The sequence below is a fragment of the Camarhynchus parvulus genome, chromosome 20 (assembly GCF_901933205.1).
Source record: "Camarhynchus parvulus chromosome 20, STF_HiC, whole genome shotgun sequence".
Classification (NCBI taxonomy): Eukaryota; Metazoa; Chordata; class Aves; order Passeriformes; family Thraupidae; genus Camarhynchus; species Camarhynchus parvulus.
In genome coordinates, this window is record NC_044590.1 from 3,111,071 (window position 1) to 3,182,170 (window position 71,100).

The window sequence follows — 71,100 nt, forward strand, 5'->3', positions numbered from 1 at the left end:
TCCTTGTTACCTGCAATTTTGAAGTTATGCTCTTAGATGTGAACAAATTGCTTTTGAATAGTGCAGATGGGTTTGTCTAAGATGGCATGAATGCGCATCAGGGAGAGCATAAGAAAGGTAGACACAAGGAATATGCTGGAATAGAGAGAAAAAAACCATTTGCATATGTTTGCATGGGGAATCTGAGAACTAAATGCAAGCCACCTGGTTTGCACACACACAATGAGAATATTTCACTTTCATATTTTCCTAGGTAGAAGTTTTGCAGCCAATGAAGTTGTTGTTTAAAATTGTTTCAGTACAAAGCTTTCAGGTGCTGTCCAGCATTTCCCTGCAGTATTCATTCAAAAACTCTCATGGGCACGAAGTTGCCTTTTGATCTTGCGGCTGAATTGTCCCCAGTGAGAGCTGTCTGTGGAACAGGGATGGGGTATTGCAGGTGGCCTCCATGCACACCCAGTTCAACATTAAATGTACACGCATTATTTACATGCAACAAAAACCTGACAACCTACATTCATTAGACTTTGTAAATTTTCAACTTAAACAATGCTGTGCTTTATAAAACCTTCAGCCCGGCTGGAAACCGTGGGCGAGTCCTTCAAATACGAACAGGTAAGTTCAGAGCTGCCAATTAGGGCAAGGTGATACATCTTGGCAACTCCTTTAAGAGGTGGATCATAACGCTTCAGGGGCTTCTTTGTACTTCTTTTAGGAAAAGTAGAACTCGGAAAGGTCTGGGCAGCAACACTTAATGGTTGTTTACTTTAGGGCTTTTATTATGCATGACTATATGCTGTGTAAAGCTTTCTCTCTTACTCCTCCCCGTTAGTTTGCAAATAACTTACTGATATGGATAAAGCTTGTCTTTTCTACTAATTACTGCTCCAAGACTGCCTGGCTTGCAGAGAGAATCTGTTTATAAAATAAGACTTAAGAGATTAGGTAAAAGAAGGTAACCTTCCCACAGTACCAGCCAAGAAAGCTGCAAAGTATGAACTCAATTCTCTCCTGACTTGAGATCTGAAATGTTATGACATAGCCTGTAGTTCAGGCTAAGAATTACTCCCTCACACCAAGGAGCAAAAATAATAAGACCATCCAAATCTAGTTTCCTGGAAAAGAAAACGCACCCCTTTATGATGTTATGTGACCATTATTTCCCCAAAAGAGCAGGAATTTAAAGAGCAAGAGCAGTATTTGAGTGTATTGCCCTGCAGTGCTGAAGCTTTAAAAAGTCAGTCCCATTATCCTGGCTGGAAGGAGTTGGCAGGTTTCACTTGTATCATGCAAAACTAAAAGTTTTGTACTAAACACAGGTATGGGTTTGGTTTGTTTTGGCATGGAATGAAAGACAACAGAGAACAAAAAAGATGAAATAGGATGGGAGGTGGTAAAGCACATGAGCAGAAGAACAGGGATTGTGGTGGACAGGAGCAGCTGAAGGTGTGGTATAAACGCTGCAGATGTGCTCAGAGCAGTGAATGCCACTGTCCTGCTCAGGGGTGTTAATTTTAACATACACATCACTCATTTGACATTGCTCTTAGTGCCAGAAACAGAACAACACTCTTGTTGTAATTCTAGATCTTTTTAGCTACCTTACGCATTTCTGGCATTTATTAAGTCAAATAACGTGACACAAAGAATTTGTGTGAGGGAAAGGTGCACTGCATCATGTAGATTTTACTGGTGTGAGAAATGAATTTTCTTTGGAAGCTTTTTATTTCTGCAAATGGCATGTCCTCCTGAAGTCATCTATGTATAAAGCCCAGTATGTTTAAAGTCCAATTAATACTTTTTAGTGTATGTAAATTACCGGTTTCTAAGACCAGCATATTTCTGCTGTTAAGAGGGGCATCCCAAACTCATGCCTCTGACAGGTTATAGCAATACTTTATAAATTCTTAGGAACTTTTCAAATGTTTAAAACAACCGAGGAGAGAGAGGAGCAAAAAGCGTAGTGTTGCCGTAATTACACTGGCCTAAGGCTATCAATAAAGCTGCACTCTATATTAAACCATGCTGTAAATTTCAAAGAAATGTTTTAAAACATTGGAGTAAAAACCAACCAACCAAAGCTAAACACAAACAAAAATTCCCAAAACACAACCACCACAAACCACCTCAAAACAAACACAAAAACCCCAATGAGTAACCCAAAACTTTAAAAAAGGGGAGGAGGGATGTCTTAAAATCTGAGGTGACGTGAAGTTCTGGTTTTATTCATTAAAAAGCGAGTATTGCCTGCAGCAGATGCCGGTTCCCAGGGCTGCCCTGGCGCTGTGCGGCCCCGGGAGCTCCTCCTGTTCCCGTGAGCGCTTCCCTGCCCTTCCCCGAGCCCGGCCGGAGCTCCCGGCGCCGCTGGGAGCCGGGCAGGGGCGGCGAGAGGCCCGAGGGCTTCCCCTGCAGCCCTGAGGCCACACGGAGTAGAGGCCTAAAAAAACCACGCTGCTTCTGGACAACAAGGCGTTTATTACAAACCACGCTTTCCAGTGACGACTGAACGTTGTTTATTAGCCCTCTTTGTTCCCGAAACGCTCCGGGGAGGCACCTCCGGCCACGGGAGCGCCCGAGGAGAGGCGGCGCGGAGCCTCCCCCCGCGGCCCCTCACGGCGGGGCCGGGCTCACGTCAGCCGCCGCCGCAGCCTCTCCGCGGGCCCCTCCGTGCTGCATCATCCCGCCTCCCGCCCGCCCTGCCCGGCAGCGTGTGCGCCGCCAGCCGCCGCCCGACCGCCGGCCGCGCCTGTCCCCGCTCCGGGGCCGCCGGGACAGTGTGAACAACCACCGACGGGGGGGTGAAACAGTGCCCGAGCGACGGGGGAACGAGCAGCCGAGAGAGGGTGAACCGGCACCCGGGCGAGGAGTGAACCCGGCACCGGGCGCGCCCCCCGCCCGCCTTCCCTCCTCCCTCCCTTCCTCCCTCCCTCCCCTCTTCCTTCCCCTCCCTCCCCGTCCCTTCCTCTCTCCGCCTGGTGCCGCCACCGCCGAGGAGGAGGAGGAGGAACATGGCGAAAGCGGAGCAGGTCCTCAGCCTCGAACCGCAACACGAGCTCAAATTCAAAGGTACGCGGCGGCCGCCGCCATCCCTCGCCGCCGCTCCCCGCGCCGGGCGGGCGGCGCGGCCGCGCTCGGGGCCCGCTCCCGGCAGCCATTTTCCGGGGCCGGGCACCGCCGGCAGCTAAAATGTCCTTCAGCGCCGCGCCCGCCGCCCCGCCGGGGCCCCCGCCCGCCGCGGAGCCGCCCCCGGCCCGCCGGGGTCCCCCCCGCGCCGCCCTCAGCGCTGCCGCAGCCGCGGCGCGGGTGGGGGCGGCCCGCGGGGACGGCGCGGGGGTCCCGGCCGCCGCCTTCCCCGGGCGGCAGCGGGAGCACCGGGCTGTGCCCGGCTGACCTTCCCGGGGGCGGCGGCCGCGGACGGGGGGGCCCCGCGGGGCAGCGGCGGGAGCTGGGCTGCGTTTCCCGGGCCCCGCCGGGGGTGTGTGCGCGGCCCCGGCCGAAAGATCTGGTGCTGTAATGTAGGACAGCGATGTCCGTGAGGTAGGACTGGGAACCCAGGTGCCAGAAACCCTAGGAACGGATAAAGGGCTTAATCAAAAGACAGAATCGGGAAATTGCTAGCAATGGAGCCGTTTAAGTGTTCTGCGTGGGTCTTCTGTAAAAAATCTAGACGGAGGAAGGATGTTGGGAATAAGGTAACCAAGAAGGGTTTCTTCTGTAATGTGTCCCAGGCACTGTGGGGTTGCAATCATGTCTCTGGCCAAAAACGCGAGGCCTCTGGCCAGGTGCTGGGCAGCACTTCCTGGCTTTTCCTGCTTATAATTTAGCAAGCTTTTTGGCTAAATAAGTCACATAAGAATAGGCTGCCTGTGCAAAAGTCCATCCTTTAAATAAAAGTCTTGAATGGGTTTAGGCTTCCACTGGCACTGAAATTCCTGCCTTGCAGCCTGACAGCACAGCTGTAATACAATATTCTGGGATTACAAATAAGCGATCAGCAAGTTTATTTATGCGACCAGAGTCAGAGGTGTTTTACAGCTTCACTTGATTATCTGGCAAATAAGCTTCTTTTTTAAAAAATGGGGATCTGTTTATTGGCCTCTGGCAAAAATAATACTCCTTTAAAAAAAGCTTTCATGTACATTTTTAAATATAGAGGAGGTCTTTACAAGTTTTTATTAGTAAATATATTTGAACTATTAATACGAAGTGGGTTTTATCAAACAGCCTGTTAATAAACACTGGGGGGAACGAATATATCTTTGTTGTAAGCTGAAGTTGTTATGGCAGCAATATCAAACATGCTTAAGAAGGAAACTATTGTTGTTTTGATGTTCTTTGTGTTAAGTATGATTAGATTAAAATCACCTCTTGTTCTGGATAAAATTGCTTTCAGCAAACAAGCAAATCCAAGCTCAGGTGGGCAAAAAGTGGGCCCTTAATTGGCGCTGACTTGCTAATGAGACATAATTGTGGGTCAGGGTTTGTTTTTCATTCTTTTCTTCATCACAGGTAGATATAAACCTTGCCAGACTGTTTTTTCTTGAAGTAATGATAATTTGTCAGGCTGTCTTTCTTTCAGATGAGATTCTGGGCTCAATAACCAGTAGCCGTTGAAGTCAAATCAACTAACCATAGCGCTTTTGGTTGCCAGACCTTTAGCCAGCAACGCAAACTCCTTATGGCATAAAATGCTACTGGACTAACTGCAGCTATTAAATGGCTTAGTTTCAAAGTACACTTAAATATTAATGTCCAAACAGACTTAATGCTGTGGGCAGCATTCATATGCTTTGGCAATACCTCTGCCTTACAGTCCTTTCTAGCAAGCAGTGCTGAGCGCTGTCCTTCATTCAGGAAACACCAGGTTGAAGTAAATTCATGAAGTAAATTCTGCTCTAAGCATTTCTTGCCCTACTAATCTTGTGATGACATACTGCCTGGTCATAGGGCTGAAATGATATTGTTACCTTTGTAAATAGTTGCATTGATTTCCAGAGTGTTCCTTGGCCCTGTACAAGTAGATCCAGGCTGACAGAGGTCATGGAGCTGCTGACTGGTACAGGCATCCTTATGGTGTGTGCTGAAAGACATGGTACTCAATGTAGGAAACTGAGATTGGGCTGTAAACCTAATACTGGAAATGGTGAAGGGCTGAATCCAAATGCAGATAGGTAGAAAAAGCAGAAAATTGTTCGCTCTGCTGCTGTTGAAAGGCTCTGTGTAGCTCTTCAGTATAAAATTTAGAGGGAGGTAGAATGTCAGGAATAATATAGTGAATAAGGATGTCTTCTATAATGTGTCCCAGTCACTTTGGGGTTGCAGCCATGGCCTGCACTTTCACTTCCAAAGGGTTGAAAACCATTTTATAGAAGCTTTTGTAGCCCCTTGGTTTTGCAGTGAATCTCATAAATTCATTTGGTGCTCTGTTTCAAAATACCGTGCTTGTGTCTCGTTTGAAAAAAATATCAAAGGAGTTTTTCATGCTGGAATTTTTTTTCACAGCATGTGAACATGAGCAGGGGTTGTCTTTCCTCCCGCCTCGCATCTCCTACAGCAGAGCACACATGCTCCAAAATAGCATCAGCGTGTGCTGTGCTGAAATGCAGCTGTGAGTCGTGGGAGGCAGAACACCATTAGGTGGCTGAAGGTGCCCACTTCTTGCCCTGCTCTCTGATGCCATGTGAAATAGGAGCTTCACTGGCTTGCCAGTGACTTCCTTCACTTCTTGGTCATTGTAGGCTTGCAAAAAAATAATCCAGCTAAAGGTTTCCAGCTCAGCATTCACTGGTAACAAATGGTGAAAAAGAACGTTGTTGGTATACGTGACATTTACATTTATGTTTCCCTTTATTTCTTCTTTTTTTCAATCTAAGAGACGACATTAATCTGCCAAGAATTTGTTAGAACATTTGGGGCTCTGACTTTAAGAATTGCTAGGTTTAAACCTGAACAAGGATGTGGAATTGTGCTGCAGGATGCCTCCTGCCCCTCACAGGATGGCTGCCCACCGAGGCTGATCTGTCTTTTCACCATATGTGCCCACCAGGACTAGAGATCGGCTGTTTAATGCCAGCAAGTCAAATTTTGTTAAAATATAGCGTATTTTAGGACTCCCCTGGGTTTGTAGTGTTTGAGATGCTGCTGGGGCAGTGTTGCTCAGGAGGGGTGGCACAGATGGGCGGTGGTGGAGGCTGAGGGACATTTTGGTAGCGTTTCTGGAGGTTTGCTCCAGGTTAGGCTGGACTTATGACTCAGCACTCTGTCCGTGCTCCCCAAGTGGCTCCCGGCAGTACTGCCAAGCAGGGATTAGTGCCTTGCTAAACTCTGCCAGTCGTGCCAGGTGGAAATGCAGGTTCCTGTCCCCAGTATGCGATCCTGTACCTATGCAGGATGTCACTGTGTAGCTTTGCTTTCTGCTAAGGGCACAACTATGAACCAGAGCAGCTGATCCTCTCCGCTGCTAACAGAGCCCCTGACCTGGGGCTGTCACCTGTCACTGGCTCAGGGACAAGCCCTGGCTACCTCAGAGCTGCAGCCCAAAGGTGTGGCCTCGGCCTGTATTGGTGTCCTCAGTCCAGCAGTGCATCTGCAGCATTGAAATGTTCAGAACGTAGTGTTTACCCCAGTCCTGTGCAGTTTGTGTTTCCATGGTAGGGTGGCTGCCACTCCCTGCTGAGGCACTCTGAGCTCCTCCAGGTTAGCCTGAGTAAACTCCAGCCAGATCTGCTCATTGCAGTGAGGGCGTGCAAAGCCTCCTGTGTGTGACAGGAATATCCCCTTCTACCAGATAGCAAGCTAAGGCTCTTCAGTCCAACAGGCCAGTAACATTTGGGATGTGAGATTAGTGTTTGCTGAAGCTGCTGTTGCCAAGTCTCAGAAGAGAGGTTCAGGGCATGTGGACTATTCACTTACGTCTCTGTCCCTGTCCTGATCCATTGGGAATGGTTGAATCACTCATGCTCTGAAGGTATTGGGAGGAATTTGACTTCGTGCTCATTGTTTTCTGTATTGGATAAATAGGAATTTCTAGTCACAGGCCATGTTTAAGAATGTAAAATAGTGACATTATTGTGAGTAGTTGGCTGTTTAGGATAATTAATATGCATCTTTGAAGCTGAATGTTTATATGCTGTTTTCTTTAAACTCTTAGAGCCCTCCTGGTATTCACAGCAGAATGGCAGCCAGTACTAGGATTTCTTTACTCTTTGAAGGCTGCTGTGCCAATGGCTGTCTGCTTTCCTGCTGAAAAATGTACCAGCCCTTGCTTCCCTGTGTCTGGCCTGATGCCAAGTCAAGTCATTGTTACTGCATTAAATATGAGTAAACCTTTGCATCTCTACATATTTGAATTTAATTATCAAATCATAGTCTTGAAAAGGGGACATAGTATTTAAATAACAGGCAGGCTTCCTAAATCTACACAAATTTATCCTAAAATATATCTCAGTTATCAAAGAAAATCAGTCTTTTTCTGGTGCAGTTAATGATGCACTCACTTTTTCTGCAGCTTAGCTAAAATCAATAACTTATTCTATTAAACATTTGTTTAGTTGCACAGACCTGCTGCATCTCACTGAATTACTCTGATTTCACGTACTCCATTGGTTTTATAATTAATTCATCACTTTGCATAGTCTCTTCACTTTAGAAGAGAGGTGTTAGGAGGGAAAAAACTGGAGGTAAGAGAGGGTGGTGATGCATTGTGCATTTCTTACAACACATCTCTTTGAAAGGTGGAATAAGTTGAAGATTGTGCTTCTCTTGAGCTTTCTTAATCTGCTGATGTCCTGTACACTAGAGACACAACACTCAACAGCTCCAATGGGAAAGGAGAAAGGAATTGTACGTGTGGGACTAACAAAAATTTGAAACTTTGAATAGGATGATTGGAGCACCAAAGAACAATTGAGGTGTGTGAAGCAGTCAAGGAGGTTTAACTGTATTTTCTGGTAAATTTAATTAATGTATTTAGGTCTCCCAAGACTATTTCCAAAAATACCACAATCTCCTTGAAGGCTTTGGTCAATGTGATTTACGGGTTAAGGACTTTTGAATAATTTTGTACTGCACAGATTTTAAGAATTCCAGTTGAAGTTATGAGCATTAATAGGATCAAAGTATTACTATTTCAGGCAAAGACCTAATGGAGTGATAAAATTTGTTACTTGGCCGTTGCTTCTCTTAGTTTTGTGAGATTTTGTGTTTTAAATGTGGTCAACTCCTTGCCTTTACTGTACAGAATGGGCCACATACACTCACAGCTTCCTGTTCCTTGGGAATCCTGTGTTTGTCCATGGATTTTCAGCTCACTTTGAGCTGTGGAGCTATTGTAATGATACGTGAAAAAGTTTTTCAAGTTTGTTATTTAAAGCTCATCAGGATGGCAGCCTGCCAGTCTGATTTGGTTGCTGCGATGTGACCTCTATTCATCACTTCAGAAGATATATCTGATAAGAGATTATATTGAAAATACAGATGGAAGGGGTGGCTCTCTCAAGTCCTGGGAGCATGGCTGTCATGGCAAAATGAAGACACAGTTAATGTGTCAGAGTGGATGCAGGTTCACAGTGGTACTTAGCAGTAAATTGTATTTACCAGCTGCTGCCCTGCATGCCATGTGCAGTGTCCTGTCACCCGTGAAAGGAATATAGAGTAGAAATTTATACAGCAGCTCCTGATAGTGCCTCCTCATTGGAAAATAAATTATTACCTATTTTTCCTCACAGTGCAAGATTCATAAATTAAAAACTTACCAGTAATTGTGTAATGCCTTATTTCTTTTAAAATAGGTTAGCTGTCATTAAATACAAGAGTGAATTCTGTTTAATTGCTCTCTAATTCAGAATTAGGATTGTAAAAATTCAAGTACAAACCTTTAAATAGATTGTCAGATCTGTTTTGAAACTCAGCTGGAAAAAAGGCATCATCACCATAGCAAATGATCCAACTTCATGAGCTCAGGTCAGCTTACATCTATGAACAAATACCCAATTTTAAAAGCAGCTTAATTTGTTCTATGCAGCCAGCTCTGGAAGGTATTGATTGCATCAAATGAGTTTTGGATCAAATGAACAACTTCTACATATGTTATAATGCAATTTTTGTAGGAAACTGGGCGAGGGAGGGTTTGTCCTGTTTCTGAGTGCCTCTGAGCACAGCTTTCTGCCCAGCTGAGGCGGTGCAGGAATCAAATGACCCTTGCTAATTCTGCCCACATCTTGCAGTCACACTCATTTTCTACTATCTTGTTACCATATTGGTCTTATGTTTGCTGCCTGCTGGGAACAGCTAATAACTACTGAATGCATTTCATAGTTGGTACAATAACAGGCTCTTTACTTTCCCTGTCAGTGTGACTGCTTGGCTTTGAAAGCCTTATTGATGGTGTTTGCAACAGTTCTGTTTGTGGTGACAGCTGTTGTTTCAGACTTAAATTTCATCTTTGTATTTGTAAGAAACGTGATCTTTAACATTATCATCTTGCTGCTGCAATTGTTGTTTTGTTGGGGTTTTTCCGCAAGTAAATCCTCACTGATTAGGTCAGGAATTCTTCCCAGTTGGAGCACTCTCCCCTCTAGGTGAGGGATTGGCACTGGTGTGACAGTTCCTGCCACAACATTGAAGGTCTTTTGTCTTCCTGTGTGATTACCAGAGGCAGAAAGGAAGCTTATTTTATATTCATATATGAATATTTAACTACCAGTTTGTCCAAGCTAGGGGTTAGATTCATGCTAAGTCTCTTCCTCTGGCATTTGACCCAGTATTTTTTCAATATATAAACTCTTTCAGTGCTCTGTAGACCAAGATGTCTGTAGAGCCATAGAAGATATTTTCTGAGATGCCTGGGATGTTGTTGAGTTTAAAATTTGGCCTGCTAGGCAACCTTTTGTAAGGAGGGATTTGTGCCGTGGCTCTGGAGCAGCTGTCCAGTCCTTGCTGTCCCTGGCAGTGTGTGCAGAGCAAATCCCCATTGCCCTGTGTGATTCAGGGCAGGCTAGGGCTGCACACCTGCCCTGATTGTGGCTGTGTGTTCACACCAGCAGCACCAGCCAGACTGAGGATGCTCTGTTCTTTCTCTATTAGAGCTGTTCTGAAAATTGCTCAATTCAGCTGGAATTCTCCTGGCCTCAAACGCATTTGTACAGATTGGGTCCTGCTGCTGCCTGCAGTACTTACCCCACGTTTTTATAAATACTTTATGAAAATAATCTCTTTGCTAAACTACTTTAGTGTCTAGTTCTCTGAGCTGTATACAAAGTCCCTCATACCATGGTGCATGGATTAAAGATTTTATCGTTCTAAATTTAATCCTGTTTTCTTGGTTGGTTTCCACGAGGGGTGGAAAAATAGAGAAGGAGGAGGTTTGCCTGGTGATCCAGTTATTTAGGATGCAGATTATAAAATCATGTAGGTGTGGGGATCACTATGGAGCCAAATCTTATGTTTTTGCAAGCAATTGAAAAGACAAATTATTTGTGCTTGTAGAAGGCATGTCAAATGACTATATAATTCTTTTAAGAAAAAAAAATTGCACTTTCTTGTTTTTCCCAAGACTGCTACTTTTTTCATCACAGCTAGTTAGCTTCATCCTTGCTGGTGCTTCTGATGTTTCTCCCAGCTGTTCACCCTCCCCCTTGTGCAGTTTCATGTTTGTTGTCTGTTGATATTTGCAGTTAGTGCTTCTTGTGATATGTGAATTAACAATATATTTTGTATTTTCTCAAAACATTTGCATTTCCTCTGGATTGTGATTTCTCATCTTCTGGCCTTTCCATATTTTTACCAGACTAGGAGCAGAGATAAAAAGGCAGTAACATTTTTTCCCCCTTAATTTTTGTATAGCTGGTTTTACACTGTGCTTAGTGATGTCATACAGTGGTGCAATGATCACAGAATCATGGAATTGTTTAGGTTAGAAAAGACAGAAGTTTAGGCTTGAAGAACACAACTTGACATTTGTTTCTTGTTCTATGCCACACATATAAACTGTCAGATTTTTTTTTTCTGATTATGTTTTCTCTCTGCTGCTGGCTAAATTTCTGATTTTGTTTTGGTTTTTTTTTCCTTTGGTCCTGAAAGTACAGTTAATAGGCTGGTTTTCAAGTAGCTCCCATGAAATAGCTCAGGATTCCTTCCTTTTTTGTAGCCACTGCCTATTTTATGTGGCTTGGGTTTTTTTAACTTATTAGAAAAGCAGCTATTCTTTGTGCATCCCCAGAATATCTAATTGTGTTTGTTTCTTCTGGTATTTTCGACTTATGCACAGTTTTGCACTTTAAAATATTTGCTCATTTGCTATTTAAGTTGCACATCCAGTTTCTCTATTTGAGGAGTATATGTGAGCGTAAAATTAGAGCAGTTTAGTTGCTCCTTCCCTAACATTTTGATGTGCATTTGAAATGGAGATTAGTGATGAAATTAGACCAGGAAAAAATCACTTTAGAAGAAAAAGTGTAGCTTGGATTGGTGATTAAAATCAGGATGGTTCTTCCAGGGAAACATTTTACATTGATTTCAGTCTTCAGCAGTGTTTTTGTCGGGGAGGTTTGCACCTCAAGGCTTCATTGCTCTGTTGCTGCATCCCCACTTCTCCTGGGAGCTTGGGCTTTGTTTTTGTCCTTTCCATAGCCCGTGGATGGAGCTCCAGGCTATGTACAAGAAGGAGATGTCTTACCTAAGTGAATCTGGCTACATCATGGTTATTGAGAGAGATGCAGCTGCTGTCCCAGTGTTTCCTGAGCTGTTTTCATACCTGGACAGAGTTGGCTCATGTGATATTTGTGTGCAGAATGAGCAAGGTAATACAATCTGTCTGGCACTCGGTCCTGAAAGGATCTGAAAGCACAGCTGAAACAGAGATCCACCTCTGAAAGCTCACCAGGGCTGCTCTCAGTCTCTTGTTCGTGCAAGTGTGTGCAGAAATCTGGTTTAACTTTATGATGCAGAGAAGATATTTCATGTTGTGTGATTTTGTTGCTGAAGTTTGCTGTAGGTAATGTTTGGGTGTAGAAAAACTCTGAAGAGATCAATTGGGAAAAAACAAATGACACTGGTACCAAAATTATATGAAGGACATATTCTTCTGTTTCCCTTGGCAAGCTAATGTGTGGCCTCTCAGTTCTTACAGCTGTGAAGTCAGACTGTTAATGGTCCTCTGAGAGATAAAAGGTGACAAAAATTACATACTAACAAATACCCTGAAAATAGTCTTCAGTCTCATATTTGTTTGGGGTTTGGGCTTTTTTCCCAATTAAGCATGAGGTGTGCTCTGAGAAAAATAGTTCATGCTGGAATAGGCCAGGGAAGGACGCTGATTAATCCATCTAAATGGAGTAACTTACTGCCAACCTTGCTCCAACTTTGGTGTCTGAATCATGTCATTTTGTTGGGTTTCTGCACCCCTTTTTTTTTTTTTTCCTCTCAGGTCACTTTATTGATTGCATACTTCTTTAAAAAATTGCTCCACTGCATCAGCTATTGCATAGGGAGTGATGTAGATGTTGCTTCTATTTTTGTAATATTTTTTCATGCAGGCATCCACTCTTTGACACAGCAGAAGTGGAAGGGACCACTCCCCTCCTGTCACTTTGTTTCAAGGGCTCTTTTGGGTGAGGAGGTGGGTGCTGGGAGTAAAGATGTCAATTCCACAGGGCTGGGGGTTTGTAGTTAATTCCTTTTAAAATCTGAGCTGAGGTCAAAAGGTTGGCATGTGGTTTACACAAGGATTTTTAAAAATAATTACCAAATTTGGGGGATTTGGGTTGTCTCAGTGAGTTACTTGTGAAATCAGATATTTATGCAACACAGGCTCTTCTTGCTTCTGATTTTTTGGCTTCTTTGATTTCAAAAGTTGCGGATGCTCACTTAATTATGAGAGTCTCCAGAGCCAGATGATGATGATGATGATTAAACCTTGGCACACAGTACTTTTTAAAACACTAATCTTCACAAGATTCTGTGTAATTAGGTAAGTATTCTCCTTACTTGACGGAGAGGGAAACTATAAGGGTCCAAACCTGCTTCTGTTTTGGAGTTGCTGTCAACTCTCAAGGCTCTTAATAGCAGAAGATCAAGCCCTTAAGTGATTTGTCTAAAGACAAGTAAGGTGGTGGGAGAGTTTGATTGGATCTTGGGTGTTGTTGATTCTCAGGCACCTGGCTGATAGCTCAAGATGTCTTGCTTGACATTTCAGCTCTTTTCATTTTAGTGTTTATCTTCAAAGGTCATCAGCTTTATATATGACTTTAAAAGAAGCGTGCAGTAAGTCAGGGTCTTCACCTGTTATTGACCCTCTTGCACATCACTACTGGTTTTATTTTGCCTGTCTCTCTAATGCTGATAGACATCCACAGAAATAAAATGGGAGAGTCCATGGAAATAAAATGAAATCACTTGGTGTTGTCAGGGGCAGTAAAGGAACTGAGAAACCACTCGAATGTGAAGATGAGAAAAGTTGCAGGTAGAAAGACTGAACTGATCAGATGGAGACAGGGGTATGGTGGCTGTTTGATGGTTCTGACACCTCTTTCTAGAGCAGGGCAAGGGGCGTCCCAGTTTGAGGGGCTGGCAGAGCTGGGGGAGGCACTTAATGCCATGGGAGAGGGGCCGGTGTGGGGTGTGGGGTGGGGGAAGGGATGAGTATCAGCCCCCATCCTTTCCCCTCACACAGGGCCAGTGTGACTCTTTCACTGGATTAATTCCTGCTCCATGTGGACATTTACCAGTCACATGTAGGATTTGGGCTCTTGAGAATAGTCACAAAACAATTTAGGTTTCCCCTCTATTGCTTTCTACCATCTCCCTTATTAAAGATTCTTCAGTTACCTTTCAATGGCTGATTAATGTGTCAGGTGATTAATGACTTTCATCTGACACATCAGTGGGATTAAACCATGGTGAAATACATCCTTCTCCTCCTATTATTGCATTCCGCTGCTTTCCACAAAGGAAGTACAAGAGAGGTTATCTCATGAGGAGCTCTGCCTGTATTGCTGGCTGTTTCCAATTACCTTGCTGTTGGATACATGTCTGTGGTGAGCTGGAGTTGCAAAAGTTGTTTAGGGGAAGATGCTGAAAGTGCATCTAAAACACTCTGGATATAACATGGACAACTTGATAAGAATTTATTCTTAGTCTTGTGGATCAATGGTTGCCAGTTGTATCAAATATTCCTGCAGTGCTTTTCTTTGAAGAGTTCGCTACAATTTTAGGATTGCCTAGCTTTTAGCAGATGAGAATTTGCATTAAATTTAAGTACAGACAAAATGATGAATGTGCCTTAATTACTTTCAGCAGCTATGCCAACACTACAAGTGTGACTGCAGCACGTATGCCCAGATGTGCTTGCAAGCTTTAACCTGCGACTGTGAGACCTTAAATTGGCAGAATGCTGTGCAGGAAGATGCAGTTTCCCTGATGCCAGCTCTGAGTGCTGCTCATTCTGGCTGAAAGCTGATTCTCCTTTTTCTTTTCCCCACTGTCCCCTCCCTCTCTCTGGTAAGTGGATTAATTTCCAGCCCCAGCAGCTCCCTGGCTCTGCTCTTGGCCCATGCAGAGGAACACAGTGCAACTTGCACAGGCAGCTGGCGGAGATGAGAGGCCAGACCACCTCCCCTCTCAGCAGTGAGATGGGCTCTTGCAGAAAATAAGCAACCCTGTGGCCCAGCTGATGTGTGTCGTTAATGATAAAGATGTAGTGATAATTGCAGGTACAGATCTGCAGAGGACTGTCCCTGCTGGGTTTGAATGTTCCTGCCCAAGCCTGTGCCATCAAAGCTTTCCCTCTGCTGGCACTTATGCTAAATTCCTACATGTGCCAAACACCATGAGGGCTGGTTATTTGCCATGCCAAAGCGTGGAATTTTGGTTAAGGTGAGGATGGTTGTGTTAAGATGTAGTACAAATGATGTGGCTGTGTAATGTGGTTTCTTTGAGGAACGAGTGGCAAGGAACTCACAGTGAGTACTGTGCTCATCAAAAAGTTATCAGCCTGAATTTGCTGAAACAATTATGGGCAATTTCTATTGCAGTGAGGGTTATTTAAAATTTAAATAGAGTTGACATCATGTTCTTTTGACCTAATTCCCAGACTTTTTTATCGTTACTAAAATGGTGTGGGATATTACAATGCCATGTGCTGCAGCATGGCTCTCTAAGGAAAGGTTGATACAGCACTGGTGTTTGAATAGGAAATGGACTGGAAATTTCTGAGGTAACATTGTAATCTTCAAACATGAAGGCTTTGCTTTCTGGGTGAAAAGCCACAGTTCAGTAACAACCCTGCTGAAAAGTAGTCCTATGAAAAACCAGGATACCTCTTATTATTTGTTGTTTTATGAGTATAGAAGGTGATGTTTCTTTTCCTTTCAGTAATACTGCTAGTTTGTGTATCACTAGATGCCCACTTTGCATTACCATGTGTTGACCTTATTTTGGCAGGAGAAAGTCACCAAGCCCTTGTGGAGTATTTCAGATTTTCAGCACCAAATTCAATTTACTACATTCTTCCATGCTCCCATGACACCCCCATGTCAGATGATGCATGTACCGACCCTGTTTCCCATAACTTTGTCCTTGGGATGACATAGTTATTCTTCTCATGATCTTTAAAAAACATGTGAGAAAAATAGTTGGGATGATTTTAAAAAGCAAATTGTCATTTGGAAAGCACCTTGCCTTAGTATGAGTTCCACTTATCTAGAAATATTATTATGAGCAATTAAAAAAAACCATTCACAACAAAATAATGTGATTAAGTAAGGGTTGTGGGTTTAAGAGTCAGTCTTCACTTGCTGCTTTCACCCAAGGACCATCCAGGTGCACCAGTCTGGCTTCACTGTGCTTTCAACCCACCTTGGGAGTACAAGCATTGTCCAGGTGTTGCATAAACTTGTATAAATAGTCCATCCACTTGTAACGAGGACAAAGTTACCAGAAAGATTGTAGAGTGTTTTCTCTTACTGTATTTGGGTACGATTCCCAAAGAGCCAATGCCTTGCATTGGAAAATGAAGCTGCAGGGTTGATGTGCATCTCACATGACTGTTAACACCCACACCAGCTTTATCTGCAGTGCTCAAATCCAGATGTTGGAAAGCAAAGGTGTATTTCCAGTGCAGAATTAGCTTGTGTCTCTCCTGGGATAAGTTCTCCCACATACACCAACCTCCCCAAAACCTGTTACCTTGGCTGTAGTAATCCAACAACAGGCAACCAAGATTTCATTTCAGCCCGAGTTGGCAGTCCATGGGCCTTGCTCTTAAAGGGCAAGCCAGCCAAGTGATAATATTTCACTGCCATGCCCCAGTTACTCCTGAGTAATACCCTGTGGTCTGTTTATTTTTTTACTTCAGGAGACCTTAATTGGCACGTTAATCCTGCATTTGTCTGCTGTGTTTTGCTTTGCTGCAGAGTTTGAACAGCAGGGCCATAAGAATGAGTGTGCTTGCCGACAGGTTTGCTGGAAGCAGATGTCAACCTTCTAGTACAGTTGTGGTGGCTGTAAAACCTGTAATTTGGGGGAAATGTAGCTAAAGAAACTGTTTAGGGTTTAGTGGACAGAATAGAAGAGGAAACACCAAGCAGACAAGAAGAAATGAGTTCCGTCTGAAAGGTTTTGCTGCCAAATATTTTGGTGTGATCTATGTTAGCAATAAGTAATTCCATTTGGAAATTATTTTCCACACAGAATTGTTGTCGTATTACTATTTCAAACAGCAGCTCTGTGCTGGGGCACACAAATCTTGCACACATTCATGGATCAGCCAAGTAAAAACATGGTATTTCCCCCAGGAAATCTATCCCAGCATGCAGACCAGTAAAGAACTACCGAGGATGCAGCTGCAGATGAAGGGCTTTGTACAGCCAACCCTCCCCCTGTGCTGGAACAGCTCAAGCTGTAATTTTTTAGTAAAGACACATCCTTATTGCATAGGCATCCTATAATTTCTTCTGAAATGTTAGATTTCTCCCTGTTAGGGCTGTTATGAAGATCTGCTACTGTCCTTACACACCTAAATGTTTGCTGGATTTTTCTGATGGTTTGGCTTATTTTAACTTCTTTAACAACTCATGACTGCTTCTGGCCAGTTATTTTCCATTAGCTTAAAGTCTCTCCCTGCATGCAGAACACAGAGAAAACTTTACAGCTGTGTTTCATTCTCTTTCACATCTCAGTGTTTCACCAGGCACAGGTCTAGTGAAACCTTTGCCATGGGATCTGAAAATTTTATTGCTTCTGATTTTTTAGCTCCCATTGCATTGCCAAGCTGGTTTGCTCAGGGTGCAGGCAGAAGTGGTGCTGCCTTGTTGTCTGGTTGGGGTTGTTATGTGTGTGATTGTTTTGAGGCTTTTCCCCTTCTAATTACTTTATACAAATTGGATCAAGGATAGAGGTTGCAGGACTGTAGTACTGTTACCGCTGGATTAAATTTGGTTTTAGGAGACAAATTTGTGTAGAATAAGAACCAAACTTAAATTACATCAAGGCATCCATGCTGGCAGAGCAGGCTGGTGGAATGCTGCCTGCCAGTATTTTTATTATCGTCATCATTCACGCTTTTTCAATTTTAGGGTTGCCATTTCTGCAAGGAAAAGTTTGATGCTTTTTTTGGACTAATTTGCTTTTACTCCTGAGGACAAATGAAGGTATTTTATTCAGGCATCAAATTAATCACTTGTATGGACAAGACAGTTGATCAAAGTGTGGTTATATTTCTTTTAATTTTACTTCTTTACCATCTGTGAGGGACTGTAGTTGTGTGCTACCTGTCTGATTTATCAGTGTCTTGTAGGAAATCAGCCTTTCTTCTGCCTGAGGGATTTGGGAGTTTCAATTAGCTGGTGAGCCTGAGAGAAAAGGATTTGCGTGCACTTGGTTTTGCAGCACTTGACAATGGTTTGATTTTGGCGTTGCTAATATGGAAATTTTCACCAGTGCTCTCAGTGTCTAAAAATTTTCCTATTTCCACATGGTTATTTCCTGTCCTGGGCGAGGTAGGCTACTTCATTTCTCCTGGTTTATAATTTCTAGTTGCCAAGACAGTTTATAAAAAAATAAAAGAACTTGGTAGACAAAAGGAGATGGATCCTGCATGCTTGTCTTGCTGGTTTTGATATGGCATTCCTGAATACCTGCTGGAATCCTGGTTCTGTGGAGGTCCAGCTTCATGTGCAGATGGATCTGTGGTAGTCCTTGGTTCCCATTCCTTGGTTAACAAAGTGTGCTGTACTCACTACTTACACCTACAGCATGTGGTATCTCTGCTAGCCTGGGCTTCTGTGACTAGAATGGAGCAACTGTGACACAGCAGGGAGTTTGGCATCCTTTGAATGCCATGTTGTGGTGTTGGCACAATGTGTGAATGATTTCCCCCTTTTGTTTTGCTGTTAATGATGAGCTCTTGGGCTGAGGCCTGGCTGCAGCCTCAGCTTTGCGTGCGCGATTATCTGTACGTGCTGCAGATGGAAATTGAACATCTAATTACTTTATAAGATTTGTGAACAGAGATTTAGAGCCTGCTTAGCCTCTGCTTGAAAAGTGCTTTCTGTGTGATTTCAAGTCTGCTTTTGCTCTCCTCCTCAGGTCCTTTCACAGACGTGGTCACTACAAACCTGAAGCTCGGCAACCCCACGGACAGAAATGTGTGCTTCAAAGTTAAGACCACAGCACCACGTAGATACTGTGTAAGGCCCAACAGTGGAATTATCGATGCAGGAACATCAATTAATGTTTCTGGTAAGCCATTCAAGCAGTTCTTTGCTGATTGAAAATAGCTTCTTATGATCAATTATTTCTTGGAATGCCTTGCAGCCTGAAAGTATTTTGGTGAATCCAAGAGGTTGTGTTTTCATGGAGAAGCAGCCATTTCATGTATCCTTACTTCCCTTACTTCTGGTCTAGCAGTAACAGGTTTGGTCTTACATCTTGCTTTGGAGAGGAAAAAGCAAAAATACACAAATGACTGATACGGTTCATTAACAGCCTCAGCCAGCATATCCAAACCAGTCCTGCTGCAGCCCTGCCCTCCCTCTGGGATTATTTTTGTACAGTTAGTTTTTTGCCAGTTTAACTTCCTGAACCAGCTCACCGTGGGGTCAAACAAGTGCTTGGATGAGCACATTGAGGGAGGAATAAAACTGGGTGGATTGTAGCCACTGGTTTAGACTGGTGTGGGCTGATGGCAAACTGCCTTTGATTTAACCAACAGTGAAAACATTTACGTTCAAACCATGCTTGTTTTGTGTGCCTTGAAGATTCAGTATCCTTTGGTGTTAAGAATGTCAAATGACTAAATCTTTGCTGTTGCATAGGAAAAGTTAATGATTTTCTCTAATGAGTCAGTAGCTCTTCACTTGCCTAAGTTTGGTAATGGAAAAGCAAAGGAGTGGCTTACTTTGAAAGCATAAAGAGCTGAGTATTCTCACAAACAGTATCTGTGTGTTATTAACTTGCTGATAATATATTCTCTCAATAACTTCTCTGATGCATGTTCTTAATAAAGAATTCTATCAAAGGATGTAGTTGTGGCATATTGGATGAATGAGGTCAGACTTGAGTTAAGAAAATTATTCCTCTAAACCTGCAGATTCAGATTTGGTTTGCTATTCTTAAAAAAATTAATATTGGCATATAAGAAATATTATTGATAGGTTATACAGTTTACTCCTACTAACCTCTTTTAGCCTGGGATAAAATTTTGGGATGCCAAAACCACTGCTTTTTACTTGAAAAAATGAACATGTAAAAATTGAGTTCAATTTCTTACTTAATAAATTTAAAATATTTAAACACCTCACCCTTGGAGAGAGCTTGCTTCAACAAAATAAAAATTGATCCTAAAATGACTTTGCACTGGAAAATTAAGCAACTCTAATCCTATGAGTCTTCTTATACATGCCCATATTTGCACACTCATTGATCTGTTGTCTGTGGGATATCTGTGGTGTCAAATTGACTGTGCAAAGGGCTGCAGGATTGTGCCTCCCTTGCAGTTAATCCCAGGGGAATGGCAGTGGGGAGGTAACCAGGGAGTGGTGGGAGCTCCAGGTGGGGCAGGCAAAGCACTTCTGCTTCAGGAGAGGGCCAGCACGTACCCAGTGAGCTCTGAAATGACTAATATGTAAATGAAAAAGCTCTCTGGAGAGAAATGGAGATTTTGAAAAGTCGGAACAATTCCCAAGTAAAGCTGTCTGTCATCTATACTAGCTGCAGGCAAGCATATCAAATGCACTGAAATCAATGAAATGATAATGAAAATTAGCATGGTTTCTAGCTACAAATTATCTTCGTGCTATAAAGATGTGGATGCTTTTCATCTTGCAGATGAACTTTGAAAATTAAAAGCCTGCTTCCTTTACAGGCTCTTACCAGGCTTTTTGAAATGTTATCTTGATCTCAGTGTTGAGTTTTGCTCACAAGTGCCCCTTAGCTCCACCTTGGGCAAATACAGTGCCGGCAAGTGTTGCAGGAACCATCTCTTGTTATGCTGCCAGCAGCTTGCTTTTCCAGCCTGACCCTTCCCTGTGGCACACCAGGTAGAGTATGGATCTAGTCCAGGGCTAAAGTATCCCCTTATGAGACTGCTGTGCTAACCCTGAGCTGTGCTCTGCTCTTGCTTACACAGCTTTAAGCATTTCCCTTTTCTGATAACCTTATTTGTAGTGATTTATGATTTGGTTAGTGTGGAAAATGGCTGTGGTATATTTAATCACAAGCTCACATGTGTGTTCAAATATTTCCATGCTGATACTAACAGTAGTAATAAATAACAATCTTAAATTGCCAATCCTTATATTAACATTATATTTTAAAATGCAAGTAGCACACTTTCATTGTTCCTTAGGTAATAGATTAGGTAAGCTCCTTCAAACCATGCATGGGACCTGATTTTGGACTTGAGGATGCCAGTGTCTTTGGTTTTGATCAGCAGATGGGATCCTTTGGATGGGAGGCATCAAAGAGGGGACTGTTACTAACTTGCAAAATACAATTGTATTCAGATTCACAGAAAGGGAGGAAGATGTGTTTAACCTTTACTTTGGAGTAATATTGCTCGAGAACAAAAGACTGATTTTGGAGTTAATGAAGTGAAAAATAAATAGAATTTGTTTCTTTGCCTCTAAATCAGTTATCTTTTCAGTCATTTAATTCAAGTCTTGCACAGCGCATAAAAATAGGACTTGAATAAGTAGGACTTGAATTCCTTCAAACCTAGTGAAAATACTACTGATGAGAAATTATTTAAAATATAGTTAATACAGTAACTTCTGGACACTTGAGCTAATTGGGTTGTGTTTACTATATGCAATCTGTTCCCTTCCCCATTGCTGACTGGCTTTACCACAGCCACTGATAGCACTGCATTGGTGCTGCACCTTGTCTCCAAAAAATCAGTGCCTCAGCATTTGTTAGTCTCAGAGAATATTATTGCCTGGAGCTGAATTTGGGACAGCCTCTTCTTTCTTGCTCTGTAGTAACCAGATGCCTTTGTTATACTCCTGTGAAACTGTGCCTGTACTATTTTGCTGTGAGTATATGAGAAGATATTTTGCTCTAAGAGGCAGCAGTTCCACTTTATTTCACATTAATATGATGGCTCATTTAAAGACTTAACAAAATGCTAGAAAAATAAAGCTCACTTTAATCTAGTGGAGTCTCAAATGCTGCCTTCTTATGCCATATCACAGCTTTTGCTAAATACCAGCATTTGAGGCCCTGTCAGCATGTGCTGCCTGCTGGGATGTCAGGTTTGGAGCCCGTGTTTTCACCTGTTATATAATGGCATGTAATTTTAACAGCTGAGTTTATGTAACTGTCGGGAAGCTGTGTGAGCACTGTCATCTGATTCCATTGCACTGGGGCTGCAGTGCTGGGGAAGGACCATTTGCACACATTGCACTGCTGCTCAGCACCTCTGATTTCAGCACAGATAGCTGATTTTGTGGCTTTGAAAACGAAATAAAAGCCGTGAATGGATTACAGAGGAGAAGTGAAGGAACACCAGCAGTTGCTGGCGAGTCTGCAGTGGATGTATAAGGAGGAGAGAGGAATTGCAGATGGTGCCATCTGTGCACAGTGTCCCACTGAAGAGAGCAGTCTGAACACACCTCCTAGGAGGGAGGAGGAGCTGAGTTTGCTGTCGAATATCCGGGGAGGATTTTTAATCTTTTCTGAGCTTTCCTGACTTTGAAAAGGCAGGAATGGAGCTGCAGCCCTGTGCTCTGCAGTCACAGTGGGTCTGCCCCATTCCCTCAGGCACTGATTGTGTCCCATCCACTGCTGCATTCCCAAACTTTCCTTGGCAGTGTCACTCCTGTGCCGTTCCCACAGATCTCCCAAGCAGAAACTACCGAAGTTTTGGGTTGTTCTTGCCTGCCTGCTTTAAAATTCCATCTTGATCTTCACAAATTCAACATTTAGTGTTATTGAAATGTTTACAGAAATTTTATGTTTATTTATGTAAACATGAAACAAAGCTGGGATGGTGCAATGGATTCTCCTCGTTTCTGTGGATGTGAGTGTCCTTTGCTCACTTCTGCCAGAGCTGATGGAATTCCTCAAGGATCTTGAGGCTTGCCCCTGTTTCTGGTTGGGGTATTTTATGTGACATAAGTGTGGTAGATTTGATCCATCCAGACCATGAAGAATTCCCTGCAGTGCCATTTGGGAAAATGCTTGATAAAGGTAGAAAAGAACAAATAAATTGATAGTCTGTTGGATGAGCTGCTTAAGAATGAACAGTGATGTGGATGGAAATGTGATAACAGGGAGCTACTAGTGATGTTTCTTGAGAGTGATTCTTGGTCCCAATCTTGTTTAATGGTTTTACAAGCAATTCTGGAACAAAGAGTACACTAAAAACTCTGATGATGTTGTAAAGTTGAGAGATTGAAGATATACAGCAGAATTAGGTGTCCTTGAAGGCTACTGTAAGAGAAATGGGATGAGTTTCATTAGAAAAACTGCAGAATCACATATTTGGAGAATAAAATACTCTGGCTACAATTGAAGCTTATTGAATGAAGGGGCCTGATTGGGGTGAGCAAGATAATAGACATAATAATAATAATAATAATATTAATAATAAGAAGAAGACATAATGTGGCTGTGAGGAAGGCAGATGTAGAACCGTACGTCCGGACAAGGGAAGAGGTGAGAGGGCATCAGTGCTGTGGTTCAAGGCTCTAGTAAAGTTTCCTGCATGTGTAATTAGAGGAACTCAAACCAAAACAGGTGCAGAGGATGAATGGGGAGCCTGGCCTGGAGAGAACCCACCAAGTCTGGCTTAAGTTCACCAGTAGGCCAGGAGTTACTGTGATTGATGGCCTGGAGGGCACCAGAAGTAAATGACTCTTCCCCTTCTCTGGTATTTCAGCATTGGGGCAGTGCTGGTCCAGGACCAAGTAAACAGGCCATTAATAAATTTAGATGGAAACTAGAGGAAGGTTGCTGACTATGTGAGCTGGGAGACTTTTCTGTTCCTTCTGCTCTTGGAAAGGACAGCTAGATCCTAGCAGGTGTTAAAGGTGTTCCCTGCTTCAGATTTCCTCTGTTCTTTGAAAAAGCTGGTTTATTCTAGGAAAACCAGAGGAGTTTAATGCTTCTATCATTGTAACTAACTAGTTGTAACTAACTTTGCCAGTGAAAAGAAGGAGCACATTGGGTGGTCAGTGCCTCTCCTTAGCGCTCTACTGAGCATAAAGTGTGGGGATATTGCAGGAATGTGTGAGAAAACCCATGTCCATTGATCTCTCAGTGCCTCTGCAGTTTTTGCTTGTGGTAGAGCAGTGCTGGTGCTCGAGCTCTGGGGTGAGGAGCTTGGGAAGTGGTTGAGGTGTATCTCTGCCTGATGGATGCTGCTGACTGTAAACCTGAAGATCACATTAATAATTTTGTTTCTTAAAACTCTGATTGCTGATGCAAATTGAAACTTCTGACCAGATGGGACCTCTGATGTGATAAGGCATTCTGTAGGAACATACTTCTCACATAATTTTTGCATAAGGTTTGTGATTTCCATTCAGAGCAAAGTAGCCACATTCTCACCAGCAATTTCTCCAGCAATTAGGGCAATTTTATGGAACTAATCTTTCACAGAAACCCCAATAGTATGTGGATAAATATTAAAATGGTTTGGTTTCCTCTTGAAAAAAGTACATCTTTTTGAGCTTCCCATCTGGCTTACAAGACATTTGCTGAATAATTTGTGTCAATGTGGCTTTCATGTATTGATCTAAAAATACAAGTGCTAACAACGTCTGTGCTGTCAAGCCCTCTCTGGCTCTTGTGGTTCAGTGAATGGAGCTGGGAGCAGTGATCATTTGGCATTCCAGGATGGATTCAGCACTGTCCCTTGGGAAATGAGGATTTTCTAATGAGCTGATAGCTGCACTCAGCAAAGCAAGCTGAAAAAGCCACGACTGTAGAAGTTCCATAAATGCTGAGTAGTTCTGGCTATCCACTTGGATCTTACAATTGAAATTATTTAAGTGTCTGCTCCAGAGGAGAAAAAACAATGCTGCTGCTTTTCAGTGATGTGTCAGGCAGTGTTGCAATAGTTGTGCTTTCACAGTGCAGTCACTCCTGTTTGCAAAATAGTTTTAAAGGTAGCCAGTTAATTTGCAAACATTTTTTAATAATATCCAACTACTGCAAGGTGATTTTAAAATGTGTAATAATTTTTAAAGCACCTCATCTGAGAGAATTTATTGCCTGCCTTCTCCCTGGGCTTTAAAAGGCATGTGGTTGTTGATGGCCACAGATTGTGTGCACAGTAAATATGGCACAGCCATAACATATCCTGCTCATTAAGGGAGGCAGATTGGTTTGACTTGCCTTCATTTGCAATAAATGGGATCTTTGGATATTGCTTTTATACAACAAACCCCTGCAATTAGTGCATATGAATTTGGGCACATAATGGTAATAGCACCAGTACTTGAAAATGCTCCTAATTCTTGACCTGCTTCTCTTCTTAGTGATTGAATTGAGGGGCTGAAGGCAGGTCATAAAATGTGAATTTTTAAACCTTACACCATTTTTTTTCTGTTAGCAGTAATGGCAGTATTTGCAATCTTTGTTTTCAATTTGAGGGGGTGGTGGCTTTTTGCAGTGTCCAATAACATGTTTGTGTAAACTGTGCTGCTTATGTCCACATGTTCTCATGGTGAAGCCAAGCTCATGTTTTTTAATGCCCCAGTAGCTGAATATCCAGGTGTTATTTGCAAATATGGGGGGGTTCCAAGTGACCACTGTGATTAAAGATTATTCTGTGTAAATGGAATACCCAACTGTCCCTCTTCAGGTTGTTTTAACCCAAAAGTAAAGACATGGAAATTCCCAATATTGCTTAAAAAATTAAATTAAAGCACACACACTCCCTAAACCTGCTGTTCCTTCCTCTGTGCCCCCTAAAGAGAGGCATTTTCTGCATAAGTAAATTTTGGAATGCTTTTTATTTTTTAAGTGAAGAGAAATACATTCCTTGCATACCTTTCATAGGCAAAGTTTGCATCACATTTAACTAGAAACTTCCAGCTACAAATTGGTAACAAACTTGCAGTAACTTATTTGTGAAAGCAAAATACTTGTACTTGATAAATCAAATGCCACGAGAGTCTTAAACTGCACAGAGGAAATTTCCATCCTGAGACTTGAACCTCAAGGTTTACAATGTTTGACTTTGCCTCTGTAGCTTTTCTCAGGCACCATCAGCAATATTGTGTGTACAGCTCATCAAAATGCTCCTTACTTCTGCCCCAAGGATGGAGCAAGACAAAAAGATGCTGTCTTGGAAATTTTTTCCCTCTGTCCCAGAAGATATGTAAATGATCCTATTTCCTATAAATGACTATTGTTGTCTTGCTATAGCTGTGTACAGAATTATGTAGATTGATCAGCATTTCCAGAATTCTCAGACCAAAGTCTAGACAGACTGAGGAAATCTGTTTCTCTTGCCTCCTTTCAAAATTCTGGTTCAAAGTGAGGTTCCTGATCTCAGCTGCTGCTTTGTCTTAACAACGGACAACTTGAAACCATTTTAATGTTTGTTTTTCTGGAATCTGGTGACTGTGTCATCAGTGCATGACTCTGCAGCAGAGCAATGTTAATGCAATGTGTTCTGGGTTGTTTTCTTCCAGTGATGCTACAGCCTTTTGACTATGACCCTAATGAGAAAAGTAAACACAAGTTTATGGTTCAGTCTATGTTTGCTCCAGCTGATACTTCAGATATGGAAGCAGTAGTAAGTATTGAAATTATTTTTAATGGTTTTCTTTCTAATTGTAGAATGTTGTAAGTCATTTGACTGCATTGTTTAAGGGGTGTTGTCAAACCACACTGGAATGGTCCTTGAAAGCTTTTCCAGATTTCCATCTCTGCATGGCAAGGAATTTTCTGTTATTTTGAGCCCCAGGAATCTTGCACTGAGTTGTTGTCTGTGGTTTCTTCTTTAGGAAGCTGCTGTCAGTAATGCGATGCCACACCACGAAACAAGTAGTTGTAGTTTTTTGCAATATATCCTTCTTTAGAAAGGGCAGCTTGAACCATATATTCTAAGGATATACAGAATATATTCTTAGTCTGTGGCATCATTTTTATGCATCTGCTCTCAGTCTTGAGTCTTCTCTTGAGCAGCTCCTTCTGCAAGATGCAAGAGGATGATTTACAAGTATTGTATTTTTCTTTATCCCTACCTGTGGCTTTGTAAATGAAAGGCCCTCACAGATTCTGTCCTGTGGGTTACAAATGAGAGCAGTAGAAATATTTGAGAGCTGGAGCAGAGAAGGACAAAAGACATAAAAATAAGATGTCAGGCTACAGTAAGACAACCTGCAGAGGAGTAAACCACTATATCAGCTGCTGGCTTTCCTTTATCAGCAAGATTTGCCCCCAGAAGAAGGCACAAGGAAGCTCTCTGTAGCCTGGCTTTTGTTAGCTTGAGAGAACATCCAGTGGCTATTGAGGACACAATGTAAAAAGGAAAAAGACTATTACTCTAAAAGCGTGTGGCTTGTGTGTGCTACTTAAAAACAAAAAAGCCAACCCAAAAATACTCTACAGTAGTCTTTACAATATGTGTCTTCTTCTGAATAGCTTCTTAAAGCTGGGGCACTCTGCAGGTTAATAATTTCCCTTCTGAAACTGATTTATGGAACTATATTTGTTTAATGGGCTCAAAATAAGATCCAGTGGGAGAAACAGCAATAGTAATAAAATGTCTGCATCACTAGAAAGATAAGTCAGTCTGCCTTTCTTTCGAGCTCTTTAATTTTTATGAGTTACTTTATACCATGACAAATGTTATTCTGCTGGCAAAGAATGTTTTTTAGTACCTAGATGGGCCTTTGAATTTTCAAAAGCTCTCCAGACAGATAGGATTCCTTTTCCTGTAACACTTTGATCAGTTCTCAGTTTTGTTACCACTCTCCAGATCTCTTCCTATTCTGGATGAACAGGTGAGACCAGTTATGGGAGTACTGTAAAGCTTTCAACACTTCCCAGGCAGCCAAGGAGCTCGAAATAGATCTGACTTCAGCCCCAGAAGAGCTGAACTTCGATTCAGCCGTTTAGGATGAGTTAAATACTACTCCAGCTTGCATGGGCTTAGCCATAATTTGTCACCTACTTGAGATATGCTGAGGAATACCAAGCTACCAGGAGGATGGTCAAAGTGAAGAGGAGCACGTGAGAACTCCAGGACAGAAGTGTGGACACTTCTTGCTGTTTATTATCACTGAGAATAAATCTTTTATTGCGGTTGATCCCTATTAAAAAGGTTGCAAGGAATCTTGTTTATGGCAGACTCCCCAGCTGAAGGGGAGAAAAGGAGTGAGGGGAAGTTATCCCTCTGTATGTGGCACATCTGGTGCTGTTCAGGCATTGATGCTGAAAAATAAGGATGTGGAAAACAAGGAGGGGGAAGAACAGTCAGGAAGAAAAGCTCATGTGAAATTGGAAAAGTTTGAATACGAAATCCACTGGCCAGAGAGTTGAGAACTCATTCTCTGATTTATATGGGGCTTGTTATCTTTCCTGTCCCTTTTACTTTTTTTTCTTCTTTTCCCTCCTTTTACTTTTTTTTCTTCTTTTTTTTTTTTAAGCAGGCTCATTACTCCCCCTGTCTCTGCTAATTACTCTGATACAGCTCCCAGTTCTCTCATAAATTACCTGTGGAAGTTTCAGACTATTTAGAATGATTTGCTTCATAGTATCTGGTCTGTCTTTATGATACCACTCAGTTTTGGTTTTGATCTCATTTTTCATCCTGTGTGTGGTTAATGGTAGTGTGATAAACACCTGTGGGTTCTTTCTGAGTGAAATGATGTGATTTGTTTACATAATGCACTGCATTTCCAATCTGCCTGATTGTACTAATATGTTTAATATGAAATTAATATTAACTTATTCCAGTGGAAAGAAGCAAAACCTGAAGAACTCATGGATTCGAAACTTAGGTGTGTGTTTGAGCTACCAGCAGAGAATGATAAGCCTGTGAGTATTTTCAGATGCATATTGAGTGATTTGACTTAATACCACAGTAAATCCTGTAAAATGGCATGTTTGTACAGACAGCTGTATGAGCACAAGACAGAACCCTCTGTTTCACTGCCTGGATGGCATCACCCTTTAAAAACACAATGTAAACTATTTAAAATCTTGGTAATCCTTGGTGTAACTAACAGCCAGTTTAAACTTCATAAATGCAACAGTAGCACAAAGCAATTTTTGAGTTGACCTGTTGTCATTTAGTGAAAGGTCACAGGATAAAGAATACTTTAAAAAAAAGGTGCTGATTGCTGGTTGTGAAGCTCATAGTGAAGCAGTTATAATCATCAGCAATATAAATTTGCCTGTCCAACACTTCCTTAGTACAACTCTGATTTTGTCAGGTGAATTGATAGAAAACTGATGAGGAAGACACAAATGCAGTTAGGAATTATATTGAAATTATCATCTATAACTTGTTAGGGTAATGGACATGTTAATTCGTAATGCAAATATGTATTGTCCAGTATAAAACTGATAAGGGATTGAATAAACTGAAAAATGCTTCCTAGTGTGCAGGTACTAAAGGCACAGTTGTTCTACCTTGCACTGAACAGTAATTAGGATAATGTCATTGGCTGGGGAGAGGTTTGATTTTATGAGAGACCCTTTCTAAAGTGCAGAGCATGGAAGAGATCCAAAGGCAGGAGAGGGAGCAGGGTTGGGAGATCTGACTTTGTTTCCCAGCTTGGGTTGCAAATTCCTGCATCCCCACAGAAACACAGAAGTAGGGAGAGGGGACAGCCAGGAGTGGGGGTGAATGGAGAGGGAGCTGCAGACTGTCCTGGTGCTGCAGTGGCTGCTCGTGCTGTGCCTGGGGAAGGAAGGGGAGGAGACCCTTGGTTGTGGACCTGGTTTAGGGACATTTCTGTATATGCAGGGTCTGAAAAGTCAAGGGCATTCTCTCTTCACTTACTGCTGCTGATCTGATGTTTTCTGGGATAGCAGTAAAGTTACAGAAAGCAAAATGTTGTTTATTTCTTTTGATACAGGCACGTGTCAGGTGTGCACAGACAATTTTACCTGATTCTCCTCCTATGTATCAGGTGTGTGGTGTGGTGTTAATGACTAACCAAAAATCACTCTATCCTTTCTTAACAGCATGACATAGAAATAAATAAAATTGTATCCACAACTGCAACAAAGACAGATTCCTCTGTAATGTCTAAATCAATAAGTTCTTCTTTGGATGACACTGAAGTTAAGAAAGTAATGGAAGACTATAAGAGGCTTCAAGTAGAAGTTCAGAGGTTACGGGAGGAGAATAAACAGTTTAAGGTAAAGATTGCTGTTGTTTTCTTTTCAGATTTACCCCTTTCCTGAAAAAGAAGCTTCCATCTTAAAGGTTTGGTTACCTGACCTTAGCACAATATTTTACTACTGTCTATAAAGTAAAAGATAATTCAGGTTTCTCTGTAAACTCCGAGAAGGTGCTGAAATCAATGGTTCCTTTGAAAGGAGGCACAAGTCATGCAGTCACAGAAGGACATTGGGTAGCAACCCAGAGGAGTGAATTCCCCCTCTTTTTTCTATTCCCACCTAATTTCTCAGTCTGAATTAAGCATTCAGTGTTGGACTTGGCCCCTTCTCCCAAACCACGGGAGCTTGAGAGCAGTGTTGTGCAAATACTGAGTGTTTCAGTAATTGCACCTGTAATGTGCTGCTGAAATGGCCAAATTAAGACAGATGAATGGGAAATGGGCTTCCTGTCATATCCAGCACATGGCTGGGAAATCCAGTAATTGAGAAGCCTTTATCACTTTGCTGAAAAATTCTTTTTACAGTAGCTTGACTTGCTGTAAGTGTCTGCTTCCATAGATATCAGCACCAAGGAAAGTGTGGATGCTGTGGCTCCTGCAGCCCAGTGAAAGGAGCTCTGTTCTCTCAGCTCTGATGCTGCTTGGCTGGCTGATGCATGAAGGAATTCTTGAAAACAGTTTTGTTTTGCACAGAAATAATATGTGTACATAGCAGACATGGCCCTAACTTCTCCTTGTGTTCTTGTTATGCCAGCAACTCAGTATTATTAAATTCTGTATGATTTTATTTAATTTTTTTGCAAATTGGTCTTGACTAAACACTCTACAAGAGCTATCTAGAATTGAGCTGATGTCTTACATAAACATCCCAGATAGGTGAGCTCTTTGTCCCTTTGTGGAGTGTTAAAAACACCTGTAAAATATCAGAAAGCAAGGCTAAATTGCCTGCAACCAGGTGCTGTCAGTGGCAGGCTGGAGTCACTGTCAGAAGGAAATTAAAATATTTTAAATGAAAATTTGTTGTTTCTGTATAAAGTGTGTTGTATGTAAACAGCATTTTATTGTTTACAAAAGTCAGTTGTCCCCATTCAGAATTAGAGCAGCAGTGAGGTATTAGGTAGCCTGTGGCTTTCAATTAGTAAATAAATAAATTAATTAATAGAAAAATAAGTTCACCTTCAGATCTGTAGGTGCCCCCTTAAATTCAAAAGTGAGAAACACTGACATACCCTGAGCCCTTTGAACTCCATTTACCTGACAATTTTGAAGACTGCAGTAACCTTCATTGCAATTGGGTTTCTTGAGAATTTTTTTAAGTGGAGACTGGAGACTTCTGGTTTGGTACCTTATACTTTTGCACTATTATACTTTATCACATTAAAAAGTCTAACACTGTTGCTTCAGCTGGACACAAATTAAGTCACAAAAGACTCATTTCCCCTCTCCTGGAGTGCTCAGAGTGTGTGTGTGTGAGTGGAGTGTGCTAACACACAGCTGTGCTGCACAGCAGCTCAGGGAGAGCTGAGGGGAGCATCATTCCCACCTGGAATGAGAATTTCTGCTGGTGTTGCTTTGTTTTATCTGTTGTCTCATCTTTAAATCAGGTGAGCTGCCAAATTCCTATCAAGAAAATATCCTAATTATTGCCATCAGATTCATGTCAAAATGTCAGCATTAATATGATGCAGAAGCTGATTTCCCTTCGAGGGCTGGAAGATCTGCTTGTGACATCTGACATGGAAAATGAGGAGTATAATTGCCTTGGCTTGTGAAAAACATGCAACTTCATCTTAGTTATACTGAGAAACATTTTCCCCAACAGCACCTTTCTTGTTACAGAGCAAGAACAGCACCTTCGTGGCATTTCCTCCATCATTTTTCTGAAGTTCTGGAGCCATCTCCAGATGGCTTTGGGCAGGAGTTCCTGCAGAGTTCCTTAGTGCTTCCCCACTCCCTTGGCTTTCCCCTCCTGCCTCACCATCCTTCCTTCTCAGGATCATTCAGGACACAGAGCTGTAACTTAGCTGTAAATTTGCTTTCACCTATTCTATAACCCCCACCTAAATAAATATGAGAAGGGTGAATATTTAAAGCTTTTTTTTGTAGAGATTATCAATCTCTCTTCCTTTAGGAAGAAGATGGACTGCGGATGAGGAAGGTACCCCAGACAAACAACCCAATATCTCCTTCTGCAGCTGCTGTCAAGGACGAAGGGCTCAGCTCCAGACTACTTGCTTTGGTGGTTTTGTTCTTTGTCTTTGGTGTAATTATAGGAAAAATAGCCTTGTAGAGGCAGCATGCTGGAAATTGTAAATTGGTTTGATGGTTCTGCCATATCATTGGATTAAATTTATTCATAACAATGTTTAAAAAAAAATTAATGTATGACATCTCACAGGTCTTGCCTTTAAATTACCCCTGCACAAATACTATGTAACATAATCTAGAAAGTTCAAAATGTATGGTGAGGGAATGAATGAAAGAGAATATGCTTCAATGATGAAGGGGGGAGAAAATCCTGATTTAACACTACAATGGAATATTGTATATGTCATTTTAAACATTCTTAGGCCCTGGTACATGTTGCTGGATTACCTCTTTTTAAAAAAAAAATAAAAAAAAGGAAAACTAGAAAAAACCTCTTCCTCCACTGCTGGAGCTGGCCCTAGGGATGTTTGGAGCTGGGTTAGGCAGGAGGTGTTGATAACTTCTGTAAAATACGTTAATCCACCATTCTGCTCATGAATTTAACAGTTTCTGTCAGTGTCTTCAACTCTGTGCAAATTACCAATTTCTTGGCACTTAAATGAGTAGTGAGAAGCTGCAAAGCCTTGGGTGTGGCAGCACTGAGGAGCTGGGCAGCACCGAGGGGCTCGTTCGGAATAAAGGTCAATGCCTTGTTCTCACCAAGGGACCAAGCTACATTGCTGTTGGTTCATTTAGTTGAATTAAAATGTTCTTCAGAGATGTTTAATGCATATTTGACTTATTTAATGTATTTCATCTCATGTTTCCTTATTATCACAAAATTGACTAATTCTTTGTGGTATGAAATGGCACCTGTTCAAAGCCAGTGACGAGAACTAAAAATTTGCTGCTGTAGTGGTGCAAGATTCTTCTGCCTCCTGGTGTTTTGGGCACGACACCATTGTTGGGAGTTTTGATCATCTGAGCGTTGAGGAAACAGTGGTCAGGAAACTGTTTTTGTATGTAAATAAGTCTGTTTAGGGGAGAAACAAAAATATCAGTAGTAAATTAGTCCTATGCCGTAAAAAGACCAATCTTGTTTGACTATGTAGCATCTTAAAAAAAAAAAGAAAAAAGAAAGAAAAGAAAAATTAAATAAAGCCCCCAAATTAATGTTTCCTTTGTTATTTTTGTCCTGTTCTCACAGTTTTAGAGGTGGGGAGGAAACAGTGTTCTCTTGTCAGCTTTGTTCATGGCATAAGGAAACTTGCAGTCTGATTTCAGGGTGGATTTCTTTTTTTTCCAGACTAATGTTAATATCAAAGCAAACCATCCCATCGTGAGCCTGACACAAAAGTTGTTCAGAGTCACCATGCTGAGGTACAAGGTAACATCCCACGTTCCAGGTTAGTTGGGTTCAGGAGTTCAGAGACTTGACAGCACCTTTAGAATAAGGAGATTTTGTTTCTAAGCTTCCTTTTACCACAAGGTGTATAAACAAACCCAGTGTGTTTTAACATGATGGATTCAGTGGATTGAACAGTTTTTGAGCAGGTAAATTCACATCTATTCTCAAATGATAGACCCAAAACTGTTCAGTGGCAAAATTTATTGTAGCATATTACAAGATGAAGCTGAGTCTTTTACAGATGACTTCTGTCATTCCTTCCCTGTTCCTGGGGTTCTGTGAGAGCTGTGGGGGTGCAGCCTCTCTGCTGCACTCCTTGACCTTTATGTTTGTCCCACTTTTGTCTCAAGGGCTTCCTCCTCTGCAAGTGCAAATAAGTGAAATTTTATGTAAGGCTTAATAAGAAAAATAGGTGGGATAAAAACCTTGTGATTGTTGTGTTCAGCTTCTGAACATGAGTCTGGAAGTATTTCCAGGAGATTCAATAGAAAGGAGAGGTGTATTTTTGGCATTTTAAGGTGCTGGTGCCTTGTCTGCTCAGAGGGAAGGGACAGAGCCACTGCAGCCTGGCTGCAAAGGGCAGGGCAGGTGGGAGATGAGCTGGAAAGGACAAAGCAGGGAGTTTATGGGACAAATTGGGCAGAATTGATAAAGAAGATACTGCCTGGGCAGTAGAAGCTGAAGAAATCTTTCTAATGAAGCACTCTTTTCAGAAAGGCAAGGTTGTGAGTGACACTGCAAAATTAATTTTCATGGCTTTGAAGAATATATTTGAGAAAACCTTTGCTGAAGGGAGACTGAGATATGAAGTAGATTTTTTTTAAGTGGCTGTAAATATCTTGTTCTCTTATCAGAATTTCTGATTCTCTTTGAAAAAAAATAAGTTTTTTTGAGAGTCCTTTGTTCTGCTTAAAAACAGCCTAAAAGTGGTTGATTTAAAAAAAAATCACTATCTTTTCAGGGTAAAGGGAGAGGATTGAAGGTTTAAACTGGTCTCCTGTGAAGATATCTGGAGTAATGTTCAGGCAGGTGTTACACCCAGTGTAAGCTGCCTTTGCTGGCCCAGGGCAAAGCCAAGAGCAGCTCTGTCCTCCCCCAGTGCTCAGCAGTGACCTCTTGGTGATCTGTGCCAGCCTGGAACTGTTCATGAGCAAAGCTGTTCCTGGTGTTTGCACTCCAGGATCATAAAGAGGTCCCAGAAAATCTTCTCATGCTTTTCCAGACCCTTCAAACACTGAGCAAGGAGACCAGGAGAGGATTTCAGTGTTGGTAACATCTGTAACCTGCAGCTGGGCTGACCCACACCATCAGTCCTAAACAAGACTCTTAAATTAACTGCTTGTATTTTGGAATTTAACAAAATCCTGAGGTTTTCCCTCACCATTTTTCACAAGAGCCTGAACACAGTAGCCCTGAATTGTCTGGGTAATGCTTTGCTTTGCTGAGCTTGATATAAAGTCACTGATCAGGGGAATTCTCAGTCCCTGTTTGACCAAACCCTTCTTTCATAGGCAGTAGAGAGAAATCTTAAGGATTTTTTTTTCTTCCAAGGTTCCTAAAAGGCCAGTTTGTAGATAGAGTGCAAATATAGATTGGATGGATATTCCTAAGCCACCTGGCTCTTTTTGTAAGTTGTTCCTTTCATGGCAACACAAGAGCAAATGTTCTCATGAAGTATTCACAGAAAGTGAATTATTCTGAAGGACATTGTATATCTTAGGAAGTTGTGCACAAAATGTAGAGTTTCTAAATAAGATAATTGTCTGGGGTCCTCACACAACATCAGATATTAGAAACCTGTGATTGATTCATGGTAATAGAAATCAAGTTATTACTAATCTAATTATTGTCCTTGCTGTTACTTTAAGATGACCACTTGCACATTTATTGTTGATTTTTGTAACACCCACTAGAGGCTGCTTGGTGCAGTCTGGGCAAATTTGGGATAAACAGATACCTGAAATATCCTGAAGCCTAGTGCTGGGAAACGAATGGAAAATGGTTTCTTTTATTTTTATGTCGTTCTCCACATCTTAAAGCAAATACTCCATGCATGGGTGATCATAACTATTGCTGTGCATTGGCAGTTGTCAGCTGGGCGTGCACAGCTGGAACAGCTGCATGTGCAAGCCAGGAGCAGCTCAGGTTACTGGGGAGTAGCCTGGGGGCTGAAGAGCAAGATCATGTCCTGTTGTTATGTTGAGGGGGATTGATGTACCATAATGTCATTTTCTAAAAATACAGGATTGTAAAGCTCAATGGTGGTGTTACTTTTTCCTCCTGAAATGCTGTTAGTGGGATAAAGTTGGAACTTCACTTTGCAATTCACTAGAATTTCTTTTCATCAATAAACTATGAAGGGTTTGTATCTGCTGCACATGTGAACTTGCAATTCTTGTCAGCAATTTTACATCGTGGTGTGCATAAGGAATGGATCATTTATGTCTTGGCTTACTTGATGTTGCATTGCCAGTGGAAGAAACTGTCATCCCTTTTCTTCAGAAAATGGCACTTCTGTCTCTCCAGTGAAATGTCCTTAATTTTCGGGCACAATAGTGGCTTCACTGTAGTGCTCTTAATTTGAAACTATATTTCTCTTGCCCTATGTGATATCCTGAAATTCCACATCCTGAGTTCTGTTTTCTGTATAAAGTAAGTGAGGAAAAAAGCACCACCAAAAATCCCTCTGTTTGAAATTAAAGCCCCTGTAAAATAACACTCTGAGGCTCCTGCTTGCTGTGGCTGGGTCACAGCTGCACTGGTGCTGCACTGGTGCTGCACAGAGCCTGGAGAGCCACTGTGCCATGGGTTGGGAATGGGGAAGCATCCCTGGCCCAAGTCCTGGAGTGAGCAAGTTGAGAAGTGACAGGTGGTGGGTGAAATTCAGTTTATGTGTTTGGGATTTGGAGAAGATCAGCTTCACAGAACAAAGTAACTGTGTTTCCACTGCTCAAATCTGCTTAACTATAAAAGTTGGTTGATTAATGGGTTGGGGGTTTTTACTGGATAAATGAAGATTATTTTTAAAATAACACAAGTGAGAGCCAGCTAGGAATCCTGCACGTGGTACTCCAGTGAGCGCACACCTGCACACTTGAGAGTGACTGTGTGCCTGTCACTCACTCTGCCATTTCCTGTGGCTTCAGTTCCTGTTCAAGAGCTAATTTCTCATTTGTATTTGAGCAGTAAAGCTTTAAAACCTTTACTAAACTTCCACATAGCTCTCTTTGCTACGATCCAGGCCTGAGTTTGTCCTGAAGCCTCCACAGAGTGAAAAGTACAAAAGGGACACGGGGTCTGTGAGCACAGAAACAAGGCTGCTTTTCCTTGGAGTAAACTTGAACTTTGGATCTTTCCTCCTGTGATCTGTCATTAGAAAATGGCCTTTTCCAGAGAGCAAAACAAAAGAAGTTAAGAAAACAAATGAATTAAGAAGAAATAATTGAAGCTGTGTATTACAAGTTGACATTATCCATCTGGCATTTCTGTTTATGTTTCTGCATTGGTACATTTCATTCTGATTTAATAAGTTCCTAATTTTGTGGGGTTTTTTTTCAAGATTCTGAAGTGCCTATGAAGAACAGCCCGTAGTAAAGTATTGTTCCCAGTTTAGCTGTACTTCATTTTTTTAATCAAATCTTTTTCTTTAGTGGATAAACTCACAAGATTAGAAAAGCCTCTTGAACTCCCTCATGTTTAGTTTGGCAAGTGTCCCACACACAATTACCCACAGAGAGCTACTTTTAAAAGACCCTTATTAAGGCTGTACAAAGTCAAGCACTCAGGAGGTAGGAAATGGCAGAACCAGGTTTGTGCTCTGTGAGTTTGGGGAGCACATTGCAGTGTCTGATCATTTCAGTGATCAAAAACTGAGCTGACACTACTCAGAAATTGTCCAAAACTGACCAGCTTTGTGTGCCTGGACTTGGAGAACCCTAATTTCTCTGAAGTTACATATAAATAGGTTTTTAAAAGTCGAACTTCCAATGTGGCACTGTGGTGTTGGGTGTAACCCATGTGTATGCTGGGGGAGTTCTTTGTGTTCTGTGTGTGGATCCCCATTCTTGACCTGAGCTCCTGGTGGGGAGGAACTCGGAGCTGAAGCAGCAATTTCTGTTTCCACATTTCACTGGGAGGCCACACACAAGTGTGATTGCAGCCAGCAATCTCTGCCTCAGTGCTGAGCCCAAAGGAGCATTTCTGTGGGGGCTGGAGGCTCTGCTGCCCAATCTGCCTCCTGCTCTGCTCTGCCTGAGCTGTCAAATCTCACTCCATCCCCTCCCTCAGCGCTCTGCTCCAGGCCAAGTCATCCTTGTTCCTTCCCTGCTCCTTGGCAAAGAACCCTTGTTCAGCCAAGCATCTTTAATGGCTTTTCTTCCCTGCTGCCTGTTTTCCATCTGGGTCTCTCTCTTCCCATCACCCTTCCAGGCCTGTTCTTCCCTGCCTGCTGTCCCAGGGAGCCCTGGCACAGACCTGGCTGCTCCTGGTGCCTTCCCCATCCCACACAGCCACTCACCTCCTGCTTCCTCTTGGTTTTCTCTTCCTCTTCACTCTCTGGGGAGTTTGGAGCAACAAGCCTTGCCACCCATCTCCTTTCTGTCTCCAGCTTCCCCTGCTGTTCAATGCAGTGGATTTATTTATAGTGTGGGACAGACTTTGATATTCCATGTGGATTGTTTCTCAAACAAAGCAGTAGCACAATGCTGTTAACGTATCCAAAAGTGCTTCAGATTTTTTTTTGTTTCATTTTATCTGGGAAATCTAGAATGCAAAAATGCATTCTGAGGTATTTTAAACAGGGAGGCATGAAGGTGGTTAATTGGAAAAATAAGTTACTGTTAATTGAGCTGTGTGTCAGACCCAAGACTGTTTGTCTGGCGCACTTGGCTCACACTTTAAACTTCTGCACCTGCTAAAGAAGCAGAAAATTGGAAAGGCAGCTTGTCTGAGGAGATTGTGATGTTAAAGAAGGCACTGAAGGCTCAGTCTCAGTGCAGGAAGCCAGAAAATTGTTTGAGACTTGGGAAATTATTTTCTTTTTTATTTTTGGAGTGGTTAAAAAATAATTAATCTTTTAAAAAATTATTCTAAGAGAAGTGAATGTGGAAGAGTTTACTAAGACACGTGTGCCTGTTACCGTCAACTTCCAGCACACACTGGCTTGGGTTTTCTTCATGTATTTATTTGTTTTATGGTAGAAAGGAATCCAGTAGTCAGGATTAAAGCTCCTGGTCTGTATCCTAGACCTGTTTTTCTGAAGCAGTGTTAGACATGAAGGATGAAATTATTTGGTTTGTCTTGTTTATGCTAGATAAAGATAAATGAATGTCAGAAATGAGGTTGGGATCCTGATTGCAGTGGAGCTCAGCAAACAGCCATGTGAGCTGCTAATAAATTTAATTGGTGCTTCAAAAGGGCATAGCTGAGCAAATTTCATATCAGATCTGGGAGTGGGGAGGAAATTAGATGAAAAACTGCAGTAGGATTGACAGTTTTCTAAGTGAAAGGTATTAAATGGCCAAAAAACCAATAATTTTGCAATTGAGAAGGGGGACAACTTTGGCTAACTGCCCATCCTACTTCAGTGATGAAATGAGGGGAAAAATTAGATGGAAAGTAATGTAAAACAAATAAGAAAAAGGGAAGCAGACAGCAATCCATTCAAAATGGGAGTTAGGAAATGCAGAAAATAAGGAAAGCACAACCCAAAGGAAAAGAAAAATGTGGGTTGGAGTGCTTGGAAAGGGTGATGAGGAGCTGAAGTTCAGAGGAAATCTGCAGCAGGATAAGAACTGTTAAGAAATAGATGCAGGAGATGAAACTTAGGGATGATGTAAGAGAACTGGAAAGGTGATGTCATTCCTTAGCAATGGTCATGATTAAAAATTAACAGTTTTTAATTCAGGAGGCCCAAAAACCTTGAACAGTGTTTGTAAGGGAGGAACCCGGGGCAGTGTCTGAGCTGCTGCTGGGGGTGCTCAGTGGCTCAGGACAGTGGGACACCCTGGAAAGGGATGGAAAAGGAGATGGATGTTCCTGATGGAGCTTGGCGTAAGTCCCTCATTCTGTCTTTAGGGTTGCAGTTCTGTTTGGGGTCAGAGTGAGCTGGGTCTGTCAGGGCCCTGCAGAGCTGTGTGCTCCTGACAGTCACTGCTGCAGCTCAGACAGAACTGCCATGAAATGGGGATGCCCAGAGAAGGGTTCTGCAGGGACCTGGCAGCTTCTGTGGTTCCAGATCACTGAGGAACACAGGCACAAAATCACTACTGATGAAACATTACAGAAATATCCATAGCCAGGACCAGAATGAAAACAGCTCCATGCACATTCCCAGTGCAGTCCCAGGGTAAAAGCCTAATGAATACGAATGTGTTCTTGTTTTTAATTACTGTTAGCTGTAAGTGATTATCCTTCTGTATGTCTCAGCTGGGAGAGTTGGGAATTTTGGATGCAATTTGGATATTTACATTCTACAAGAGAAGCTGAGTAATTGGAATGGATGCAAAAAATATGATTCAGAAATTACTGGTGGAGTGTGAAAATGCCTTAGAGAGGGTGAGAGAAAACTCAGTTGGCTGAGATTTTCTACCAGAATTGAGACTGTCTTGATTACAGTGCACTAGTACCTTCACAGGCAGAAAATACTGCACACTGCAGCTCTCTGATCTTAAAAAGCAACACAAGAATCACCAACTGGCAGTGAAAGCCAGGCAAAATCAAATTGGAAAAAGGCACAAATTCTTAAGAGAGAATAACTGTGTAATTTAGGAATGTGTCTTCAAAAACTGTGAACAGAACAATAAAAGTTATGATATTTATGCAAAGAGCTCTTCTGTGGGTTTTTTTCCTCTCAGAGGTGTCCTTAGAGGGGGGAAGGAGGCTCCTGATGAGGTTTCACAGGGCAGTTCAGCCAGCAGAACAGTGGGGCACTGGTGCTGCTGGAGCCAGTGGTGCCTGAGCTGCTGCAGGGCTTGTTGCTGACATTGCAGAAGTGTGTGATGGTGTTTCGCACCACCTTAATCCCATCCCCACCTGGCAAGGATCTGTGGCCTTGTAAGAGCTTTTATACCGTGCAGGGCCTGGACACTTGTTAAGTTTAATCCATTTTGGTGCCATGTAAGTGAAAGAAGTACCTGCACACAACTCTGATTCATGGGGGTAAATGTAGGGCAGGAATTGCCTTGTCCCTCCTCCAGCCACTCTCCAAAGGCGGCACAAGGCTGTTCCTGTTCCTGCCTTGGGCATCTGTCCTGCGGAACAGGTACCTGTGCTGATGGGAGCCACAGGAGCCTTTCCCTGGGCTGTGGTGAGCACAGTGATGGGAAACTCCTGGTGGAAAAGTTCTGCCAGTGTGTGGCTCACAGGAGGTGCAGCTGAGCTGCCCAGGACTTGCCCAGTTCACAGCATCCTAATGGGAACATCCCCAAGGAGACACCACCTCCTCTGAGATCACTCCAGTGGCCCGTGGATCTCCGTGCAGCAGCAGGGAACAAAGCACAACCAACCAGATTGGAAATAAGATTTGCCTGCTGAAGTCTCCAGGGATTAGGAAGGGAACCCAGGGCAAGGCAGCCAAGCCTGGCCCTTTTGTGTATCACCTTCAAGTAGAACTCTTTATGTGCATGACTAATATTGGGTCATGCCTGGAACATGTGAACATGCTGACAACATTTATGTCACAACTGTAATGCATTTAATAAGCTTCTCATTTGAATTATTAATGTACAGATCCCCCCCAAAGTATTTTTGTGTTATAAACCCCATAATTTATCTAAGTACAAGCTGCAAGTTCGTAAATACAGCATTAAGAAGGTGGCTATTGCATAGCTGCTTTAACAAAATATCTTTTGTGGGTAAGATATATAGGCCTGTTTGGAGAGGATTTAGCTGCTGGAGAAGGGCTTCTCGAGGAAGTTATATGATGCTTAGCTGCAGCAGACAGGGAATATAATTTCATAGTTTGTCCTGCTTGTCAGTAGGAATCAGTTTGACCTGACTGTGCTGTCTGATCTGAGCATCTCTTCAGCTCATTGTTCACCAGAGGCAGATTTATAAAACATCTGTACAGGAACGAGGCTGGAAGTGACACTTTGAGAGGAGAGCTGGATTAACAACTGCTGTGCCAGTAACTGCAAAGGAGGCAGTGGAAATGCATGGCCTGAGAGGGCTGGTGAGGGATCTTTCCCTTCCCAGGGCTCACGGTGCCTGTGCTGGCATGGCAGCAGTGACACGGGGACACTGCTGGTGGCTCACAGCCAGGCCAGCTCTGCACTGGAGAGCTGGGTAACACAGCAGGGATGCAGTGCTGCAGCCAGGGAATGCTGAGGCTTGGAGCTGTGCATAGAAAAGTTTTCCATCTACTGTAATCTATGCCCAGGGTCAGGTGGAAAAGTAGAGCCCTCAGTGAGAGCTGTTCTGGGCATGTCCAAGTGCAAAGACTGTTTGTGGGTCCCTGTGTGTGACATACACAGGCAAAGTGCAGAAAATATCTGTAAACTGCAAGAGGCATGTGAACCGTGCCCTTCTCAAGAACACTTGCTGGCTGTTTATTGCTGACTGACTCTGCAGATTAAATTTGCATGAACAGCAAAAAGGAGTGTGATGGGAGGGAACTTAACCTCAAAGAAACTCAGCAGCCAACACTTTGGATGTTTGAATTACATCTGAATCAAGCTCTTGATTAAATCTTAGCAATGTCAAAAGCTCAAAGCAGCAATTTTAATTGATGTCACTTTTTTCCCCCCTCATGTTGCTAAATTATCTGTTGCAATGTGCAGTGCATCCGTGTCAGTACATTAAATTTGCACGCAAAGAGGGGAGATTAGGCAATAAAGCCACAGGACAAACAGTGTGGAGTCAGGCATATCTCCTTGGCTTCATTCGCTATTGGGTGTTTTTAAAAAGTGTTTCCAAATCTGAGTAAAACTGATTCCAGATGTGCTCATTTGAAGGATATAAAAATCACGCTAGCACCAAGATTTATCTGAATTCTGCATTGTACCTGAAGAGATAACTAGTCCCATCTTAAAAACAGAAGTGCTATAAACAATAAAAAGGCCACAGGCAAAGGTTTTAGTGCTTCGATCCCGTTAGCATCCTTTCTTCCCACGTATTTCAGACTAATGTAGTTGGAGAATTCCTCTGAGGCTGCAGCACACTGGATCAGAGGGGCCTGGTAGGACGTGGGTCGCTTGTCAGGGCTGTCGGGGCTGGAGCCGTCCGTGGGCCGCTCCCCGATGTAGAGGAGGCTGCGCTCCTGCGTGTCCTGCTCCGTTTTGAACAGCTCGTACTCGGTGTGGGGCAGCTTGATGCCCAGAGCCAAGCATCCGTTCGTGGCTGTTATATCCTGCTCCATGCCGGCGCTCCAGGAGCCCTCCAGCCCGCAGCTCCCGGGTTCCGAGGAGTTGAGCATCAGCACCGTCACCTGGTCCATGGGCGTCACCCGAGCCTGGGTGACTTTAAAAGCCAGCTCGGTGCCGCCGCGCACCTTGGAGGAGGGGATGCCCTGGCTGTAGTGCCCGGAGGCGTAGATGGTGAACGTGGGCTGCCTGCAGAGCGGGTCGGAGTAGTGATAGTAGTGCCCTTCCCAGGTGTGGTTGTTGCCGTGGAATGTGAAGTACCTGGTGAGGAAGAGCACGGCCGGGCGGACCTCGCAGTGGGTGCTGACCCAGCTGCCGCTGAGCTGCATGGGCAGCGCGGCTCGGGCGGGCAGGATCGGGGGGTGATGCTCATCGGCCCTGGAGATAATCCCGCACGCCGGGCAGGGGTGCACGTGGTGCTGCAGGAGACAGAAAATAACAGTTCTGCCAACTGGAAAGGAAAAAAAAAAAAAAAGCCCTTCCAGAATATTTCAAAAGCTGCGACTCCCCTCGCCCACAGCAGGGTGCGGAGCTGCGGGGAGCTTGGCAGAGGCTGCCGAGCAGATTAAGGGGATAAAGCGCTGCCCTGCTCTTTGCTATTCTGGTAGCCGAAGGACACCGCGCTGTGCCCTGCGGCCGCCCCGGGCCGGGGCTGCTGAGGACAGCCCGGGGCAAGGGCAGAGCCGCAGCCAGGACGGGGAACGCTGCCTGGGGACATCCAGGGTGCTCCCATCACTTTTCCGTGGCGATCTGGGTGAGGATGAGGGCGCTGGGCGGTGCCAGAACAGAGCCACGCCGCAGCTTTTGGCAGGGAAGGACGCGGTGACACCTGGCCGTGGGCAGCTCTGCGGCTGCAGCGCCTCCAGGACAGCCCAAGGTGTTCTGCCTCCCCTCGCCCCGTTCCTGCCCCTGTTCCCACATCCAGGGATGCGGGGGAGGACCAGGATAAGCCGGGAGGGAGGGAGGAGGACGCGGGGTTTTCCCAGCAGCCAGAACGAGGGAAGGAAGCTCAGGGACCCGGGGCAGAAGGAGGCCCTGACCTTCGCTTCCCCGCCGGGGCAGAGCTCGGAGTCAAACCAGCCCTGCCCTGATCCGCTGCCAGCAGGGGTTTTGTGTAGCTTGGAAATTTTTCTTGTACTTCATATATCACAACTGATTTATTTTTAAATAAGCAGGGTTGGAACATTATATAATTTTCTAGAACACGAGCTAATCTTTACTGAACTGTCATAGGCAAGAAGGTTAAATAACTCAGTAGTTAACTGTAGGGTGGGTAATTTACATGCAAGTTGATTGGAGTCTACTGTAATTTAGTCATTTTCAGCTTGCTTTACTGCTACTGTCACAGTAATGAGTGCTGACAGTACACAGTACATTATGGCTAAATAATCCCAGAAGTTGGCAAATATATATGCTCTCCTTAGGCAGGAAATTCTTTGATAATGAAAGGTAATTTGGGGAGAATGGGTTTCTTTAAAACAGATATAAATTTAAGGGGAAAAGAGTGATATTTTCAAAATGAGAGTTAAAAAATAATTCCTGACATAGCTGTGTAACTCACCAGCACAGGCAAATGGATGTCAGTTCACAGAAAATAAAAAAAAATTAAAATATTTTAAAAAAAAGAAAAATCCTGGGCCCAATAAAATTATCACTACGGACATGGAGCCAAAACCCTTACTTGCTTAAACCAGTCGTGTGAAGTTATTTCTAATGTATAGCAGCTTCTAATTATGGCCAAGTGGTGACATCATGTGCAGGTCCATTGGAGAGCTGTTGGCTGATTAATTACAGGGCTGCATTCAGAGAGTGAATTTCAGTATCTTTAGGTTTGGTTTTAAATTAACTTTTAAAAGTGTTTATGTTTACCATCTGGTTTTGCTCATATATATGGTTTTGGCCCAAGATAATACAAGTTTAACCAATTTGAGAATGTTACTTTTGAGAGGGAGAGGAGTGTTGCTCTGTGTTTTTCAAAGTTCAATTTGTGTGGTTCGAGGTGTGGGGAAATGCTGCCCCAAAATAAATTTTTTCATTTATTTCCCTTCTATCTGACAAAGTTCAGAGGTTTTTTCACCGCATCTCACTGCTCCACCATTTCTGATTTGATCAGCTTCGATTCAGATGGAAAGCTGCTTTCCTGGGAATAAACTAAGTTGCTATAAAACAAAGTAGAATAGAATAAAAGGCAACCAAAGTCTGCTGCTCAGTTTTATGTATGTCAAAATGGAAGTCTGATTCCTATGTAATAACATTATCATACTGGGGGCAAGTTCCTGTGCTACTGGCATTGCAGCAAGGGCTGCAGAGTTAAAGGCAGATCCCTTGTTCCCCTCAGCCTGGAGCACACCCCAAGGAGCAAGGAGAGGGCAGAGCAGATGAAGGGCAGAGCAGACAGGCTCTAAGAATGTGCAGCCTGAAGCCTTCACTGACTTTGGTGCTGGAGACAAGGAAAATGCATTTCCTAGGAAAACACGGCCAAACAAAAGCTGGTAGCTCCAGGCTCATGTCAGTGCAGCCTTGTTTCCCGTGTTGGCTTTGCTGAGCTTACCCCCACCCTGGTCCTGTCCTCTCAGGAAGGCAGAGGGTGAACCCCACATGCCCCAGGTTCCCACCCCACCTCACCCATGTGTCCTTAGGACTGTGGGGGCCCAGTGCTGCAAGGAGTGACTGGAACAGCCAGGGAATTGCCGGCAAAGCCCTGGTGCAGCGAGGGGCCCGTGCAAAGGCCTCATCCTTACCAGGGCGCTCTGCAAGGGGCGCTGGTAGCCGGTGGGGCGGTAGTGCAGCCTCTCCCCCCAGTCCGTGTGGATGTCCCCCAGGTAGAGCTCCTCCACCAGCCGGCTCCCGCTCTGCTGCGGCTGCAGCAGCGGCTGGAAGTGCCTCTCCACTCGCACCAGGCTCAGCTCGTGCATGGCGAAGCCCAGGGCCGCGGTGCAGTCGCGCTCCGTCTTGGCGCTCAGCACCTCGTACAGGGCTCCGGGAGCCCAGGAGCGCCCCGGGGGCAGGAACCCGCGGCAGCCCTCGCCAGAGGTCTGGTTGATCCGGGAGGCCACCTCCCGCATGGCCTTTGGGCTGTGGAACACGATGCCCACTTTGTGGAGGTGGTAGTCGGCCTCGGTGGCGCCGCGGGTGATCCAGGAGGCCTGGCGCAGCCGGAGCTTGCCCTTGATGACCAGCGAGTAGGAGGGGTCGCGGCAGGACGGGTCCCAGTAGTAGAACTGCAGGGCCTTGAAGAGCCGGTTGGTGTAGAAGAGGTAGGATCGGGTCAGGAACTCGGGCCCCGGCCGCACCTCACACCTGTGGGGAAGGCAGCGCTGAGCCATGGAGAAATGGGGAGAAATCCCTCCCAGGGCAGCCGGGGTGTGGGAGAGGGCGAGCAGAGCTGGGAGCAGCTTCCTGGGCAAGAGCCTCCCACACATGGTGGCCACCCGTGGGTGGCTTTACAGTCTGGGCATCGGCTACTAAAATCTGAAAGTGATGGACAGAGGCCTTACACTTGCACAGGAGGAGTGTGGAGGGCAGCAGGAATTAAAGTTGCTCTGCCCATTCAAGCTGCACCCTGATGGGGAAATAGCAGGTGGCTCTAGGGACAGCCGGGGGTCCCAGCCCTCCTCCAGATGGGAATGAGGGCTTGGGAAGGGGAGAAGGAAACTCTCTTCTTGTTGCCCGACAGTTTGCTGTATGGGGATGGGCCGGAGCTGTGCTGAGGGGCTGGGGCCTCTGAGGGTCCATTCTAAGGTCCTCCAGGGTCTGGGGATGCGCTCCCAGTGGATGAGGGTGCCTTCCCAGGAGAACGAGGTGGCTGACCCGGGGTGTTAAGGGCGAGTTCCTGGGGATCTGGGGCGCTTTGAGATGGATGTTCCTTCACAGGTATGGGGTGTCTTCCCCGTGGTGTTAGGGGCGCATCGTCAGGGGAGAGGGGCGGGCTCCCAGGGTCTGGGGTGCCTTCCCGGGATTTGGGGCGCGTTCCCGGAGTGCGGGGGTGCCTCACCCGGGCTCTGGGGGTGCCTTACCCGGTGGAGACCCAGCGCCCCTCCAGGCGGGGCGGCAGCCGCGCGGCGATCCCGGCGCTGTCCTGCAGGTGGCGCAGCTGCTGGCGGCAGGGCGGCTCCGCGGCCGCGCAGGCTGCGGGACACGGGGGGAGCTGGGTCAGCGCGGCCGGGGCAGCGTCGAGCGGAGCCCCCCGACCGCCCAGCCCCGCACGGACAGCGCACGGACCCCGCTCAGCAGCAAACCCTCAGCTAAGGAGACACGGGGGTTTATTTCACTCAAGTTTTCCGACTTGAGTTTCATCTGAATCCAACTGGTTTTTAGATGAAATCTTCAAATAACACGGGGCGCTCTTTGTTCGTGTTCTTCCCCTCTGATGCTATTGTTGAGGCAGTGGCTGGAATGGGGAATTGCAGCATGGGAACGCTGGCCTCGCCTGTCGCCCGCCATAAGGACAGTAATTCTGTCACTTACCTCATTTCCCATAACAACGGATGTTATTGGCTTAGGGAATGTGTGAACACTCAGCTAAATCCTGAAGACCTTTGCATGCACGCACACATATGTACATTTATTCCTATATATTATTCACTCTTTGCTTAAGCTCTTCGTGGCACTCATTGCGGGCCTGCTTCTCTAAGAAACTTGGGATTTCCCTCTTCATGGCACCATGGAATGAGCTGTTGGTGAAGCTCCTCCCGAAACCCCACTGATTCTCTGTGGTACAACTGATCCTGGTTCCAGTGGAGCTCAGCCCAGCCAGGGCTTTACGAGCCCAGATGGGGCTCGTTTGCTCCAGCTGTACTTTGCATTTTACCCAGGAGTGTGCTGGACATTTTGAAGCCAACTTTTATTCACTCCATACCAATGTTAGGACACAGGTTGCTTTCCAGCCTGCTTATCAGGTGGAACAAAAGATCCAACATCTATATGTTGCCTTCCCACAGAATGAGGATGTGAAAGGTTTGCACACCCCGTGCCTCAGTCAAGGAGATGAACACACAGAGTCACAATATACAAGCTCTGGACCAAGTCAGGTGGGAATTCAGTAATTAAATGTTTGCTGTGCAAGTCAGAGGCTCCTGGAAAAGGAGCCCCACTAAATCTCCTCTAAGAGGAGAGGGAATCCCACTCAATAACTTCAGACTTTTATCTGATGGACAAATTCAGCCACTTCACTATGGTGCTGCCATTTGTGAAGGTTTTACAGGTCACTTGAAATGTATTTTTGTAGACTTGAGCACACAAAGCCTGACTACCACAAAAGGAATAAATACTTGGAAAGAGAAGCCCCCAGTGAAGCAGGAGAGCAGTACCCAAAGGCCAGGGAAACCAGCCTTGCATTTTCTGGTACCTCACCCTGCACAGGAGTGCATGAAACAGCTGGAAAGACACATTATTAGAGTTCAGGGCTCTTTTGGGAGCAGGCTCACAACTGCACTGCTCTTACCACCCTTAAGGGCTGGACGAGGTGAGGAGGCACAGCCAACTCCTTCACAATTGCTTGCACTCGTGCTTCCTAAAATGCAGTTCCTGTGATTCATGTGAAAGTGGGAAAATATGGAATGACAAAACCCACTGCTATTAGTTAAACCTCTAATTTGGCAGCTGCAGCATGTGTGAGGCTGCCCCATGGGTGCCTGTTTAGGAGAGCCATTAGGAGCTGGGGATCTGTATCCTCACCCCAGCTCTGCCATGACTTTACTCTGTGGTCCTGTGTGCTCCCTACTCCCAGGGCTTTTTTTTAAACTCACACTCAGAATATGCCAAGATTCATTTGACTGCCCTAAGAGGCCTAAACACTGGAGAGTCATCAGAACAAGGGCAGTCCAAACTGAACCACACTTCAAACAAACACAAAATTATTATCCTAGAGAATACAGTAAACTGAAAAATAACTGTATTTGTATTCGAGGTAATAATGGACATAAGGGTCAAATTTGCTCTTGCCCATAACCACAGAAAGACTCCAGAGGTATCAGTGCAGTCTATAGATACATAGAATGCAGCTATAAAATATACACAGTATAACCCAGTCAAGTCACAAACTGAACTCTGTGTGTGTTTATTGCAGCAGAAGCTTCAATATCTCGCTGAACCCTTCGTGCTGCTCTTGGCAGAAACACTAATAGTTCACATTGTTTGGGAGCAAAGACACTTTGGCAATACAAGCACTGCATTTTGACACATTCAATACAAAAGGGAATTTTTATAATCGGGATCAAACTTCATGGGGGAAAAAAAAAAGCCTCCAGAATGTAAATATTTGACATGATGGGAATTCCTAGGGATTTTGTCTTACTTAATTGTGCACAAGACTCCAAGCTGGATGCATCCTCAAACCAAAAGCTACTGGCTTGTGTCCAAAATTTGTGGCTGCCTTTTTCTCTCTCAAATACTTCAGCCCCACCAGATCCAAACATCCTTTCAAGCTGGAAAAGTTTAGTCCCAGACCTAAAATCTGTAGTTAGAGCACCTCTCTATTCCAAGAGCAGCATAAAGTGGCTGTCACTCATATGTCACTCTGTTACTCAGCCCCTGGTAAAGCGCATCAGAGCAGCTCCTCTTTCTTAAGACAGACACAAATTAACTGCTCTATAGAGTTCTCAGGCAGGAGGAAGGAATATTCACAATTCATCTTCAAGACAAAAATCCTCATTCATAGGAAAATCTAAAAAAATTCCTGTGATCTCTCCCCCTCGCTTGCTCTGCTGTCTGTATCGATTAACCACAAGCCTTTCCAGAGAGCTTCCCAGCACAGCACTTGGACAAAACAGGGGCTTTTCCCATCTTTCCAGTGTGTGCTGCATCCCAAAGAGCAGCCCAATGCCTCGGAGCAAGGAGCTGCACAAGCACCCAGGCAAGGAGCGGCAGAGCCGGGAACTGCTCGTCACCGCCATCAGCACAAACCCAACCAAGCCTGGAGCAAACAGCACCAGCAGCAGCTGCTGAGCAACCATTCCAACCCTCACTGGTATGAACCACTTTCAGGAAAATCAGATCCATGGCATCAATTCGACAAGAGGGGCAGAACTGGAAATTCTCAAATTCTCCCCACAGTAAATTGTTGGTAAAATTAAGGTGGAAGATTTCGAGGCAACAGCCAAGCCTGGAAATGAGAGCCTTGTGCTACACAAGAGTTGTGTGCTCCAGGTGCAGAGCCACTTCTCACTTCTAAAGGAAAAAACCATCAACCAAGAGAGAAATGCTGTCATATTCCTCCTTGGAAACAAATCTTGTTTGTGCTCCCCCAAGCAGATTGACTCTGGAAAAAAACAAAGTTGAGTCACACATCTGTTTCTTCATAAATGGAGGAGAAAATGCATAGATTACAGTTTGCAACAAATTAGTTACTGTGGATCAGCTCTTCTCCAGAGCTAGATTGTTTAATCTGTTACATGTTATTGCCTCCTATGGCCAGAATTTATCATTCCCATTTATAATTCTAATGTTTCAGTTAGTCACCCATTCACAGGGATAAGATCAGGGCCTGAAGTCACGGAGCATTACACATTTCTTCATGTAGAGATGACATAAAACCTTTGATATTTTCTGAGGAATGTTCAGACTGGAAAGAAATAGGCTATAAGAAATGTATCAATGTATTTTGCATAAGTGAATTATACTTTTCCACACAGACTTCATTAACACAGCAAAACAGTGTTTCTTTAGCATTTTTCTCTCCTGAGAGCACACAGAATGGATTTGGGGTTAGCCACCGAAGGAATAAGCATTCTTTTAGAAGCAAACAAAATGGTTGTATTTAGCAAATCAATTTTTCTTGCATTTGTGTGGAGATTAGGTTAGTGGTGCCTTTAATTCACTCAGAAAAAGGCATTCTCAAGAGAACAGCTCTGTGGGAAGAGATAAATTTTATATTATAATATTATAAAGTTATAAAATTTAAGCATAACCCACTGGGGATGGAAAAGTGTATCACAGCTGAACCTTGCATTTTGCCTATATGCAAACTGAACACAGTTCAAGACAGGACTTAAGCACACGCTTAAGTCTAATTGGTTGCAGTGAAACTTAAGCATGTGCTTGAAAGTAAGCCAGTGCATGAACATTTTTCCTGATTAGTAATGCCTCCCTGAACTGAAGCCAGAATGTGGTCAAGTGGTTGAGGGAGGATGCCAGTGCTTCCACTGGAGCACTGTTTGGTTTCTGGAAAAGTATTTCTATTATTCATCCATTCTCTTATTTGTCTGTAAAATGGGTATATTTACATTTAGCTGTTTCACCATTCTGGTGCTCAGTTCATGATATTCATAAAATACTTTGAATCCACTAAATGTTTCTCAGTTATGCCCTCAGGGCTGGCACAGTAACTGTATTACCCATGAACTATCATTGCAGAGCATCATCCTGAGTTTCCTCTGCACAGCTGAGCATAATCACACGTGAAATCCTGCAGATCCTAAGAGGAAACTCAGCCGACTCAAAAGTCCCAAGTAGTTTGGGATTTTAGAGAAGTTTTCAAAACATACTTTCACCACATACATTTAGCACAATGGCATATGAGTTCAGACATTCCATTCTATGGTTTTAGTCTGGCTTTGTTCTAAGGCTGTGAGCACTGCCTGATCTGTCTCATATCCAAAATTAAAATAGTGAAGGGCTTGTGGTGAGTTGCCTGGGGGTTTTAAAGGCACTAGAGAAGTAAATATTTTGCTCTTGGAATAATGGAATCATGTCTTTTTCTTGTTAAGTGTCATGTCCAGCAAGACATGACAAGACAGATGGGATTTGTGGTAGGGAAGGGGAGGAAGGAGAAGTACCCCAAAGATCTTCTTCATTATAAACTACATTTAAATAAAATGGCTTCTTAAAACTGCCTCTCTGGCTGTTTACCCCAAAGACAACCAAGCCTAACACTATAAAGGGAATTCAAGGGCTTGATCCCAGTTTTACTGAAGTCTGTAAATGGCAACTATTTCATCTATATTCTTTAATTCAGATGAGTCGGAAACTCAACAGAAAAAACAGGCCATGGATGTGAAATTAATGCCACACTGTTGTAGTGAATGTATAGAGCACCCATGCAGGTTTTGGCAGCACCCTGAACCCCTGCACAGACATTTTATTAGTGGCTATCATGGCCATTTGTAATAGTGATGGCTAAGCATATTTTTTCCTGGAGTGCTTTGAAGAGCAGAACCAGTAATCAGCCATGGCTTGGCTATAAAATGTCAACCTCATTTCAAACGTCTAAATCACTCACATGGACCAAGAGTGCAGAGAGGACCACCCACCACAAAATATTAACATAAATACAGCATTTACCCAAAGCAAAATGAGCAACTGGAACTGGCGGGAGTTGAGAGTAGAACAACAAAAAATGATGAGGGGGTGGGAGGGATTGAGTTACAAAGGAAGATTAAAAGAGCAGAGTACATATAGCCTGGCTGAGCAAGATGGATATGATAACAGCCTATAAATATTCACGAAGCACAAACACCAAGGAAAGGAAGGAATTCCTTGCAGTGAATAAAAGGATTCTGTTGGGAGTGAATGAAGAGAGGAAAAACATGTGGCTTGTATGGCAGAGTGAACTTCTCGAGGCACAATGTAGTAGGCAACCTAAGTCCACTTGCTTGGCAGGATTTGAGGGACTGAGCAAAGCATTAGTTCAGCAGAGAACAACCCGCTCTTGGCAGGGAGCTGGCGGGATAATCTGAGTGGCCTTTCAGTCTCCCACTGCTATGGAGCTGTCCCAGTTCCCTGCTCCCACGGGGGACAGCTGCTCTCCTGTGTAAGCACATTGTTCACTGTCCTGCTCTTCAGAATCCCTGCCTGGCCTCCATGGGACCAGAAATGAGGGCTGGATGCACAAAGGGATGTACAGAGCTAAGCAACTGCAATAGGTACTAAACTGCTGGACACAGCTGGGAATCCCAGCAGGTCCCTGCCATGTCAAGTACTCACTGCTGAAAATCTAAGTCCAGGAAATTAGGTTATAAACCCACTAAAGCAAGAGCAATCCTTTTGTTCTCTCTTTATTTAGCACCTAACACAACAGGACTCTTGGCGCTGCCGCAAGGATACTGTTTATAGTAATAAAAATAGGATCTAATAGGATCTAATATTCTGAAGCTACTTGGCTCCTGCAAAGCCAAGGATGAGAAGGGCATTCAAAAGCAGTCATAGCAGAAGGCATCCTCAGGAAAAAAGCTCTGCAGAAAGGAGGGAAACTGATCCAGAGCCCACACCAGCAATACACACACATTTAACTTAGAGCCACAAGTGACCACAGAAAAAGGTTACTTGTTCAGCTGGAGCACAGAATTAAAGTTACTTCTAACATGTGTTTTGGGGTCTGGGTGTGGTTTCTAGATAGCCTGAAATTTCAGTCTACTGTTTTGCCTTTCCACATCAGCCAAGTTTTGATGTGTTCCAGTTCTCCTAAACTCTGCCGACAGATGCTAAAATCAGAGCTGACATTCAACCTACGTGCTGCATAATCTAATAACAGGACTTGTGCTACTCAAAACTAACAAACTCTGGGAGCTTTTCTGCAGCAAAACCTTGCCGTCATTTATATTCTCATCTCTCTTTTCCAGGCTGCCTAACTGGGAAATGTGATTTTTTTTTTTCTCTGAAAAGCTTTAAAAATAACATGTCATTGTGTTTTTGTATCAACAGGGGAGAGCCAAGCCATAACTTCCTTGTCCAGCACTTGTGGATTTAGTGAGAGTGTGAACAAGGTGAATCCAATTGTCTCAGTGGGGAGCTTGGTGTATACATTGATCCCAGAGTGCCAGGAGAAAGCTGCTTCCAAAGACCACAGTCTTGGAGTTAGACAAGGCCAAAATGTCACACATTTGTCAACGTTTCTTATTAACCCAGGAGAAACCATGGGGGACTTTTTCAGTGCTTGACATACACTCAAGTTTAAAACATTATTTTAAAATCTAAACTCAAGCAAATCTCTTCAAGCACTCTGTGGTGAGACTTCTCCTGTTGATTTATGTCCCCTCACACCAGCTGTAAATAGAGGTTGCACCAATCCAAATATCTGTCTAACAGTGCCACAGGAGCTGAGCTTCTTTGCAGCATTTTCAGCTGAATTCAAACCGTGATGATTCAATAAGCTATTCACTGAAAATGAGAAAACACCACTATGAAAGCCACAGTTATCACACCATCACCCTGCTAAAACTCAAAAATAATGATGGATTTCAACCCTCTTATCACTTAACACCCTGAAGCTCTAGCATTTCAAATAGATATCAGAGCTTCTTTTCTAAGACACAGAAACAGAACTTCTCTAATTTTGCATTTTAAACCATGAGACTTTTTAACTCCTTAAAGAAAAAAACCCCACAGATTGCAGCTTACTAACCCCTCAGATCTTACACAAATTAAAATGGGAAGAGAAGGAGCTGTTCTATGAATCATATTTTCAGTTTTTGGCAGCACTCTTAGCCTACAGAAGAAGGGTTACACATTGAAATTCTCACGTTCTCACTGTCAGTTTCTTGGGATTATTATATCTGAGATACACCATCTTAAAATCAGGAAGTTTCTCTTCTTTCATACCTTTATCTTCCTCAGCAAATGAGTAAGAAAACCAAAGCGCTTGTGTAAGAGCATTGTATAGGTGCTTCCTAATTTTGAGGTTGATTTTAACAGTGATTGTATCTCACCCATGAAAGCGTTGTCTTTATAGATGACATATGCTCTGTTGTGGGGAAACACAGGATCCCACTGAAAGCAAAACCTCTTTCCAAACTTTGTTCTGCCAGATGCAGCCTCCCCTAGCACTGGATTCCAGCTTTGGTTTTCTTCACAGCAATTTCTGGCTTTTGAAAATCTCCTTACTCAACAATTTGTGCTTGTGGGGAAAATATAGAAACCACACAATATTTTTTTCACTTGTGCTTTTTTTACCTCTCAGCCCTGTTTTTATCTATATCCATATACTTTGAAACGTGGCTAACCCTATAATTATTGAAAGAACAAATAGAGTCATATCACACAATCCAGCATAGCACATCAGTTGTTGATTTTTTTTGGCCTGAGAAATGAAGAATAAAAACCACCAACTTGGTAAAAAAAATTAGCTAAGTAAACATTAACCAAATAAATATTTGAACCAAAGACAATGGTGTTGATTTAGTAGTAAGAACAGATATATTGTTGTGTAAATAGACACAACAATATATCTCTGTGCTGAGTGTTGTTCTATCACTTATGGGATTCTCTTGCTAATCTCTTAACTGAATGCAACTGGTGATCTTATTTTACCTCAACATTGTCACTTTCAAACTTAAAAATAAACATTGAAAGCAAAAATAGATCTTTTATGTTAAAACCATGTAGAAGAAGCTACACATGAAAAATACCAGTGTGGTGTTACTGGAATGTACAGACTTTCATGAAAACTTAGGTAAAACTCAGCAGGTCCCTGGGGACATTTCCAGGAATGAGTGATTCTTTTCTGAGGAGACTCCAAAGTCAGATCCAGTTACCTAACTGAAGTGGTTTTTCAACTAATTATGCACTGGTGTTATGCTCATGCTAATGTTCAGCCTTATGCAAAATGCAGAATGCCAGTCTTGCTCACAGTGAGCAAAGCTTGCTTTGATTTTAATGAGTTCTCAATCTGCCTTAGGTATTTAAACAGTTACTTTGAGGTTCAGTTTCTGTTCTTACTGAAATCAATGGAAATTCTTTCACTGACATCAGATGCAAGAAGCAGAGAGTTTAGGTTAGACTGGACTAAGAGAAACTGCATAAGGATTTACGATAGAATAATTCTAATTAGACTTCAGTGAGTAAACTTACATAATGCAGTATAACAGATCCCTGAGCAGAGCAACTTGAGCTAGTAAGGTACTTAGAGGATTCATATTTCTCAGCTTTATTTTGCAAACACATGACAAAGATCCCACGTAAGGAGAACCAGAAAGTAACTCTACAGAAGTGCCCTGCTGAGAGATTTCTTTCTATAGTCTGGTCCTTTACACTTAATGCAAGTAATGTCCAATAGCTCTCACTACACAGTTCTTTTGCCTTGATCACTAAGCCCTGATCTGGAGAGGCGAGCCAGTGTGGTATTTGCTGCCCAAAACCTCAGACAAGTGAACTAAGTGGTAGAAAGAGCAGTAGAAACCAGGGGAATGGATTTTCAGTGTCCAGACTGCACAGGGCCCTCAGGGGCATCCTGCCACCCTTCCTTTCACCTGTCCCTTCTGTCCAGGAGTCTCAACCAAGGGTCTTCTCTGCATTTCCTAGGAAAATACTGTCTGAGGATGGAGGAGTCTCCCTCAGACTCTGCTCTTTGTCGTAAACAGAAATAATTTTGTGTATTTTTCACAGCACAGTTGCCTTTGTTTTCCCATATGGTCCCTTAAGCCAGAACCTTTTCTTCTGAAACTGCTCCAAGAACCGTGGGGTTGAAAGATGCCTGTCTGAAAGAGAGCTGCAAAGATGCAGCTTGTGCTGCTCTGCGAGTCTGTCTGCACAGCTGGGGCTCAGAATCACGTCCCTGGAGCAGGAGGCTACTTGTGAGGTTGTCCCTTGCCAGAGCAGGTGCTGGAGCCTCCCAAGGAGAATTCCCAGCTCCAGTGAAAATCACCTCTTAGCCCTTCCTGCCGCGAAACTCTGCTCGATGCTCTCCGTGCATCACACGCGGGACAGGAACGAGCTGCGGTGACAAAGGGGATGCCCGACTGCCTCAGCCAGCACCTCGCTGGGCAGCTCAGCACCGCAGCGCCAGCCCTTCTGGCATCCCTGCACGGCGCTCCCTCCTTCGGGAAAGGCTTCAGGGGTTCTGTCCCCGCTCCCAATACCACAGCTCGGGGGCAGCAACCCGGGGCTCCGGGGCGCTCCCCGCCCGTCCCTGCCCCGGCGAGCGGCGGTGGGGCTGCGGAGCTCCCGGCACTTCGCGGGCGCACGGCGGGGAAACCATGCCCGGGCCGGACTGAGGGAAGTGCCCCCGCCCGGGCACCGAGGCTGAGGGAAACCCTGCCCGGGCCGGCGGGCACCGAGGGTGACCGGGCAGGGAGCGGCGAGCGGGGAGCTCCGGGCGCCCGGTGCCTCTGCCCGGGCGGGGGCACCCCGGGATCCCCATCCCTGCGCCGGCCACACCAAGACCCGCCGCGCGACTTCCTCTGGCTCCCTCACCCCCTCCTCGCCGCTTCTTTGCACCCTCTTCGCACTCCCCTTGCATTTTCCTGCATCCTCCTCCCCAGTCCGCTGCGCTCTCCTCTCACACTTCTTGCACACTCCTCGCTGTCCCTCTGCACTCCCCATAAAGTCAGTCCCGTTGCATTCCAACCCCTTGCACCCTCCTGCCCGCTCCTGCCCCTTCACCGTGCCCGGATGGGTGAGGGAACCTCATGAGGGTACGACCCCGACTCCGCCACCCGCTCGCCCTCCCGTCTTCTCGCCGCGGGACGGCACCGGCCGTCGGTGGCACCTACCTACGAGCAGCCCTGCGAACCACCAGCACCGGACCATGGTGCCCGCTGTGTGTCTCGGCCAGAGGCGCGATCGCCGCCGGTGCCCGCGGACCTCAGCGGGGCGCGGCGCCCGGCGGTGCAGCCATGGGCCGCCTCCGGCGCTCCGGTGCCCGCGGCGGCGGCGGCACCCCGGCTTCAGCCCGCAGGCGTCCTGCTCGGTGGGGGGGGGGCGAAAAAAGAAAAGTATATAATTTAAAATACAGCCCCGCAGCCCACCCCGCCTTCGCCGCGGAGCGCGTCCCCCCGGCTGCTGATGGCTTTAATGGAGCTTGGCAGCCACAGGTTCCCGCTGCCAGAAGAGGTGGAGACTCCGCCGCCTGCGCCCCACATGCGGCCGCGCACCGCACACGCGGGGGAGGAGGAGGAGGAGAAGGAGAAGGAGGAGGAGAAGGGCAGTCTCGGCCCGGCACCACTGATCGGGGTGGGCGCCCGCCTCGGGACTGGCGCTTGTCCTTCAGGGACCGGCCCCACCTCACCCGCCCTGCGGCCGTGAGGCTGATCTGGCCCCCGAGGTCTTGGAGGCCGTTGGGGGGCGCGGGCCAGGTCTGCGATGTGGGGCGCCATGAGGGGATCGTCCCTCTATCCCCATGCCATGAGACGATCATCTCGTCATCCCCACGCCATGAGGGGATCATTTCTCCATCCCCAAGCCATGAGAGGAGCATCTCGTCAGCCCCGGGCCATGAGGGGATCATCCCCGTGCCGTGAGGGGATCATCCCTCTATCCCCAGCCCATGAGGGGATTGTCCCCACATCCCCACAGCCTGGTACTTCCGCCCACTGTGTCCCGGGCACCCTCAGACCCTTCATTATCACCAGGGCCATCAAAAGAATGAGGAAAATCCCTTAAAAATCCTCCCAACACTCTACACAGAAAAAATACGGGACCCTTTGAGGGCAGGTCAGAATGCCCACCTCAAGTGGTGCTTGCCCATGCCAGCCATTCCCTCTCCATTCCTCAAACCAGGCCTGAGGGACAGAGCTGCAACTGAAAGGACTCAGAATCAGCTCTTGGCACGAAGCAAAGCACAAATCTGAACTTAGATGTGTCTGGGACAGAACAAGACTTTTCTTTGTTTCGGTGAGTATTGATGAACCCTCCTGTTCTCTCCCTTTGAGCACATAAAACAATGCGTGTGTCCCATAGTGTGAGGGCCAGGCTGCCTTTGGAAGCAGTGAGGGAAGAGGCTGAGCTGCCATGGCTCTGCCAGGTCAACACTTATGGTGCTGGCACTAAAGGCTGAAGTTTAATGCATTTTTCCAGACTGAAAAACTAGTTTCAGTATTAGCAAATGAGGTAAAGAAATCAAAACACATGTGTGCCCCCGGCAGAACCCCAGGACCCTGCACACTCACTTTTCCTGGTGAAACTGGCTGTTTCACCAAATAAAAGGAAACTTTAGGGGAAAATAAGGAAGCTTGTCTCCAAGTTCACAGCAGTATTCCTGCTGATTGCAGTGGGGAGAAGTTGAGGCCCGATTCCATAGTCCCATATTTGCTAAGCAGGACCTTCAGCATGCTGGGGTGAGGTCTCACTGCAATGGGTTTAATGACTTTGTCAAAAATAATGCATAACGTCTTTAATGTGAAGTGGGACAAACTTATCTGTCCTGGGTGCATAAAGAATTAAAGTTTAATGATACTTGCCAAGATAAAAAATAACAAAGTCCATTTGTAATGCAGGCACTCCTTTTTCTAGCTGATGTTTTTATCTCTTTTTGTTTCTCAAATTCCCCAAACCAGTCATTCTCGGTAAATGTCCAAACCACTGCGGTTTTATTATATTTACAAATACATAAATTCTCAAATGCATAGGCAAAAAAAGTTGTCCTTTATAATGATAATAGAGAGAAAGAAATAGTTTTGCAAGAAGTTTTCTTTATAAACCAGCACTTACTCTTTTCAGGCATAGCCAACTTGAATGAGGAAAATAATGGAACAGGTAGTCTTTTACCACTAACAAACTTTTATTTTGGCTACACACCTCTCATATGACACTTCCAGCCTCTAACACTAATCTCATTGATTTCTTTCGGAGTATTCTAAAAGCATTTTTGGGGGGAGGAAGGAATAAAACCAAAGCAGAGTAATTTTCGCGCAAGTGTCTGAAAATTTTAATAATCATACGTAAACCATGGCGAACTTTTATCACATATCAGCCCCACAGGGCATAGTGATAGATTTCATTCATCTGGCCTCTTTCATCCCTGTGGCTCCCAAGGGACCTTATCAAAGTAACTGAGCCATGAGCCCTTCTCTCTCATTTTTTTGGGGAAGAATTCCTCCCGCCACCCTGGTGCTGCGGAGCTGCCGAGCGCGGCGATGCAGCTGTTGGGCCGTGCACTGCCCCGGGAGGGTGAGAAGAGTGCCACAGCCTGTTAGAAATACCAGGAGGATTTAGACAGGCGATGGAGTCTTCCAACCTGGAAGTCTGCCAGGACATCAGGCTTGCATTCTCAGCTCGTGTAAAAATGGCTGGGTAATCTTCAGCTCCTGCAGAGGACCAGCAATGTAAAAATGCCTATAATTTTTATTATCAAATAATTACAGGCTACCTGCTGGGCAAAGCACGTGGAGGGAGACAAATGAGTGCAAATAGCCTGTAATTCCAGCAGAACTACGTGGCCTGATTTATGCATCCAAAGAGAATAAAAGCTGTTCCTATTCTGATTCGGGGGCACTTTACTCGCAGTGCTGTAAATACTAACACAGCTGCAGGGTAACTGGGAACCAGCCCAAGGTGTTTTTACATTAGCTATGCTTCACTTACGTGGCACCTTGTGTAATATTCATTCCTGTGCAAAACAGGTACAGAATATTTGAACTCAGGATCATGCACTCTTGTTAGCTATACAGGGCATTGAGTTGTCCAGTTCCCAAAGGCCAAATATTTTCTCTTCCCCTTGCCAGAACAGCAAGGATAGGCAACCACACGTGAAGGCAGCAGGCCAGGAAACCAAAGACTGATCAGCCAACTGCTCTGAAAATACTGTTGTCTGAAAAGAGGGATCCTCTGAGTAGAGACTTGGGTCCCCAAAAAGCCCTATCCATAAATCATAGCAATGCTGCTTCTGAGTCCTGTCTCTAAGAGGGAATGCCAGGGGATGCACTGGGTGACCTGGAAGTGCTGAGTATGTGCATTCACAACTAATATATAACCTCTAGAACCACTTGTGTTCTATTTCAGTTTCAGGGGTGTATATTTTGGGGGGTGGAAATTGAATAATATATCCCTCTTTTGGGGCACTTGTGGAGAAAAGCTACATGTCCCTCATGGAACCTCATTGAATCTCATTGGGAAACTCTGGAGGGAGCTATATGCATTTAACACTCTTGGGCTCACCAAGAGATGGACCATGATGCACAGTTGGAAGATGGGGACTGAAACAAAAAGTTATAAAAAAAGGTATAAAAATAAACAAACCTGGAAAAAATTCTTGAATTTCTCAGGGAAAAAAAAAGGTGGCAATGCTATTCCTTTCACTCTCAAGTAAGAACAGTTAATATGTGCAGGTGATTCTTCATGTAAAATACAATGTGCAGAGTCTTTATTAATTAACTCAAAACATTTAGAGAAAGATAGCAGCATTTTCCCCAAAGGACACTGGAGCCATGGAGGATATGTCCTGCTCAGACATGTGAAAGGTGCCATCAGGGTCTGTCTCAGGGCATTTCTCAGCTGGAATGGGCAGTAACAAGTAGAAATGAGTACCCTGCTTGTCTCAACTCAGCACAGAGCAATACTTCCATGCTGTATTACAGCCCCACTCCTCACCATTAGTAAAAAAATCATAGCATTGTCCTCCTTGATCACCCATCATTTCTTACGCCTGCTTGATCTTGAGCAGGTAATTCCCTCTCACTTCTGCATGATTGGCAGCAGCCTGTTTGGACTTGGCCATTTGAGGTTTGGTGGATAAAGACAGAGTTTTGGTTGTCTTTACCAGCCACCTGAGATGAGCAGTGAAGGAAGTAGCACCTTCCTTTAGCCTGTTACTTTGCACTATTCACTAAGAAATAGTATTTAAAAAAATATTGCAGAGTCATGCAATGCATACCCAGTGCATTTTACAGAGCAACAATAGGAAAATGTGAATAAACCTTGCAGAGCACCTGGCTCAGTGTATGTATTTACATATGAAAAAGCACTGGAGTATTATTTACATGCTTAGCTGGAGTTTGTCCTTTCTAGAGAAGTCTGGGCTGCTACCTGTTATACTTGGCTCACGATGATTTAAATAAGAATTTATAGACCCTAAACCATCTGCAAAATGTCCCAGCTCTTCAAGGCCAATGTAAATGCAATGAGGGGGGAAAACCGCAGAAAGAAAAGGTGAACAAGGTTTCTCCTTGCCTCCCCCTTGGCACATTTTATAATTAACTTTATAATGTCTGAGAGCAAAAGGTTGAAATAGATAAAGTTCCCACATCCTTGGAGATAATTGCAACAGTTTGTGTTGCACGTGAAGCAGCAGCAGCTCTGTTTGGTGTCACTGCACTACACGTTGCTGAGAGTGTGTGCACTGCAGGGCACTCTGGAGCCTGGCTTCACATCTCCACATGAAAGCAGCTTGCTGTGATTTATATCATCATGCTAATCAGGAAAACACATTAATTCAAGGTCCCTTTTGGGGCCTTGGGAAGAAGGAAGAATCAAAAATGAGCCAGATTTCTGTTTTGTGCAAGGTGCCACTGTTTTCCAAAGTGTGAAGGAATTAAATGTGTCATTAATGTTTGCAGACACGTTAAAAGGCAGCTAGAGGAGAGAGCTCACTGCATGCTGCAGTGAGAGCCATGGGCAGGGAACCTTCTTCTGCCCCCTGACTCTATCAGCATTAAGGAAATTTAAAATTTAAATAAATCTTGAAATTCTAGCCCACGTTTTCTTATGAATGACAGATCCTTCCTGCCCTCAGTCCACCACATTTCTCCAAGCCTGAAAACTGACGCTTCCTTCTTAACAGCAAAAAGTAGGAAAGACGTTTGTGGTCTGGTGGTTACACCATGGGGTTGGAAAGCAGAAGAAGTGGTGTTTCAAATCTGGGCCAAGATTCTTGTTCACCATGGACTTGATCCTGCCAGATACTGAGCACCCACTGATTATCCAAGGCCAGGCCCTCACGCAATTCATGTGAGTCCAAGTTCTTGTTCCAAAGTAAAAACTGGGCCTGTATTCAAAAAAATTGGTGCTGATTCTGTGGTTATGCTGCTTCCTTCACAACCCCAGCAGTCCAGCATTAATTTTCATTTTCCCTTCTAGTGGCATGAGGGCTGGGACAGTCATATTCCAACACTTGACACCTCCAAACCCCTGATTCCTTATGAAAATCTCGTTTTACTTCTGTCTAGCATTTAGTTTCTTCAGATTAGTGGGAGGTCCTGTTCTTTAATGTTTCTTCATACCCAGGAAGGGAGAAGAATAACAAATCTGGAAAGAAATTGCTTTTATTCTGATGAATTGCAAAATCACCACTGGCTCTCTCTTTGGCTAGAGGAGAATCCACTATAGATACAGACATGTGCTGAAACTGGTTTTTTTAGGGCAACATGTGACTTAGAAACAGCAAGGAAGCATAATCATATACCTACTCTGATGGTTGGGCAAGGAATAAAATCTCCTCAAGGTTTTTTAATGCTCACCAATTAGGAGGAATTTAGGTGCTAGTGTCTTATAAATACCTTAGACATGTGATTTTATGTATGTTTTCCATGGAACTTGTGGAGACTCTGAATTAATTCTAAGGTTCTGCAAAATATATAACCAAGAAAAGCAGGTCTATTGTCAGAGACTCCATGGGGGTCCATGAATCCAAAAAGTCTGGAAACTACCACCAAGGTCAATGGATGGATTATTTAGATTGGATATGGCCCCTTTTTTCACATCCTTTTATTTAATGCAACTTTCAGGGTGAGATTTCAGCGTGCCAGTTGTACCACTACAGGCAGAAAACTGCACAAACCTCTCTGACTCCAGCAGCTCCAAGCATGGCCTCTGCCATTCTGCAAAGACAGAGAAAATAAGAGGGAACTGGGGCCATCAGTGAAGAAAGGTAAAATAACCATATCTTTGTTCAGTGACTATAGTAACCATAAGCAGTTGATAAAACAGATTTTGGAACATGTTAAAAACCCAAGCCTTTCTGTGCTCCCTACTCCAGGGCTGTTGTAATAAGTCCTGTTTTCTCCTTGTTAAAACAATCATTTACTCTTTACTTTGAGGAAGATAAATGTTCTCAAGGCACATAATGATATCAGCAGAGATAAATCACAAAGGCCACGAGCCAGACTCAGGCTGCTGTGAGGACTGCACCACAAATTGCTGCAGCAGACATGCACCTGCTCATGCCTCAGGCTAGCCCCTTGCATGGCATATTCCTGCAAGGCATGAGGAAAGCACGTAATCACTTATTAAATTCTTGCTCTATCTAAAAAGTATTTAAGGATATGAACTTCAGTTCAAGCCTTGCATGTGTAATATCCTTATATGCCCAAAACATCATTCCACCGTGTGCATTTTTTCTGGTTTATGTATGGGCATTTTCCCTGACACTGTACAAGCCTATCAAAAATGTTTTCAAAGCTTTTTTTAAATATACAAGGAAGCTGTGGAATGAGGGTGTCTTTTGAGTGCTTTGGTTTATATGGCACACATTCATGTGAGGGTGCCCCATGGGTACCTGGGGCTTCAGCATTCTTGCCAGGATGTCTTATTGCACAAATTCTCCTTGCTGCCCCATAAAAACCACCAACTGTCCCAAACTGCTGACCTATTAACCAAACAAACTCTGCTAAATATTGCCATGTGTAAGTGTACTATTATTTTTCTAATTGCTAAAAACATGTCCTTCCTGCGTTCAATAGCCTCTAGAAGAGATTGTTAACAGCTGGGTATTTAGCACAACAGAGGCTTTAGACTTAAAGGAACATTGTCCAGGTTAGCCAGTGAATTTGGCCATCTGTATTTTTTTATAGATGATTCTTTTCATGTTATCCGTGTTCTGTTTGAAACTGTGAATCAATGGCTCTCATGAGGATTAAGTCAGCAGAGAGCAGAGCTCATTATTAAAAGAAAAGACACGAGAGAAGATGGATGTAACCTTGGATAGCTGATGATGGATTGGGACTGCTTTTTGACTGGATGTACAACCTTTTGCTGTGGGAATGAGGATTGGGGGGGATAAGGGGGAGCACGTGGAGAAAATATTTTCTGATATTTTCTGATGTGGTTGTATGGGATAGCTTGGACCTGAAACGTCCCAATCACTCCCAGCTATTTAGGGACCATGGATAAAGAGAGCTCCAAACTGTGCTTTGCCCGTGGTTTCAGTGGTGAGGGAGTCCATCTTACATATGGCTGCAATAGTTTTGAAAACCTAATTTTATTTTCCACTACTATTGCAAGAGGTTTTTTTCCTCCTGCTTTTTGCTTGCTGTGGAGGACCAGTCGTTTTTATTCTCATTTCTAGACAGCTTCAATTCCTGAAGCTGTGAACTGGTTTGCTGTTAGGGCATTTGTATTTTAGGCATGAAAAACAGATGTCTAGACCCATTAGTGTTGGGAAGAGAGATTTCTTTGGTATTTGAACTATAAATATGGCAAATTTCCCCTCATATTATATTTTGTAAAGCTTTGTTTTTGCAAAAATATCTGATCTTAAATCAAACTGTGTCTGTTTGGTTATACCAGTGCTTTTGAGCCAATACAGTCTATCACGTCTGCAGCAGTTTAGGTATTCCAAAAATAAGATCATTATAAATCTTTGCTCTGTACCCCTGCGTCCCAAAATCTTAGGGATGAAGCAGAGATACTCTACATTTACAGAAGCAAGATTTAAACCTCAGAATCTCAGTGAGTTGCATGTGTGCTACAGCAACAATAATGATCTTGAGTTAGGCCCATGAGTCAAGTGTTCACAAGAAGAGGTGACTTCTGTGACTTTCAGACCAGCCTCTCCCTTTTTCTGCATCACCACTGCAGCATCACAGAGCACAGCTGCCTGATTTCAGGAATGCTGAGGGGTCACAGCTCCACCATGGCTGGAACCACCTTGGGATGCTCTGGATGTGCTGCAGGACTGAGGGGAGACAGGACTGCACCCAGCCCCCAGTGACTGCCCAGCCTGAAAGCAGAGCTGCCAGGGGACCTTTGATCCTCTGCAAACAGAAAGTGCAATTGATTCTCTTCACTTAGAAGCATGACTGGTGTTACATTTCCTGAGCTGGACAAGGGTGGTCCAGATGTCCATGACAGATTTTTGCATAAGCACTTTACATTTTTTGTTTTTCTAGCTGTTTGCTCTTCTTCTCTGGTTTAAAAAAAAAAGCTCTTCATACACTCTTGTTGAAATCACTGCCCTAAAAAAGGACTTACATCAGCCTTTAGCCTTCAATAGTTTATTGGATCTCTGGTTGCTAGTGGGGAAAATAGACAAAATTAGGCAGACAGGAAAAACTATGGGACAGTTATTTATGTGAATTTTGGGTCATTTTTTCTTTCAAAGAAGTTAGTGCAACCATATGGTGGAAAAAATATGCCAAGTTTTACCCAATCTACTCACAAGTCAAATAACTGGACACATAAACTGATTATTCAACCACATATGCATTTTGAACAATCTGGAATATTATTTTTTATGGACCAGATTCCAAATTATTCAGACATTCTGCAAAGAGTCAAAATGCCATAAAAATGTGATGATTCTGTCTCCATTTTTATGTGTCCACTCCACAATCACTGTGTACACAGAGGTCCCAGCCCTTCATGCAGGGAGCTGGACAAGGCTCCTACAAAGGAGAAGCAGAGTAGTTGCACAGCTCTGGGCTTCTGTAGAGATGGGCAGGTCTAAATCACAGACCCACTCACTCTCCAGTGAGATAATCATAGTAATAAATAATATATTAATACAGATCATTGTAAGTTGTCACAGGTTATCACTTTTGAATTCCTTCTGTCCTTTAACATCTAAGGAAATAGAAAATACCGGCTGTGCAAATATTAGCCCATCTTTCTGAGTGTGTCAAATCACTGGGTTCAGTGAAAAACCTGCTCTTCTGCTTCACTGGGCTGTGGTCACCCCTGTGAGCCTGCAAGGTACTTATTTCCCTGATAATAAAAATAAACTTAGCCAATTTCCAAGCCACTTCCAAGTTTGCTTCTGGAATATCAAATATAAGTTTTCATTCTCTTATTTCTTGATTAATGCATTGAGCATCAACTTTTCTCAGTCACTTCTAAACTTTAATCAAGGATAAATCACCCCCAATGGGCATTTTAATCTTGTTTCCATATTTTTAAAGGAAATTAAATGTTAATTGCTGCTAGGTAAATTTATCTAAAACACTGATTTTCAATTCATCCCACAAACATTAAGAAAATAAAGATAATTGTTAGGCATTTCCTGCTGAATAAAGGGAGCAAGGACTTTTTTCCCCAAATAATATTTCTAAAATAAAGTATTTTAAAAGATTACTGTTATTGTATATTTTTAAATGTCTGTTACTTTCAAATGCCCAGCTAAGCTGACTGCAGTAATTGTTAGGAAAATATTTCTCTCCCTGTCTCCGAGGTGACTGTGGAAGAACTATGTTTAAGGAGAGATTAAAAAGTAGAGAGAAATTGCCATTGCATATTCAACAGCAATCAGAAAATATAAAGCCCAGCTGCTTTAGTGGGCTCGTGTGTGACATCCCTGCTGCTGCTGTGTGTGTAGCTTGAATCCTTTGGGGGAAATCATCCCTGGTTAGAGCTCAGCCTGTGTTCAGCTTCCAAGTCAAGGCCGTTGATTTGGGGCTCTCACCACTTGTACTTGCCCTTTCATTATCTCTTGGGACTGCTCTTCAAATCTCCTGACTACACCATCCCAGGAAATTGGGAGTTTCAAAAGATGTTACAGCCTGCCTACCCTGAAATCAAGACATCCCAAAACACACACAAATGGGGACCCACACATCTGCCTTTCCAACAGCATTATCCACAACCATCTAAATTTTAGGATTGAGCTCTTGCATTGCCAAAGATTTAAACCTAAAAAATGGCTTTGGACTAAAGTTTTTGTAAGATTTACCACTAAAATCATCTCTGTAAGCAGCAAACAAAATTCTTATGGTTTCAAATCCTACTTTTTGATCTTTTTCACAAAAGCATTGGCACTATTCTGTGAAGCAAAGAAGAAACTGTGAAGGTTGAATCCTCTACGTCATTGCAATCATAAGAAGAAAAATATAAATTGAAAAATGTCTCTATTATATAATCTGCACATTAGCAGGTGGAAAAACAGCAACATAATTTACCTTTCGACACAGAAATATCTTCCTTGGAGCCAAGCAAATTCACTCTGCTGTTTAATCTGAATAGTTGCCAATTTTCTGTCTGTAATGGGAATCCAGTGGAAACTCAGGAAGGAGAAAGAATTAAAGATAAATGCCACTTTCAGGGCAGGATCTTTGTCTAAGGATATTTGGTCGGGCTGGCAGAGCACAGACTTAGGGATTGGTCTCAGGTCTAGAGTAGTGTATGCTGGTTTGCTTTTGGGAGCCTGTGCCAGAGTACCAGGGTGACTTTGTAGAGTGCAAAATTATCATTACCAGTTAAGACTTCAGTGAAAATACAGGTCAGGCCCTCTAGGCTCACTCACTCTCACACACACATGCACAAACACCACCTGGGCCACATTCTAGCCCAGACATTTCAGGGATGCTCTGCAGCCACTCCCTCCTCTAGTCCATGACCAGAGCTGATGCTCTTTGCCTCAGGAAAAGCTTAGAGAATCCACTCATTATGGTCCTGAAGGTTCCCTACTTTAAAGAAACATCATATTCTTATAAAAAGATGCTGGGACTAAAAACTGCTCCCACTAAAGGCTTGCAGGAGGGGAGGACTGCCTACACTGGGTTAATAGACCCATTAAAAATCCAGAGAGGGTCAAAATTAATATTATTTTCTAAATTTCACAGATGTTACTTTATTAAAAGGAAACCCCAAGATGTTCAAAGGAAGGAGGCAGAGAGCTAAGCTGCCAGTGTCATTGAATTTTAATGATGAGTGTGTTCCTTAGGCTCTTTTAAAATCCCCAGCTTTAATGTGTTGCTTCATGCAAGGCTAGAAGGCTTGATTGCAAGCAATAATTAAAAGTCTTCTAATCCCAAGAAAACTAGATTAAACCAGAGCTCCTCTTTATAGTGATTAAACTAAAACTAATAAAATGGAAGCTTTTTCAGAGACATTACTTTCCATTTTTTATTCTTAGTGTCTCCCTCTGAATCAAGAGCTGCTAAAAGGGGTAAATATAATGTTAAAGAGGCTAATAATAAAGTTTTCAGTCTAATCAATCTCTCTGGTACTACAGCAAGTGCAATTATTTTAATGGAATGCCAAGATAAGTAAGATACTGAAAGTAATCTGAAAATTTCCCTAACTGCCTGTCAATAGTGGACTTTCCTTCATTTTCTCCTTTGAAAACATTCCAGGAGTGTTCAGAACTTGAGTGAAATATCTCCCTAAATATTGCCTAAGAATGACTTTTGTGCTGTCTGGTTCAAATGCAAAAAAAATCTCAAAAATCCAGCAAAAAACCCCTTTCTGTAAGTTACTGCAGTCTTGCCTTTTGCAAGGATGGTGAAAAAAAATCTGGAACTTACTTCTCCTTTGTTTGCATTGATAGGTATTTTATTCTGCTACTGGAGATTAAACAGACATTCAGCTTTTCACCTTCAGTATAAAACCAGAAAAAATTAGGAAAATGAACAAAAATGCAGGAGAGAAAACTGATAAGACAAAGTAGTTTCTCAGAGATAATAATAAAATAAAATGCTTCTGATACCAAAGGTACATGGCCATAGCAAGGCCTCGGCAGTAACACAGCTGTGTTGGAAGGATCAACGCAAATTACCCATAAATATTTTTAAAGCTTCTTGCATGAAGGGTAAGGGATGAGGCATATATAAAGATGCATACATAAGAGTTCTGTCCCAGCTGGCAACTGGTATCCCACTTTTCTTTTGAACTGGCTGCAACTGGGGCATGCTGTTCCTTGCTCTGCTGCTCAGGTATCACAGGACCCGTTCTCTGGGGACAGGGACTCGGGGATCGTGTGACAGGCGTGCTTTGACGGGCACATTGTACTTCAGCACTTCCACACTCACCTGTCTCGGCAGGCACAGAGACCACACACACACGGTGTGAGCTGGGAAATCTTCACCAGGTGCCACCCGCGTCTCCCGCCTCCGCCCAGAGCCCACCTTGGAGGTGCAGGAGGTGCCCCGTCCTGGTCGGGGGACAGGCACCCAGCACGGGCAGTTTTGGCAGAGCTTCCCTGCACCACAGCCTGCAAAACATTTCGTTTTTCTCTCCTCGTCCCCAGTGCTCCCCTCCGGTTGTGGTTTGCTGCCTGTATACCCACAGAGAGGCGTTTGCAGCAGGAGACTCAGGGCAGGGAGGTTTTTCACTGACTGAAATAGCTTGGAAATGCTCCATCCTGTTTGGAAAAGGACTTCGGGGTTTGTGCCATATCATGGGAGCGAACAGCAAGGAATCCTTTCGCACCATTTGTGCTTCTAAATGCCAGCCACGCTGCGCTGCTGCCGAAAGATCCGGTGCCAGGCTGCGCTGGAAAACCCCAGGGCAATTCCCAGGCGAATCACTGAAATCCATCAGCGACCATGAGCTCCTGAGCAATGGGCATCGCTGCCAGAGCCGCTGTGCCGGGGCTCGCTCCGGGCAGGAGGCTCGCAGCCATCGTCCCCGTCTCTCCCTGCACCGCCTGCCTTGGGACTCGCTGTTACTGCAGCCTGCCGTGCGTTTTTGAGGTTGCTCCTGCCATCGGCTCTCAGAAGCAGGATCCCTCCTGAGCCCCCCACTGCCTTGCCTTAAATCATCATCTGCCATCATTCCAGGCTTGTCCCCTCTTCTAAGACATATTGGTAGTGACAATAATGGCTCTCAGAGCAAAGCTTACACAACGTGCCCGTTTGTGTAGGTTTCCAATACACAGCACTCTAAAACGTGGCCATTTCTGTGGTTTCCTCCTAGTGAGCAACTGAGTTTCAGCAATCAGAGGAAAATGGGCCAGGGTAATTCTCCTCTCTCCTGGTTGCTCTTACCTGTCGTGTCACTCACAGATATTTCAACACACCAGCCCTAGGACAGCTGTAGCATGTGAATAGTTCCCAGAGCTTCATTTGACAAAGCCTCTTCCTTTCAGTTTGTTTTATAAAGAGGGAGAATTTCTCTGTGGTGAGGAATGTCATTGCATTTCTTTGTGCTTTTCAGTAAATTGAGAGGCCAGGAAAAAAAAATACAATACACATGGTGTCAGGATATTCAGTGCAGCCTAAGTGGGAAAGCAACTGAGGCAGTGGAGGGGCGTTCAGCTGTGTGCTCTGTTACATGGAAAAACTGAAGTTGTACAATCATGTTGCACAACATCATCTGAAGAAGAAAAAGACAGGAGCACCTAACTGTGGTGCAAGAGGAATCCAGGCTTTGGTTTGGTGTTGGGAAAAGCCAGGCTCCAATCACCTGTTGCTTTAGTGTGCATAGCTGCAATACAGACACCAGGAGCTATGCTCAACATGGGAGCAGACACTCAGATATTATCCTAATTTACTTGCCCACTCTGTTTCTCAATGCTTTTCTTTCTTAAACTAATGCAAAGTCCAGTCTCAGTTCAGGCAGAACTCCTCTGCCTAAAGAGCACTTTATGTTGTGTGGAAACACAAGCAATGCCTTCTGCACAATATCCCAGACACTAATGCAGGATTTTTAATCTTAACACAGCAAACCTGGTTTTCTCTAAAGATAGCTTAATCTATCAAATGGCCCTGCTTATTGGAAACCTCCACTGACTTTTAATAAGTTCTGTCCAATGTATGTGCACAGAACA

The 71,100-nt window shown here is 43.9% G+C and overlaps 2 protein-coding genes across 2 annotated transcripts; one reads left to right on the top strand and one right to left on the bottom strand.

Annotated features, from left to right (window-relative positions):
* Positions 1-2,716: 2,716 nt before the first annotated feature.
* On the top strand, positions 2,717-40,223 carry VAPB (VAMP associated protein B and C). The gene is made up of 6 exons (XM_030962988.1): positions 2,717-3,066; positions 18,583-18,735; positions 26,139-26,242; positions 28,411-28,491; positions 29,647-29,823; positions 31,936-40,223. The coding sequence occupies exons 1-6, from the start codon at positions 3,009-3,011 to the stop codon at positions 32,092-32,094; spliced, it is 732 nt and encodes a 243-aa protein (XP_030818848.1). The 5' UTR covers positions 2,717-3,008; the 3' UTR covers positions 32,095-40,223.
* An 855-nt stretch (positions 40,224-41,078) lies between these two features.
* Positions 41,079-57,530, bottom strand: APCDD1L (APC down-regulated 1 like). Its single transcript, XM_030962987.1, has 4 exons — positions 57,182-57,530; positions 46,775-46,886; positions 45,500-46,058; positions 41,079-43,177 (listed from the first exon to the last, which is right to left on the bottom strand). Exons 1-4 carry the CDS (start codon positions 57,216-57,218, stop codon positions 42,413-42,415), a joined length of 1,473 nt encoding a protein of 490 aa, XP_030818847.1. The 5' UTR covers positions 57,219-57,530; the 3' UTR covers positions 41,079-42,412.
* Positions 57,531-71,100: the final 13,570 nt, after the last annotated feature.

What these genes read in the sequence shown, in the direction of transcription:
- APCDD1L (XM_030962987.1), bottom strand. Translation starts at nt 57,218, where the DNA reads ATGGTCCGGTGCTGGTGGTTCGCAGGGCTGCTCGTAG. An exon ending in GGGCGCTGGGTCTCCACCGG is followed by an intron (nt 46,059 to 46,774) that starts GTAAGGCACCCC and finishes CCTTCCCCACAG; the next exon opens with GTGTGAGGTGCGGCCGGGGC. An exon ending in GCCCCTTGCAGAGCGCCCTG is followed by an intron (nt 43,178 to 45,499) that starts GTAAGGATGAGG and finishes TGTCTCCTGCAG; the next exon opens with CACCACGTGCACCCCTGCCC.
- VAPB (XM_030962988.1), top strand. Translation starts at nt 3,009, where the DNA reads ATGGCGAAAGCGGAGCAGGTCCTCAGCCTCGAACCGCAACACGAGCTC. An exon ending in CTTCAGATATGGAAGCAGTA is followed by an intron (nt 26,243 to 28,410) that starts GTAAGTATTGAA and finishes AACTTATTCCAG; the next exon opens with TGGAAAGAAGCAAAACCTGA. An exon ending in AGGAGAATAAACAGTTTAAG is followed by an intron (nt 29,824 to 31,935) that starts GTAAAGATTGCT and finishes CTCTTCCTTTAG; the next exon opens with GAAGAAGATGGACTGCGGAT.